The 72,089-nt window shown below is 37.0% G+C and overlaps 1 protein-coding gene across 1 annotated transcript; it reads right to left on the bottom strand.

Moving 5' to 3' along the window:
• Positions 1-30,718: 30,718 nt before the first annotated feature.
• LOC117099406 (E3 ubiquitin-protein ligase Topors-like) lies at positions 30,719-33,153 on the bottom strand. Its single transcript, XM_033238769.1, is given in 1 exon segment — positions 30,719-33,153. A coding segment is annotated over 1 exon segment (2,109 nt). The 5' UTR covers positions 32,954-33,153; the 3' UTR covers positions 30,719-30,844.
• Between the last annotated feature and the right edge of the window lie 38,936 nt (positions 33,154-72,089).

A 72,089-nucleotide genomic window follows, 5' to 3' on the forward strand; every position in this document is an offset into this window, starting at 1 on the left:
TGTATTTCTGTAGGGTCATAGTGATATCCTCTGTATCTTTTTTTTTTTTTTTTTAATTTGAGATGGAGTCTCCCTCTATTGCCCAGGCTGGAGTGCAGTGGCACAGTCTCGGCTCACTGCAACCTCTGCTTCCTGGGTTCAATAAATTCTCCTGCCTCAGCCTCCCGAGTAGCTGAGACTACAGGCACGTGCCACCATGCCTCGCTAGTTTGTGTGTGTGTGTGTGTGGTGTGTGTGTGTGTTTTTAGTAGAGACAAGGTTTCACCATATTGGCCAGGCTGGTCTGAAACTCCTGACCTTGTGACCCGCCCACCTCAGCCTCCCAAAGTGCTGGGATTACAGGCGTGAGCCACTGCGCCCGGCCTCCCGTTACCATTTTTTATTGTGTCTATTTGATCCTTCTCTCTTCTTTGTTAGTCTAGCTAGTGGTCTATGTATTTTGTCAGTTTTTTCAAAAAACCAGCTCTGGATTCATTGATTTTTGGAGGGTTTTTTGTGTCTCTATCTCCTTCAATTATTCTCTGATCTTAGTTATTTCTTGTCTTCTGCCTTTGGATTAGTTTGCTTTGGCCTCTCTAGGTCTTTTAATTGTGATGTTAGGGTGTTGATTTGAGATCTTCCTAGCTGGCTGATGTGGGCATTTAGTGCTATAAATATTCCTCTAAACACTGCTTTACCTGTGTTCCAGAGAATTTGGCACACTGTCTATTTGTTCTCATTGGTTTCAAAGAACTTCTTGATTTCTGCCTTAATTTCATTATTTGTCCAGAAGTCATTCAGGAGCAGTTTGTTCAATTTTCACGAAATTGTTTGGTTTTGAGTGAGTTTCTTAATCCTTAGTTCTAATTTGATTGCACTGTGGTCTGAGAGACTGTTTGTTATGATTTCAGTTCTTTTGCATTTGCTGAGGAATGTTTTACTTCCAATGATGTGGCTGATTTTAGAATAAGTGCCATGTGGCACTGAGAAGACTGTACATTCTGTTGATTTTGGGTAGAGAGTTCTGTAGACATCTACTAGGTCCAATTGACCCGGAGCTGAATTCCATTCTTGAATATCCTTGTTAATTTTCTGTCTTATTGATCTAATATTGACAGTGGGGTGTTAAAGTCTCCCATATTATTGTGAGAGAGTCTACATCTCTTTGCAGGTCTCTGAGAACTTGTTTTATGAATGTGGGTGCTCCTGTAATGGGTGCATATATATTTAGAATAGTTAGATCTTCTTGTTGAATTGTTCCCTTTACCATTACGTAAAGCCTTTCTTTGTCTTTTTTGATTTTTGTTGATTTAAAGCCTGCTTTGTCAGAGACTAGGATTGCAATCCCTGCTTTTTGTTTGTTTGCTTTCCATTTCCTTGGTAAACTTTCCTCCATCCCTTTACTTTGAGCCTGTGTGTGTGTCTTTGCATGTAAGATGGGTCTCCCAAATACAGTACACTGATGGGTCTTGACTCCTTATCCAATTTGCCACTCTGTGTCTTTTAATTGGGGCATTTAGTCCATTTACATTTAAGGATAGTATTGTTATGTGTGAATTTGATCTTGTCATCATGATGCTATTTGGTTCTTTTGCACACTAGTTGTTGCAGTTTCTTCATAGTGTCATTGGTCTTTATGTTTTGATATGTTTTTGTAGTGGCTGGTACCAGTTTTTCCTTTCTATATGTAGTGCTTCTTTCAGGAGCTCTTGCAGAGGAGGCCTGGTGGTAATGAAATTCCTCAGCATTTGCTTGTCTGGAAAGGATTTTATTTCTCCTTTGATTATAAAGCTTAGTTTGTCTGGATATGAAATTCTGGGCTGAAAATTCTTTTCTTTAAGAATGTTGAATATTGGCCCCCAATGTCTTCTGGCTTGTAGAGTTTCTACTGAGAGTTTTGCTGTTAGTCTGATGGCTTTCCTTTGTAGGTGACCTGGCCTTTTCTCTAGCTGCCCTTAACAGTTTTTCCTTCATTTCACCTTGAAGAATCTGATTATTATGTGTCTTGGAGTTGATCTTCTCATGGATTGCCTTAATGGTGTTCTCTGCTTTTCCTGAATTTGCCTGTTGGCATGTCCTGGTAGGTTGGGGAAGTTATTCTGTATAATATCCTAAAGTGTGTTTTCCAGCTTGTTTCCATTCTCCCCATCTCCTTCTGGTACCCCAGTCAATTGTAGGTTCGGTCTTTTTATGAAGTCCCATATTTCTTGGAGGCTCTGTCCATTCCTTTTCATTCTTTTCTCTCTATTCTTGTCTACATGTCTTATTTGAGTAAGGTAGTCTTCAAACTCTGGTATTCTTTCTTCTGCTTGGTCGATTTGGCTGTTAATACTTGTGTATGCTTCATGAAGTTCTTGTACTATGTTTTTCAGCTCCACTGGGTCATTTATGTTTCTCTCTAAACTCATTATTCTATTAGCAATTGCTCTAACCTTTTATCAAGATTCTTGGCTTCTTTGCATTGGGTTAGAACATGTTCCTTTAGCTCATCATAGTTTTTTATTACCCATCTTCTGAAACCTGTTTCTGTCAATTCGTCCATCTGATCCTCCATCCGTCCAGTTCTGTGCCCTTGATGGAGAGATGTTGCGATCATTTGGAGGAGAAAAGGCACTCTGGCCTTTTGAGTTTTCAGCATTTTTTTTTTCTTATTGTTGATTCTTTCTCATCTTATGAGGTTGTCTAGTTTGGTCTTTGAGGCTGCTGATCCTTAGATGGGGTTTTTGTGGGGATCTTTTTGTTGTTTTTGTTGATGCTGTTGTTGTCACTTTCTGCTGGTTTGTTTTTCTTTCAATAGTCCAGTCCCTCTTTTGTAGGGCTTTTGCAGTTTCCTGGGGGTTCACTTCAGGCCTTATTCATCTGATTCATGTCCGTGCATGGAGATGTCATTCAAGGAGGCTGGATAGCAGCAAAGATGGGTGCCTGATCCTTCTTCTGGGACATCTGACCTTGAAGGGTACCAACCTGATGCCACTAGGATCACTCCTGTATAGGGTGTCTGACAGCCCCTGTTGGAGGGCTTACCCAGTTGGGTGGCATGGGGAGCAGGACTCGTTTAATGAAGCACTTTGTTCCTTGGTGGAGAGGGTGTGTTTCGCTGGAGGGAAACCCACTTATCTGGACTGCCCGGATTCCTCAGAACTACTAGGAGGAGAGGTTAAGTCTGCTGGTCCACAGAGACTGCAGATACCCCTCCTGCTAGGGGCTCAGGCCCAGGGAGATCCAAATTCTGTTCCTGAGCCTCTGACTGGAGGATTCTGCAGGTACCTCTGACTAGGATTCTGCAGGGAAGCCCCCCACCACTGAGGAAGGATGGGTTGGGGATAAGTCTGAAGAGGCACTCTGACTGCAGACTTTCACTGCTGGTATGTTGGGCTGTGGGGACAAGTCTTGGGACCAGGTCATCCAGCCTCCCTGGTTCCCAGCAGGGGAAAAGCACAGCCTGGAGCTATAGAAATGGGTGCTGCCCTTCCCCCACCCAGGGAGCTTATCTTGTTAGGCAGTTGCCAGTCCCAGTGCTGGTTGCTTCACCTCCCTGCAGGAGCTCAAAAGGCTTAGACAGCAGGCAGCCACAGCCGGTGCTGTGGCTCCCTCCCCACAGGAGTTTGGTAGGCTTCAGCAGATTCCAGCTGAGAGGCTGTAAGAATCTGCATGTTCCAGGATTGGGACGCTAGGCCCTGGCGGCATGGGTTCATGAGTGGGATCTTCTGATCTATGAGTTGCATAGTTCTGTGGAAAAAGTACAGTTTCCTCAGCTAGGTAGTGCACTCACTCACTGCCTCCCTTGACTGGGGGAAGGGGATTCCCCTTCCCCATGTGGCTCTCAGGTGGGCCACTGCACCACACTGCTCTCCCTTCTCTCCATGGGTAACGCCAGCCTTCTAGTCAGTTTTGCTGAGATAATCTGGATACCTTGGTTGCCAGTGAAGGATTCACATGTTTACTGTGTTTTTTTCTGATGGGAGCCTCAGAACATCATGGCTTCTAGTCGGCCATCTTGGCACTGCCCTCCTTATTGTCTATTTCTTAAGACAGTTTCACCTTGTAAAATTCAAAATTTGAGAAAGAAGTAGTGCAAGAAGTAGTATTTGCTTTTCTTTTTTATATTCTTTCAACTCTACTGCATTGAACAATAGGCTCAAGAGATAATACACATTGGTATTTATATTAGTTCATTCTTGCACTGTTATAAAGAAATATCTGAGACTAGGTAATTTATAAAGAAAAGAGATTTAATTGGCTCATGGTTCTGCAGGCTGTACAGGAAGCGTGATGCTGGCATCTGCTCAGCTTCTGGGGAGGCCTCAGGAAACTTTCAATCATGGTGGAAGGTGAAGGGGAAGCAGGCATGTCTTACATGGCTGGAGCAGGAGGAAGAGGGGTTGGATAGGTGCTACATACTTTTTAACAACCAGATCTTGTAAGAATTCTGTCAGAACAGCAGTAGTGGGATGGTGCTAAACCATTCATGAGAAACCATCCCCATGAGCCAATCACCTCCCACCAAGCCTCATCTCTTAACATTGGGGATTACAATTGAACATGAGATTTGAGTGAGGACACAGATCCAAACCCTATCAGTGTTACTTTCACTTTATGAATTGTTCTTTACAAAAATCTATGTGGTCAGTATTAAATCTAATTTTTATAGTTGGGAAAATTGGAATTTATTTAAATCAATGCTTCTCAAACTTTAATGTGCATAGGAGTCACAGAAATCTTGATATAATGTAGTTTCTGATTCAACAGGCTCATCAATCTGTTCAGAGCTCCCCAGAATGTCAAACAGCCATTTGCCAAGCCAAGTTCAAGACACTACCTCTTCAAAGAGACCTTCCATAATTCTGTCCTGTCTTTGCTAATACAGCACCTGTGTTTGTCTATATCTTAGCATTGGTAACACTGTATTACTTATTTGTGTGAGTGATTTTAGACTGTGAGAAGTTTGAGGATGGAGATTGTGTCTTGACCTCTGAGTATTCATTATCAAGGGCTGTGCCTGGAAGAGCCTGGTAGCACAATTAACTTTTGCTAATGAGTGATGTTATTATAGAAGGGCCACTTTCTTGCTAAATTAGTCAGTGGCTTTCTTTCAGTGTCCCTGGACCAGAAGTGCCTGTTCCCAGGACCCTGTTCTGTGACCTATGTGTTTTCAGGCAAGTTATCATGTACTTGAAGTATCTTTTGTGAACAAGCTAGTTTAGTCCACAGATAATTCACAGATTACTTTCACGGTTGTTCATATATTAAAATTATTATAACTCATAAAGCAGTTGTGGTACCTCCACATAGTTCTTATTCAGGGCCTGATCATGTAGCCCTAGGCATAGGGTGCTACCTGTGTCTAAAGTTTGGTCTTGCAAAACCCAAAGCTTAAAGTAGGACCGGGGGATAGTGCCACGAAGTGTAATGACCAAGCCTGTATTAGCATAAGCATCTCTGAGGGTGTGTTGAAAATTCAAATTTAAAGACCCTTCTTTAGGTGTACTAGATCAGGGTCACTGGAGGTGACATAAGAACCTGTGTTTTAATGAGTTCTCCAGGTAGTTTTTATATAATATAACATAATATTAGTCTATTATATATTATATATTATATATAATATATAACATTTATATTATACTACATTTAACTTTTAATTATAATAAATAATATATAATATATTATATTATATATTATATATAACACATTATATTCTATATAATATATAATGTAATATATTATGTATAATATATAATATGTATAATATAACATATAACATATAATATTTACTATATATTTATATAATAATATATACTATATATTATATATAATAATATATACTATATATATGTATTTATATAATATATAAAATATATATGATGTATTTATATACTATATAAAATATATATTATGTATTTATAATAATATATAAAAATATATTATATATTATATAATTATATAATATATAATATATTAAATATATGTTATAATATATAATATAAATATATAATATACAATATATTATTTATTATATTTAATATTTAATTAAATATAATATTTAAATTGAATATTTAATTAAATATATATTTAAATTGAATATTTAATTAATATAATATTTAAATTGAATATTTAATATTTTAAAAATTAAAGTTTAATAATAATATTTAATATATTATATTTATATTTAATATGTTATATATTATATTTAATATTTAATTATAATGTAATATTTATATTGTAATAAGAAAACCATTAATATAGAGTATAGTAGTGTCTGAACCAGAGTTTCCTAAATCCATATAGTATGATCGGCATGAATATACTTTCAGAACAATGCAATGCAATGCAATATTCAAAATAGTTTCTTGGAAAAATTTGAACACAGTATCCCCATACCCACATTAATATAAGAATAGATCCTGCAGAGACTGTTTTTAGAATAATTTTGTAGCTAGTAATAGTTGTAAAAATGTGAGATTGTATTGCAGAACACAATATTTGATTCTCATAGAGCATTGGATCGCAACCTTGACAGCACTTACAAATTACCTGGAGTATTTGTAATAGAACTCATTCCTCCTGATTCTTACCTCCCAGAGATTCTGATTTGACTGATCTGGCATAGAGCCCAGATTTGGGGATTTAAAAAAAAAACACACAAAAACACTCTCTAGGTTATTTTAATATGCAGGCAAGGTTGAGATCCTTTGATTTAGAGTGATCATCTCATCTTCAATATGACTCCCAGCAGAGAGCCAGGTATAGTTGTGTCCACTGAGAGCACAATACCAAATTCCAAGATAAATTCCAGAAATCCCCTCTCCATGACTCAAACCTCAGAACACAATGTTACAGGATTTTTCATGAAATTTTGTTTGGGATTATAAAAACTTTGGTATTGAGATAAAATACATAAACCAAGTCTCAGCCTGGGTTTTTGGTATTTTCCTATAGTAAAATTGGCCTTGGATCTCTTTTTTGTGGGGTATGGGAGATAGAGAAAAGGTAATGTTTTAGTACAGTGTTTTCCATCTTCCATTAGTAGATCATGAAGTCACTTTAGTGGATCATGACCAGCATTGTTTTAAATGAAGTAAAACAGAACATGATAAAAAAAATAGAGAATATAGAAGTACATCGCAGTTAATAAGAATAATTATTACTCCATAAAATTTTAGTCTCAGTTATATGTGCTTACATACATACAAGTATGTGGCTACTTTATTACAATGTAAAATGTATTCCTTAGTATGAGTCATGGTAAAAACGTTGTATGTCAACATTATAGAGGATATGGAATATTTGAAATACAAGGGGTCAAGGAGCAGCTGTGGTATGAAGGAATGAATACTGGATTTGGTATGAATCTCTGTGCTTCAATTTTGGTTCTGCCAGTGACTTTCAGCTTCTAGTTATACACCTGTAAAGTAAGAGTGATAGTATTCTCTTCCTTGACTAACACTGAGGATTGTTTTAGATACTAAATGGTCTTGCAAATATTTACTATTTATCTTCTATATATCAAACTATTCTGAGAACTGAAGATGTAAGACAAGACACAGTATGGCATTGTGAAGGGAAATTTTACTTTTTGTTGCTGCAAAAATAGTGTACCATTCATTCCATTCACTCCATGACCCTTATTGTCTCATTGCTTTCTTCTTTACATTACCGTAGAAAAGGAAAGTCAAAATCCCAGGGAAAGGAAAAAAAAAAAAAAAGAAAATTATTGAGGTTCATTGTTAAGGTGTGATTTTTTTTCAAACTCAGGGCCAAGATGTGGACTCGAAATCTGATATAACTTTGAATTATAGGACCTGGGCTTTTTGAGAAATTACAGGCTTTCTTGAGATGCATTTCAAAAACTTGGCTTGGAATATCAAGAGTAAAAGATGAAATGACTTGCTACTACTATACTTTGTAATGTAAAAGGTATTTCTCTCACATGGAAGGACGTGAAGTTTAACTGAGGAGATACAATGATTCAGGAAACTGACATAGAAAAACAATACAAGTAGTTGCTGGTATGGTTCTATGAGAAGTGAAGTCCTATGTTTTACTATAATTCCTAATTCCTGCATCAAGCATGAATGAGAGAATTAACAACCTGAGAAAAGAAGCCCACGTGTATGCTTCACCTTTCAAATAGTGGCCAGGGCAAAATTCGAACTTCATGGAGAAGCTTAATGAGGTGCTGAAAAATGGAATATCAGCTGAGTCAGCTACTTAAATGGATGGATCTGAGGGCAGTTTCAGGGAATATTAAACACCTGGGTATGGCAAATGGGCAAACATTCAAAAGTTTTCTGTACTTCTCAGAGGGGAACATAAATGTCTGAGAGAGAGAAAGTGTGCAGCAAGTATCCCCAGGGCTGGGGTGAGGATGCATAGACCCAGTGAATAAACATAATGACAAATCCAGAATTATTTAGCAGTCACCAACATGGGAGGTGCAGCAGCAGGTGCATGGGGATTAGGGAAGACACCTCAGTCTAAGATGTAAAGGATACAGAATGGCAATAGATCACCTCCTTTTCCCTTTGTCAAGATACATGTAAGCCCACTGCATTGGGGATGGAACCCAGAAGGAGAGAGAGGTGGGAGCACAAAACATAGAATTGACTGAGCTCAAATGCTAAACATATTGGGTTAAAATTCTATATTTACTCAAAACATCTAAGAAAATCTGGAAATGGTCGGGTGTACCTGGTTACATTTAATAAAGAGAAACACACTGGCAAACAAAAATGTTTGTTTTGCATACCTGCTGAGAATATAAAATAAGCATACCCCCTTGGCCTTGAGGAACTCATAGTGTGATAAGAAAAACCACATATTAATTAATTAATTAAATGTTGAATATACACACTTAAGGTGTGTACATTCTTTTTGTTAGGGCAGAGTATGAACAAAAGAATCTATAATTTTATTGCTGTTGTTGTTACTATTGCAAATACTTGCCTCTGCACCAGTAAGGCTACTAAAAAGGATGAGAAGAACTTGTGGAAACAGTAGAGATCTTTGCTCTTTTTACATATGTCTCTTCTATGCAGGGAATAGAATTCACTGGAGCTGACAATAAATGAGGTTTGTATAAGCTTTGAGTCAGTGCAAATAATCTGATTGTCAGACTCACACAAACCAGAGATTTTTCAGACTATCAGACACTACCAATAATTTCAAGAATATGGGCATTCAAGAGGCTAATCCAAAACTGAGAGAAGTCTGGGACTCTGAGGACTATGCCCCAGGTCTTCCTTCTGCACTGGACACATAGTCTCTGGCTCAGAGTAGACAAAGTCTGTGAGTAAGATACATAGGTTATTGAATCATATGGTGGGAAGCAGTTATTAATTGTTTACAAAACATTCTATGAAGTGTCTTCAAAAAGTTCTTGAGAAATGTGTATTATGAAAAATCTGTGCATTGATTGCTAAAAATTTTTTGCACCATAATCAATTAGTATTAACTTTTTATGACATGTTTGAACAAGATCTAGCTTGAGGCACTGAGAAAAATAAGACATCAGTCTGTAAAGAGCCCCTATCGGAGCTAAAATTGAGGGAAAAACAAACATCAAATTTATGGCGAAGCTTGGGTGGAAGAATGATGAAATTATTAATGCTCTATGAAGGGTTTATGGGGACAATGCCCCAAAGGAATCAGCAGTTTACAAGTGGATAATTCATTTTAAGAAGGAATGAGATGATGTCAAAGATGGAACCTGCAGCAGGTTTCATCTGCTGACCTGACCATCCACATCAATTTTTGAGAAAGGAATTCATTTTGTTCATGGCCTAATTGAAGAGGATCAAAAATTAACAGCAAAAGAATAGTCAACATCGTAGACATCTCAATGGTTCAGCTTGTCCAATTCTGACTGAAAAATTAAAGTTGAGAAAACTTTCCAATCCGTGAGTTCCAAAATAATTGTGCCCAGATGAGCTGCAGATGAGAGCTGAGCTTTCCTTTTTTTAAAAAAAAAGTATATATTTTTTATTTCAATAGCTTTTAGGTACAAATGGTTTTTGGTTACATGGATTGTACAGGTGAATTCTGAGATTTTAGTGTGCCTGTCATCCAAGTCGTTTACATTATATCCTATATGTAGTTTTTCTCCCTCTATCCTCCCAATCCTCCCCTTTCTGAGTATTCATAATTCATTATATCACTCTGTATGCCTTTGCATACCCATAGCTTAGCTCTCAGTTATAAGTGAAAATATATGATATTTGATTTTCCATTCCTGAATTGCTTCACTTAAAATAATGGCCTCCAGCTCCTTTCAAGGGAAATTTTAAACAAGGGGAATCAAGACCATGAAGCATTTCTTTAAAGAATTGTTCGGGGAGTTGAAACATGGCATTAGGACAATGCACAATTAAAGCAATGGCTACCAAGAGGTGATGGAAGTGGTCCAGTCAAAGCAAAAGTGACTGGTCAAAAGGTCATGGCAACAGATTTTTGGGGATGCTCAAGGCATTTTGCTTGTTGACCTTCTGGAGGGCAAAAGAATAGTAACATCTGCTTATAATGACAGGATTTTGAGAGTTAGCCAAAGCTTTAACAGGAAACCCCACAGAAAGCTTCACCAGAGAGCCTCACTTCACTACAACAATGCTCCTGCTCATTCCTTTCATCAAACAAAGACAATTTTGCAAGAGGTTCAATGGGGAATCATTAGGCATCCACCTTACAGTCTTGATATCGGTCCTCTGACTTTTAGTGTCCAAATCTTAAAAAATCTTTAAGAGGCACTCAGTTTTCTTTAGTTAATAATGTAAAGACTGCATTGACTTGGTTATGTTCACAGAACCCTCAATTCTTTAGGAATTTAGTAAGTGACTGGTTTCATTGCTTACAAAAATATTGATGGCGCTTATGTTGAGGAATAAAGTTTATATACTTTTTTTATTTTTAGCTTTTAATTTCATTTTTTTCGTGAACTTCTTGATATTTCCTCATATTTTATTTATCTCAGCTTACATGCCATTTTCCAAGGGGTTGGGGGGTCATATTCATAAACCCAGAGATTCTGGGTTTAATTTCTATAGTACATAACCAGAGACATCCTGTTAAGAATGCCCAATAGTTAAAGACACTTATCTCAGCAAATATTATTAGATTATTTGCCAAGAGGTCTAATTATCGTGTTAACAAAGTTGGACAGGGTAACCTGACCTATTTGCTTTTTCTTTCTAGCATGTTCTTGATAAAGGAAGTGAATGAATCTGAGCAGGCAGCTTCAACTCCCTTTTCCATAACTTTTTTTTTTTTTTGAGACCGCGTCTCGCCCTGTAGCCCAGGTTGGAGTGCAGTGGTGCGATCTCGGCTCACTGCAAGCTCCGCCTCCCGGGTTTACATTCTCCTGCCTCAGCCTCCCTAGTAGCTGGGACCACAGGCACCCGCCACCAAGCCCGGCTAATTTTTGTGTGTGTGTGTGTGTGTGTGTGTGTGTGTTTAGTAGAGACGGGATTTCACCGTGTTAGCCAGGATGGTCTTGATCTCCTGACCTCGTGATCCGCCCACCTCGTCCTCCCAAAGTGCTCGGATTACAGGCGTGAGCCTCCGCGCCCGGCCTTTCTTAACTTTAATCAAGATGGGCTAGTCCTCTAATTATGATAGAAAGAAAAGATGAAATGCCTTAAATGGAGACATAAACATAGGCTGTCTTTCTGTGAATACATTTTTATTCTGTTTTCCGGAATCTTTTTAGTTAACGCATTTTTATTTTTGAAACAAAAGCAAAATAGTTCAAATTATAAAATTAACCTCTATTAATTGAAAAAGATTCGGCAATACAAAACACTCAGGAGATAAAAATATCACATATAATTTTGCATTCCTGTGATAAAGTGTTACAATTTTCACATATGTATTTTAAAAAATAAACGATATCACTTTATATATGCTGTTATGTAATCTTCTTTTTAAAGTTAATTATAGTATTCATCTATTTTTATTTTTTTATTTTTTTGAGATGGAGTTTCATTCTTGTTTCCCAGGCCGGAATGCAATGGCGCGATCTCAGCTCACTGCAACCTCCATCTCCCGGGTTCAAGCACACACCTCAGTCTCCCGAGTAGCTGCGATTGGGGGTACCTGGCATCACACCTGGCTAATTTTTGCATTTTTAGTAGAGAGGAGGTTTCACCATGTTGACCAGGATGGTCTTGAACTCCTGATCTCAGGTGATCCACCCACCTCAAACTCCCAAAGTACTGGGATTATAGGTGTGAGTCACCATGTCCAGCCAGTAAATATTCATCTATTTTATAATATGTATGTAGATGTATCAAAATCAAAGTTATTCTCATGATTTAACAAAGTTTTATCAAAGATATTTCAAAATTCAGGCTGGTAAATAGAGTAGAATACTAAGTACAGATACTGTAATTATTTTTAGGTTATCAAAATTGGAAATCAACAAACTTATGGGCTTTAAAAATATTTTTAGAACAAAATATTTTATTTATGTAAATAATTTGTAGAAAATAAAGCTGTGTTGTCCGGTATGCTAGCATTTTGCTGCATGCGTCTACTTAAATTTAAACTAATTAAAATGAAATAAGATCAATAATTCAGTTCCATGGTTGCAGTAGCCACATTTTAAGTGCTTGATAGTCATATGTTGCTATTGGCTACAATGCAATATAATACTACAATACACAAATATAAAATATTTCCATCATCACAGAAAGTTCTGTTGGTGAGTGTTGGTATAAAGTTCTAAATATGTCACAATCTAAGTTTAACTCATTTGTTGAGCACCAAGTATGTGTTAGATTTTGTGTTAGGCACTTTTCACTGTTCCCATGTGTTGTTTTACTTAAGACTCAAAAAGACTGTGGGAACGATGTTGTTATATCCACATTGCAGGTTTTAAAAAAAGAAAAGTGGTGGCTCATGAAAGTGAAGTGATTTGATTAAAAGCATAAGCAAGGGTGGGCATGGTGGCTCACGTCTGTAATCCCAGCACTTTGGGAAGCCGAGGCAGGCAGATCACCTGAGGTCAGGAGTTCGAAACCAGCCTGACCAACATGGTGAAACCTCATCTCTACTAAAAATACAAAAATTAGCCGGGCATGGTGGCATGCACTTGTAATCCCAGCTACTCGGGAGGGTGAGGCAGGAGAATTGCTTGAACCTGGGAGGCGGAGGTTGCAGTGAGCTGAGATCTTGCCATTGCACTCCAGCCTGGGTGACAGAGTGGGATTCCATCTATTAAAAAAAAAAAAAAAAAGCATAAGTAATTAGCTATATCCTGTCCAAGCTCCTAGTAGCTTTACATCTGGTTACTTGAGGCACTTGTTCTCATAGTGAATAGGCTGCTGATCTCTGCTGTGAGAGCCTAAGGAAACCCAACCCCTTGCATTCCACACTGAGTATCAGATGTGGAAAGAAACAGCTCTGTCTACTAGGTTCTTCATGGCCGCATCTTCGTAAGTGATTGGGACTCTTGGAATGTGGCCCTCAGCTGCTCACCTGAAGCCTTAATATAAAGTCTCAGCTTTTCAACATTCCTCACAAGCCTATCACACCCTTGCCTGAAGCTAACTCTCCTTCATCATTTTTTCCCATTCTCTACTTCCCAATGTGTATGTCAGTCATGTCAGGTTATAACTCCCAAAAGAGACATCGTGTTGCTCACTACCTTCACGTGTGTTGCTCACTTGACCTGAAAGCCTTTTTTACTCTTTTCAGTCTATTAAACTCCTGATGATTTTTCATAGCTCAGGTCCTGCTTCCCCCAGGATGCTTTAATTTAACCATAGAGAGAATGATTAGAAGTCCCCCAGCATATCCTTATAGTGCCCTGTTCTCATGTGCTCCTTAAAGCATGCTTGTCATGGAGTCATCATTGATTAGCTCATGTTTCTCCATGTTTCTTCTTGAGAGCTGGACCCATATCTTAATTTTGAATAATACCAAATACAGATATAAATGTTCCATCAATGGAGCACCTTTATTTTCCAGATAGGAAGTATCGTATTATCTGAAGATTGGAAAGTAGGAGAGAGAATCCCTTCTCAGGAAAAATAGACCTCAAAAGATCAGAGAATGTCCACCTTTTTTCCATATTCCCTTTGTTCCTTTTCCCCCAAAACAGATGAGGACCGGCACCCATCTTTGGTGGTCCTGACACTAAAATGATCTCTAGGAATACCTTGGCTTCCTTCTTTAGAATATGGAGAAAAAAGGGAAAAACCCCACATAGAAGTGTCTGTAACAACTTGAGAAGGTGGCAGCAGAAGCCTTGTCTGATAGCCTTGCTCTCCTCCAAGGCCATAAATGGACCCCATTCCGTGTGCTTGAGAGGAAGGCCTCTGTTTCCCTCGCATCCTAGCTCCCAGCCAGGCTGCCTGAATCTTTCAAGATGTTCTCCTATCCCTTCATTAACTCTCCTCTGTGCCAAAGGGAGCTGCTTGCCGTGACGCCTGCCATAATATGTCAGCAGTTGACATGCAATCGCTTCGTGGAGGATACTGCTTGGTCACAGGACTCCCATCAGACTGACACACTTCCTCTCCTTGATGGGAAAGAGCAATTCTTCCACATTCTTAGGTAGAAAAAAACTGGTATAAAATGCTAAACTCCTGTAGCAATGTGATGTGAATAGGGACATTATAAATACAGGAATTTTTATAACTGTCATTCACCTTTCTAGCCTTGGGATGCGTGGCACATGGTTATGATAATCACTTGCCCTCGTCTCAAGCATATTGATTCATTTATCCATACACTTACTCATTTATGTATGCAGAAAATGTGGGGGGCAAAATCCAGGCAGTTTCAGGAAGTGCTAAGGGACTGAGAGGTCAACAAAACATAGTCTCTGCCATTAATAACATCTCATTCAAGCAGGAGACATAGGCATATAACCATGATTATAATGCAGTGAGACAAGGGCCTGGAAGAGAGTCAAGCACAAAGCACTGTCAGGTGAACAGAATAGAAAGTGCCATTCGTGATGCCTGAGGGAACTGGGGAGGGTTTCATGGGGAAATGAAATAGCAGCTGATATTTGCAGGACAATGGCATTTTCCTGGTCTGGGTAGGGAAGCAGTCAGTCTGGTAGGGGCAATAGCAGGTGCATAGGAGGTAAGTGTAAAGGAGCATGGCCTGCAGTGTTCCGGGTCTGGAGGTGAGATAAACAGGTAAGGGTCATAAGAGTTGGCACTGGACAGCACAGCAGGGAACACATTGTACAAGGCCTTAAAAGCCCTAATAAGAAGCTTGAACTTTCTCATGTTGACGTGGAAGAGTCATCAATTATTTTGGTAGGGTTGAGCATAATCAGGGATTTTAAGATGAGTGCTCCCCAACTTAATGGAGTCAGAAGCAATAATATACTTTTGCACTTCTATCTCTCCTCCTTGTTTATTTGCATCTTTCCCTATCTGTTTTTAATAAGGATTAAAAACTCTCAAAGACACACAAAAGGCCTGCTAGTTTATGCTTGTGGGTAGTGTGAAAAGAGGGGAGCTTGGCAGGCTGACTCTTACTCTATTGGTTACAGCAGGCCCTAGAAGCGCACTAGACAAAAAAAAGGAAATCTGAGAACCTTGGGGTTTGTAGAGTGAGGAAACCAAGGGGCTCAAGGGTACCAATATGGGACAGAGAAGGGTCAAGTGGCCTTGGAGCCTCACTGCCTGATCCCCTGTTGTAGTGAAGGCTGATCTGATGCCAAAAGATATGCAGGGGAAGGGTCTCGAGGACACTCACACTAAAAGGTAAAAACCAAGAGACATGGAAACACTGCGAATAGCAGACTCATCAGTGCAGATAAAGGCCAATGCTTTGCTGATTGTGTATATGCTTGGGCAGGGTATATCCATTAAAATTTGTGTGTGTAGATAGAGGCTGATGAGAAGATATCAATAATAAAATGGCCACATGGGTCTTTTTTTTAATGCCCTAAGGAAGATGATTAACCCTAAAAGACTGTGATATTGTCTGAGATTATGCCAGGAAACATGTGTGTTGGGTTTAGTCAGATCTAAGTTTGAATCCCAGTTCTACTGTTCACTATTTCTGTAATCCCTGGGAAATTGCTTGCAGTCACCAACTCTCTGTCTCCTACTTTATAAAACAGGCATGAAAATACTTACCTCTCAGCATATGGAGAGGACTAACTGCAGTAATGTGTGTAAAATGCTCAGCCTATTGCCAGGCATTCAAAGAATGGTAATTATTATCTTACATAGTTTGTATATTTTGTAGGTAGCCCAGTGTCGGGCATTCAAGAACCTTAGAAATACTCTTTGGTGTGACTTCTCCTGGCTTTCAAGTACACTGGGAGTTTAAATTAATCTTTTGCAAGTATAAGACACATTAAGAGTTATCACTGGTTGGTATTGAAGGAGATAGTCATTTGTCAGTAATATTGACCCAAGGAAAACCAGTCAGGTGTAAAAGGCATCATTTTGAAATGATGTGATAAGTGAAGCTCCATCATTTGTATGAGGAGATAGAAATAGGGTCAGATCTTATGGGCCTGCTCTGTCATAGTTAAATAGTCGTTGCAATCCCAATAAGCAGAGTTCGTTAGTCTTCATATGAGCTAGGCATTGGAGGTACTGGTCCATGGAAAGAATGGAGATAAAATTTGTGTATCAAAAGTATCAAAACCTGAGACAGAATGACCATTTGAGAAAAAATAATAATTTCAAAGTGCGGTAAATAGGCATCAATGTTCCCACAAAAATTAGTACATTTAAAAATATTTATTTGAGTATGTATATCTTTCATTTATTATAATTATTCAGTGACAAGCCTTCAGTGCCCATGTCTGAAGACCAGCAAATTTTATTAAAATTTAACCAAGAGCAGAGGAAATTTTGACATGCTGCTTTATTCCTTCAGCATTCAGGTTTATGTTTAATTCAATGTTTCATAGTTTGCTATGAAATAAACTTCCTGCTATGAAAAATTTACAAAATGTGGAGCAATGGGAGCATATGTCAGGTAGAGTATGATATTATTCTCTGCTTAAAGAATTGTTTATGTGCCATGAACTTACTCTTGTGTATTTAAAAGGAAGATAGAACTTAATATTAGATGCTAAAGAAACAGAAAGGTTTATATTTAATTTCCTGATCACATATACAAATGAGAGGTTCATCATCTGCCTTGCATTGTTCTACACACTTCTGGGACGGCACAACCTCCCATCTGGTTTCCCTGTTTCTGGCCTCTCTGGCCTCTTAATTTCTCCCCATTACTGTGAGAATTCCCTTTATAAAATGAATACATATTCCAACCTTAGCTTTATTTTCAGCAATACATAATTTTACCTATTTATGAGATACATGTGATATTTTGCTGTATGCATACAACCATCAACTCAGGGTATTTAGGATATTCATCACCTCAAATATTTATCATTTCTTTGTGTTAGGAACATTTCAAGCCTTCTCTTCTGATTATTTTGAAATACACAATAAATTTTTGTTAACTGTACTCACCCTACTATGCTGCTGGACACTAGAATTTATTCCTTCTAACAGTATGTTTTTATGCATTAACCAGTCTCTCTTCATCCACCCTCCTCCACCCTTCCAGTCTTTTGGAACCATCATTCTACTCTCTCCCTCCATGAGATCAACTTTTTTCACTCACATATATGAGTGAGAACATGCAATATTTAACTTTCTGTGCCTGGATCATTTCACTTAACATAATGGCCTCCAGTTTCGTCCATGTTGCTGTAAATAACAGAATTTCATTATTTTTATGTCTGAATATTATTCCATTGTGCATATACACCACATTTTCTTTATACATTCATTTGTTGATGGATACTTAGGTTGATTTTATATTTTGTCTATTGTGAATAGTGCCATAGTAAATGTGGGGTGCAGGAATCCCTTTGATATACTGATTTCCTTTCCTTTGAATAAATACTCAGTAGTGGGATTGCCAGATCATACAGCAGTTCTAGTTTTAGTTTGTAGAGAAACCCCACACTGTTTTCCATAATGGCTATACTAATTTACATTCTCATGAACAGTGTATAAGAGTTCCCTTCTCTCCGCATTCTCACCAGAATTTATTATTTTTTGTCTTTGTGATTATAGCCATTCTAACTGGGTCCAGATAATACCTCACTGTGGTTTTTATTTGCATTTCCCATATGATTAGTGATGTTGAGCATTTTTAAAATATACCTGTTGGCCACTCCCATCTTCTTTTGAGAAATGTCTATTTGGGTCCTTTGCCTACTTTTTAATGGGAGATATAGATAAGCATATATATTTGCTGTTAAGTTGTTTGAGTTCTTGGCCCTATTTCTAACCATATACAAAAATCAACTCAAAAAAATTGAAGACTTAAACATAATACCCCAAACTGTAAAACTACTAGAAAAAAAATGAGAGAGAAACGACTTCAGGATATTGGTCTAAGATTTTATGGCTAAGACTACAAAAGCACAGGCCATGAAAACAAAGGAAATGATCAACAGAGTGAAGAGACAACGTGTTGAATGGGGGAAAATATTTGTAAGCTACTCATCTGAAAAAAAATTAGTATTGAGAATATACAAGAGAATCAAGCAACCCTAGTTTCTGAAGGTTTCTCTCTGTCTTCTCTCTCTCTCTCCTCTCCCCATCTTGTACAGCATCAGGAAACTTTGATCTCCAGTGGCCTTTGTAGTTTCTAGCAAGAGAAGTAATGGGTCACAGGCAATATCTGCTAGGATTTACAAGCCCCAGAGGAGTCAATAGTTCTAGGAGAAGCAGTTGCAATCATTGTAGTGGTCTTCACAACCACCATCAGTAGTGACTACTCACCTGGGTTTGTTAATATCATTTCCTCTTTTTTGTCCCTACAATCCTGGTAACTTCCTGTAGTTTCCAATCTCTGTGTTACAACCACCTTTCCTTTATCTTCCTCAACACTTCAAACACTGACACAAATGTACTCTATCAAAGTACCTCTGTTTGAAATAAATAATGTGACTTCCATTTTCCTGATTGACTCAAGGTCCTATCAGCGTGTGAGTACAGGTGGGGTCCGAGTAACAATAATGGCCCAAAATGTCTGCTTTTTGCCATTAACTCCTGTACAGATCTTAGGCACCTGTGACATTGCTCTCACTAAGCGTTAATAGGGAGTCCATAGGAAGATCTCCTGTGTATCAGTTCAACTGCACAGAGTTGCTGCAATGCCCAGGTTCTTGGGCATCTGTCGTCTCCTATCATGTATTATCCTCACAATCACTGCTTTGCTGCAGTTTTTCTAGGCACTGCCTCTGGTGCCAAAGCATTGCACATGCTCCCTTCTATACTTCACCATCCTTTTCACCTAGCACCCAAGCAACATTACTTGTGTCACTGAAAATCAGTCCCTCATAAAAATACTCCTTCAAATCAGGTCTAAAAGTCCCATATTAGGTAGAATATGAGCTAGAATGATATAACAAAAAGATTCCAAGACATTGTGGCTTCAGCATGATAAAAGTTTATTTCTGTCAATATGTTTTCTGGAAGTGAGAAGCCTGAGGCTGATGTTAGTTGTTCTGTCTCACCCAGTTTGATGAATTAGCTCCTGCCATCCTCAAAATATGGCTTTTATCTTTGTTTCCAAAATGCCTACCTTGTTACCATTTCCTAGAGGAAAAAGGGAGACTTTGCTTAAGGAGATGACTGAAAGTATTATAGACTTCACTTCTGTACACATACCTCTACCTGTAACTAATTCACATAGCCACACCTATTGGGACAGAGACTAGGAAATTGGTCTCGCCTGGACAATCAGATGCCAAGTTAAAACTCTGGGGTTCAGAGTACCATGTGCAGATGTATTTTGGGATCCAAGCAAGAGCACCCTGTGGAGACACTAGGGGAGGTGACACCAAACCCATGCTCTGCTTACCAAGCTATGAGCCTCAGCCCATCATCTTTACGCAAAACCTCATCTGCTTGTCAAGCCATGTGTCCACAGGGTTATCTCTGCCCCAAAGGGCACCTTTGTTTCACTTGTACAACGGGGCTATTTAGACTCATGGCAGTTCTGAAGACTTCTAATAAAATACATTAGCAGTCTATATCACAGATTGTCTCTACGTAGGGTTCATGTCTAGTCCATGGGGCTGAGGAAAGTTGGGGAGAATTTAGAAGCAGACACTATTCTTTGGCCTCCAGTTTTCTCTCTCTTCTACATGAGCACAATACAAAAATCTTGTTCCAACCAAAAACAGACTGATAAAAATTACCCCTTGTAAATTAACTACCTCTCTAATCTTCCCTACTAATTCATTCACCTCTTTTATTACCAATGGTCTGAATTAGCTATTATTATTCCTAAGTTGCATGTAAGGAAACTGAGGCTCAGAGATATTGGGTAACTTGCCTAAGGTCACACAGCTTGTAAGTGATTAGATATGAATTTGAATCCAGGTCTGTCTGACTCCAAAGCCATTGCTGTTTTTGTTATATGACACTGCCTATTAAGTTACAAGCACTAGTACCTTGTCATAAAAAATGGGCTACTTGTAATATGAACATTTTTAATAGAGAAATTCCAAGAAACAGGACATCACCAGGGCCACAATGTCATTGTGGTTTACACTTCCCATGAACTCTTTCCAATAAACATTTCATTTAAATTTAATAAAGCAGTTAATAAAGCCATAAAGGTTAATTACTAGTTAAAGGAAAAATATGACTTCACTCTGGTGAACATGTGAAAAATGAATCAACTTCTTTCTCAGTTAACCCAGGATTATACAGGCAATAAAGCATGATTATGGATTTAACATGTTAATTCCCAGTAGATTTAATAGCAGTGCCGTGAAATACATGACCAATCGCTAACCCATCTGACAAGGCTTCAGACAGCACTAATCAAGATTAAATCACTTGGCCCACATGTGGATGCAATATATCTTTCAAGACAAAATGACCATAATTTTTCATCTTGGAGGCAGTGTACATCCCTGGTGATAGGATGAGAAGCAGAGAAGAAAAAAGTGAGGAACACAATTTGTGATCTCAATCTGACACCTCACTTTAGAAGCTATTTTTGAAGAAAATAACCTTTACCTTATTTTCATAATTTCAAGATTCTCTCCAGGGTTTATTGCTGGTGGAATGATTCATGCTTTACCTGTAACTTGGGGCATAAAGCAAAGCATCCACATCCCTTAAAATATTTTGCCTTTCTAAAAATAGATTACTGGCAGAGTCAGCCCTTTGTACCTCTGCTCTTACATATTTCAGCAACTCTTCAGGTTTCATCACTGTGATTTCAACTTTTAAGAAACTGAATCCTAAATAACACCATATTTCCTTTCTCATGAATCGTACTGCCTGGTAACCATAAAAGAAAAGCGTTGTGCTCTTTTGATTACCTGAAGATTAGGAATAGGGGTCTGAGAACTATGGGCTTTGGGACAAATCTGGCCCACTACCAGTTTTGTAAATAAAGTTTTATTAGTATTAAGCCAAACTCTTTCAGTTATGTATCATCTCTGGCCATTTTCATGCTACAACAGCAGAGGTGGCAAGTTGTGATAGACAGTATAGTTTCCCAAAGCTTAAAATATTTATTATCTGGCCCCTTACATAACCATTTTGCTGATTCCTGGTTAAGAGTTTCATTTTTTGTTAATTCAGATTCAACTGATGGATATTTTCAGGGCCTTCTATTTCTCCCATTTATATAGCCCATTTTGTTTCCCAATTGTGTACTCTCACATCAGAACTTCTTCTCACTTCATTTTTTAGTGATTAGAATTAAATATGGGGACTTGTGCTGTAATACACAAAAGATTCTGAAAAACATGAATTCATTGCCTCTCCACCAACAACAATGTTTTGTTGTTGTTGTTGTTGTTGTTTTACAAGGAAACAGTACAGTGTGATGGTAAAGAGCAGGGAACTGGCTCTATACTGCTTGGCATCAGAGCCCAGGAGATTAAACCAGCTAATATATTTAAATGTTGATGCCACTGGTCCTTGCACATTGTATATGTTCATTAATTGCTGGTTTCTTCCTCTTCCTTTGTTCCTCCATTATTACCCGTGTTACCTAGGGTACCTTTCTTAAGTCCTCTGTGCCTTGATATTTTTATCTATAAAATAGGAATTATGATAATAATAATATACCCACTTCATAGAGTTTTTGGTAGGATTTAAAAAGGTATCACAAGCAATATATTCAGAATAGTGCTGGGCACACAGTAAGCACTACACCAGTGTTGCTCACCATTATCACAATGATCTTCCTTCTTATCTTCATCACCTTCATTTCTTTAAAAGTGGTTAGTCATGTTGGAGAGGATTAACCCATTACCCACTGGCTAATTTAAAAAAAAAAAAAAGGATTTACTTAGGTAAGTGTGAGGTATAGGATTGTAAAATCGAACCAGTCCTGTGTTTAAGTCAATCTCTGTCACCTTGCATTTTTGGGGGGTTGGGGGTCAAACTCTTGCTTTGTCACCCAGGCTGGAGTGCAGTGGCATGCTCATGGCTTACTGCAGGCCTGACTGCCCAAGCTCAAGCAATCCTCCTCCCACCTCAGCCTCTCAGCCTCAATAGTAGCTGGGACTTACAAGCGTGTGTAGTCACACCCAACTAATTTTTGAATTTTTTGTAAAGATGGGGTTTCCCCATGTTGCCCAGGCTAGTCTTGAACTCCTGGGCTCAAGCGATCCACCCACCTTGCCCTCCCAAAGTCCTAGAATTACAAGTGTGAGCCACTGTGCCCAGCCCACTGTTTTGATATCTCAAATATTTTATTTAGCTTCTATGCATCTGAGTTTTCACATTTGTGATATGAAGTAAACAATACAGATCTCATCAGTGAGTTGAAGAGTCAACCAGCTAATATATTTAAAGGCTGATGTCACTGTTCCTTGCACATTGTATAGGTTCATAGTTGCTGGTTTCTTCCTCTTCTCTGCATCTGTGCCCTTGAAGGTGGCCTGACTCTCCTGAATGTTTTTCATTTCCTGATTGTTCATGCTCTGAGCTCCAATCATGCTCATTACTTCACAATTTTCCATTTGCCCTCCTCTTTTCTCTGCCTCTTTGTGATGGTAGATTTTAGTGTCACTTTGAATGGTCTAAGGGGTACCCAGATGGCTGATTTCTGGGTGTGTCTGGGTGGGGGGGTGAGGGTGGTGTTTTCAAAAGAAGAGATTAACATTTGACTTGATAGACTGAGTAAAGAAGATCCACCTCACCAATGTGAGCAGGCATCATCCAATCTGTTGAGGCTGGAACACAACAAAAAGGCAGAGAAAAGGAAAATTCCCTCCCCTCCTTGGCCTGGGACATCCATCATTCCTTGCCCTTGGCCATGGGATGTCCTGGTTCTTGGGCCTTTGGACTCTGAGACTTGCACCAGCACCCACTCCCTGATTCTCAGGCTTTTGGCTTGGGACAGGGAGTTATACCATCATCGCCTCTGGTTCTCAGGCCTTTGAAGTTAGACGGAATTACACCACTGACTTTCCTGGGTTTCCCATTTGTAAATGGCATAACGTGGGACTTTTTCAGCCTTCAAAATTCTACGAGCTAATTCCCATAATAAATTCCCTCATATATGTCCATGTATATCCTACTGGTTTTTCTTATCTGGAGAATTCTGATTAATACACTCAATTAATACACTTAATTTGTAGTGCGCTAATTCTTGTGTTCAGACTAACCTGTGTTTTCTCATATGATAAACCTTTAATAATGACAATAGTAATAATAGCTTGTTTATGCTCTTTCTCACTCTCTCTCCTCTCCCCTGCTCACTGCCCCACATATAAATGTATGTATCTACCACTATGTGCCAGGCAATGTTTTAAGAATTTTACATTTTATTGAACCCTCATAACCACCCTTTGGGTCAGATACTATTGTTATCTCCATTCTATAGATGAGGAAATTGAGCAATGGAGGTTCCAAAAGTTGACCAAGTTCATATAGTTAATAAGCACAGAGTAAGGATTTAACTCCAGGTAGTCTATCCCTGGAGTCCATGCTTTTAGCCACTATACTATTCTGCTTCCCTAAATGCTTTACAAAATCTTAATGGACTTCATAAACATACTCTACCAATGCATTTCTGCCTTGGTATATGCATTCGTGTGTGTTTCATGTATGGAATATCCATCCATTTTTACATATACAATGTAAAATTTATATAGTGTTCGTGTATTTTTTCTAAAAATAAACTCATTCAAGTAGTAATAAATAAGGAATAACTATTTAAATTCATTAATTATATTTTATTTACACTACTGTCAACCTCAAATTTTTGTTTGACCTGAAATCTTATTTATTATAGTCACCACTGTCGGCTACTCCTTGATAACAAACTTATTTAAAATTTTTGGTTGAATAATAATTTATGGCTGGCATTCACTTCTAAAACTGCTATTTTAAAGAAGTGATTCTCAAAATATTCTGCATATAAAGCACCAGGGGATAATATTAAAATTTAATTTCTGGTTTGGGTTGGGGCCCCTGATTCTGAATTTCCATCAAGTAGCAAGTATCTTTTGATATAGTACACGAAGACTTTCATGTTAACATGTAAGTGATTATCTATCTATGGGCATCCTTTGGAATCTCCTTGGGCTTTACTTTGCCTGGGCACAGTTGATTGACTTTCAGGTTCAAATACAAAAGAGTGATTGAAATGGATCATGTTGGATTTCATGGCAAGGGTCCTTTTTGAGTCACTGTTTCCTCATGATGCCTCCTACAACCACTGATCCTATTCAATTCATATCTAAAATTTTGTTCTGTATCCTTCATCATCAATTGTTTCCAGTCAGCATTAACTAAGCACTTTCTATGTGCTAGGCTGGTCCTTTTCTTGAAGAAGTTCTCATTCTTAAGGGAAGGATGTAGGGAGAGTGAACTCAGACATGCAAGCTGAAAATAGCAAAATAAGTATTTTTGGTTTTACAATAGAAGTTCGAGGGCACAGGCTGGGCACGGTGGCTCATGTCTGAAATCCTAAAACTTTGGGAAGCCGAGGCAGGCAAATTGTTTGAGCCCAGGAGTTCAAGACCAGCCTGGCAAAATGGCGAAGCCCCATTTTTACAAAAAACACAAAAATCAGCCAGGTGTGGTGGCACATTCCTGCAGTTCCAGCTACTTGGGAGGCTGAGACAGGAGGAGGCTGAGGCTGCAGTGATCCATGCTCACATCACTGCACTGCAGCCTAGATGACAGAGTGAGACCCTGTCTCAATTAAGAAAGAAAACAAAAGAAAAGAGGGGAGGGGAGGGGAGAGGAGAGGAGAGGAGGGGAGAGGAGAGAAGAGGAGAGGAGGGGAGGGGAGAGGAGAGGAGAGGAGGGGAGAGGAGAGGAGAGGAGAGAAGGAAAGAGAAGTTTGAGGGCACAAAGAAAGTGATTGTTCACTTCTAACAGCTTGACAGTTGGGAAAATATAAAGTAAAACTTCAAAAAGATTCTGTCCCTTAAATGGAGTATAGCAAGTGTTCTCCAAACAATAGAGGAGCAAAGACTTTGGAATCTAAGAAGTTAGCATGAAGATGGGCAATGGCCTGACCTGATTCAGAAACTGACTTGCTACTGGTATTGTTGAATTTTAATTAAAAAGAAAAAAAGCAAAGAATCTGCTGTAGTAGAGACTGGGAAAGTATTGAAGGGTTAAGCAGGGGAGTGATTATCACTGCCTTGCATTTATGCACCTATTCTTCTGAGTTATAAGTATATATAAACAATAAGTATATATGCATAATCCTTATATCTCAAAATGTTTTATGTAATATACAAACTAATATTTATATTTGTTTGTTATGAAGCCTAATATTAAAATATACCTGTCAACCCACTATGCAGCTTTATACTTTGAATATTACTGAAACTCTTGAAGCTGTGTTCAGATACTTTCTAATTTACATTAATAAATAATGAGACAAAACTGCACGTGACAGCATTTCCATACAATGTTCTAAAATTTTACATTGGAGCGCTTAATAACGTGACAAAATTTCTCATCAGTCCTTAGTTGTAAAATACTTTCAGCTGCTCAATAGTCACTTTGATGTGAATAACTTAATTAAATCAAAAATTGAAGATTTATAGCATATTCAAAATGGAAAGAAATCTAGAGATCCTCTAGCAGAGTGTTTCCAAGTCCAAATTGTATTACAGTCCAATAAACCACTTAAAAACCACTATAGACCTCAATAATGTGACAAAGAAGTCCAGATGAGCATGAAAGATGAGCCCAATCAAAGCCACTGGCACCGAGAAGGGTGAGGAAGGCTCAGATGCAAAGCAGTAGCATTGTTTTACAGAACATCAGATCAGTGGTTCAAAAAGGGACTGAACCAATTACATTTAACTGAGGTGATAACTGAATTGCAGAGAAGTTAGCTTATCCTATATTATACAGTTCAACAATACCAAACCAATTAGAGAAAATATGTTTATTGAACAACAACATGGAAGACACTGGAGTAAGAGTTGTGATGGAGACGCATTTTGCCCAAGACAAGGATGTTATAATCTATTTTATTGGTAAGAGATGATGTGTGCAGATAACGGTGTGTTCCTGTGCATGATGTATATGTATGTATGTCTGTGCTTGTGTGTTTGTCTACCAGGACAAATGGGTGGAGGAATGGATAGAAGCTAAAGGATTCTCTGTGCAACAGGAACCAGTGAAGAATTTTAGGCAGGCAAATTACATGAATAAATGTGTAATATTAGAATGACAGGGCCGGGCGCAGTGGCTCACACCTGTAATCCCAGCACTTTGGGAGGCCGAGGTGGACGGATCACGAGGTCAGGAGATCGAGACCATCCTGGCTAACATGGTGAAACTCTGTCTCCACTAAAAATACAAAAATTAGCAGGCATGGTGGCGGGCGCCTGTAGTCCCAGCTACACGGGAGGCTGAGGCAGAAGAATGGTGTGAACCTGGGAGGCGGAGCTTGCAGTGAGCCGAGATGGCACCACTGCACTCCAGCCTGGGCGACTCCATGTCAAAAAAAAAAAAAAAGAATGACAGTAGCAGTGTGGATGATTACCTGGAGTAAGAGAGCCCAGACTCAGGGAAAGAAGTTAGGAGGATACTCTAAGTGTTCCACTGCGCACAGGTGGAAAGCCCTTTCTAAGATGTATCTGTGGGGATTGATAAATTCTCATTAGTTAAAAGATGCATAATGGAAAGCTATAAGTATTAATAATTCATTCATTTTTATATTCACTCCTGACAATGACTTTCAAGTATCTTCAGACACCTCATTTCTCCTTACCTGCTTTTTATTAGACAGATAAAATATACTTCAAGGAGTATCACTCCAAAGAGCACTAGGGAGTCAAGGACAGAGATAAAAACTGGCCCTGGACCTCCAAGGTTTCAGCTGACTCACACGCCGTAGAAGATATTGTGTGAACTGAGGCATAGGTATTAAAAATCAGTCACCTGCCTACTCCCAGCTGGCTGAGATGAACCCCATTGGCATCAAAAGGACAATTCAGGGTGAACTTGAGAAAGAGGAATTGGTTTTTATCCTTATAAATAAATAGAAGTGACCCTTTGGCTCCTCATCCTGTATGATTATGTTAGTATTCTGGATTTTGAATGAAAAAGTGCTCTCAGTAGCAGAGAAGACTAGGTGTTTAAGGGTTATAAGTATTTCTGAGTTAGATTGGAAAAATTCAGTCAACCAGAATAAGCTATAAAAAGGCAAAGCATGGGCAGTTAGAACTATAGTTTTACTCTCAGCTCTGTTGCTTGTTATGATATAATCTCTTTGAAACTCATTTTCCTTGTTGACAAGATAAGCATAATTAATCCAACCTTACTAACTTTTTGTGATAGTAAAATGACATAGTGTTTGTGAATGTGTTCACCAGAGGATGTGAAAGATGATAAAAATGGCAGCAACATCTAAAAGGTAGGTAGTACCAGGTTATGGTTTAAGATCATTTACTCGAGTTGGGGCCATCTAGGTTTGAGTTCAAACCACAACATTTACTAGCTTTCCTCATTGATAAAATGTGGATTAAAGTACTGCCTCATAGAATTTGTATGTGTGTGTGTGTATATCACAAATAGTAAACTTTCAGTATTTGTTATTGTCACGGTGTTTTCATTAAATATATATTCCCATCCATGAAATGCTCTTTCTATATTTAATGGTATGACATTTTTGATTCATTAGAAAATTTATTTGACTCTTTAATGAGTCTTGACATCTTTGAGATAGACTGAAATTTAGAAAACATCCAGTCAAATTTTTCACATTATTGGAATCCAGCCAAGCATGAACACTTCTAAGGATGAGAATTCCTTTTCTCCATTGGCCTGTTTCGCCACTCTTAAAGGAACCATATGGCTAGTCTAATAGGAAAGGCTTTCTTTGATTAAGCAGAAATCACCTTCCTGAAACTTTACCCTTAAAAAAGAAGCCAGATTTGCTCTCCAAATTATTTACAAAAATACACTTTCCTTTAAAACAATCATTTGTGTATTTGAAGACATTGACATGTCTACTTTGCTTTTCTTTACCAAGAGAAATTCTCTACATCTTTGAATGCAGCTTAGCATTACTGGCTCATAAGTATACTTTTGACTACAATAACAGTTTTACTTTCTTTTTTATAAACTCCTGCTACACTGTGGTGTTCTGAACTACTATAAATTGATTTCATGTTTCTAATTTCAGGACTTTGCATATATTTCCATGAATCTCTACCATGAAAGGTTTAGCTAATGGTTGATAGTAGAAAGCTCACCTAAGCTCACCTAACTTGATAAGAGGTTACATACAAAAAAAAGGGGAAATATGGCAATGTTTACAACTAAATTTACTGGAACACCTATATTTCTGTCACTTGCATTTTCTAAGATTTCTTTAGAAATGTGTCTTTATTCTTTTTCAAAAGAGTTAAGAAAGTAAATAAAATTCTGTTTAAATATCACAAATTTGAATTTTGAATCCTGTGCTAACTTTAGGTGCTCTGTGACTGCTGTGGACTCAGCCTGGTTTCATGCCTGTTTACAACTTGGCATCAGCTTCCCTTCTCAGCGTATCTCTCAGGATTTTCCAGCTACACTAGAAGTGGAGTTCTAGACAATTTCATTTTTCTTCCTTTTCTTCAGGTCTCTCCTTTTTCTTGATAGCCCTTGCCAATAAATTCACCTGGTAAACTCCTACTCATCTTTTAGGACCATACCCATATATGACTTCCAAAAAGTCTTCAGAAACTTCCCCAAGACAGTTATTGCTCCCTGTTCATTCTCTAACAGACTCCATTGTGCCAATTCCCAGTGCCTTGCTTGATTGAAAGTGAATAAAAATCCTGATTAAATAAAGGAGGCATACAGGAAATGTACTGACACAATACTTAGGGAGGGTTAAAATAATACAGCCACATAAAAGATAGAATGACAGCTTGGGTTCTAGAAGATCCAGGTCCTACTTCTAAGACTCTCTTCACCTGACTTGTCTCACTTTACTCTGTTAGCTTTCTCCTGTCTTACCTCAAACTGACTTTCTCATACTGAGAAATACAGCTCTTGATAGTATTAGGTTGGTGCAAAAGTAATTTTTGTCATTACTTTTAATGGCAAAAACTGCAATTACTTTTGCACCAACTTAATATCTAAACGTTAAATTTCTCACCATATGCTAACAGGGAAAAAGAATGACCCTTTTGTTCAGAACTAGTTTGAGAAATGCCAGGGAAATACTATATTGTGCCGCCAGAGGGGCAAAATACTGATTAGCTTGGTTTAAGTAGCCACCATCATTGAGCCATGGTACTATAGATGGAGAATCAGAGTTATCTAAAAGAAAAAAAAAATGGTATCTAATGAAGACATCTGGCTGTCAGGGCATGTGGAGGTACAATTTTCGAGAGAGGGTGATAGTAAAAAGTGTGCCAAAAATTCCATAGATGCTCATTTTTACCTATTTATTTACATCTATTTTGGTAACGAGGCTGTGAAATACTTTAAGGCAATGCCTATACCTTAAGACAGTGACTCTGCCTTTATTTTCCAGGGACTAAAAATGCATTAGGTCTAAAACCTAATAGACCTCAATAGATATTATTATTTTTTAAATAACTGGTATTGTTTGGCTCTGTGACCCCATCCAAATTTTATCTTGAATTGTAATCCAAATTGTAATTCCCACATGTTGGGGGAGAGACCTTGTGGGAGGTAAATAGATTATGGTGGCAGTGTCCCCATGCTCTTCTCATGATAGTGAGTTCTCATGAGATCTGATGGTTTTATAAGGGGCATTCTCCACCTTTGCTCTGCACTTTTCCTCCGTGTGAAGAAAGATGTTTTTGCTTCCCTTCCACCATGATTGTAAGTTTCCTGAGGCCTCCCCAGGCATGCTGAATTGTGAATCAATTAAACCTCTTTCTTTGATAAATTATCCAGTCTCAGGCAGTTCTTTATAGCAGTGTGAGAACAAACTAATACAATAACACATGTTTAGTAACATACTTATGAATAACTTGTGTTAGGAAACTTATACTTTTATTTTTAGTATAATCTTCAGGGTGTTTGGAACTTTGAACAGTCAATCTTTACAGTTAAATCTAGAAGCAAAAAAATAAGTCAAATATTTTAATAATTGATTTCATAAGAAAAAATGTAGGGAGAAATATTTACATATATGACCAATTTAATGATTTGCATTTGTGTCCAAAGTCAACTTTGAATTTAATAACCAGGCTTTTACTTTCAGTTATAAAGTGATGGATAAATCTTTTCAATAATGTTTTTAGATTATATTCATACCATTTGAAAGTATGAATAACTAGCTTGGTGGCTAGTTTAGTAGACTGATTTACCTTTTAAAACAATTTGCACCTATGTTTCTGATAGTATGTTTCTTTTGTATTCTTTCTTGACCCAGTGAATATTCTGAAGATTCAAATGCTGTTTTTGGTGGATTTGCCTCCTGCAGGAGGGTGAACACTCAGACCACTCATTTGTCTTATATCATCCAGATTGACCAGTTCATCATTGACATCCTCTGTGATGTGTATGTCTGAATAATGGCATTTGGTTTTTCTGTGCCTAGCTGCTCTGGTTCTTCCAGCTCTAGGAAATGCAGTTTCTTGCTTTATCTCCTCTTTACTTGGGGATCTGTGTTCCTGGAGATGTAGGCATGTGGCACTGTTACAGTGTCTTCCTGCTTGGGAAGCACCTTCACTTTTAGAAGGACACTTGGGTCTCTTCCCAGCAGTTGAAGAAAGCTTCACGTATTGGACTGTGGTTGAAGATGGCCTCCCATAGTTTGATTCATTGCCATTTGCATGCTTTTCTTTTGAGGGCTCACAGCATATATTCTGGGTGAAGTGTTCACTTCTGTGACTTCCTCTCAGAGATAGATTACTCGATTCTCTGCTTGCAGATCTCTTTCTAGATCCAACACACCAGGATTTGGATCTGTAAGTATTGGACCTTCATCGTCTTTGGATTCTTCTCCTGGAGTGTGAACCAATTTCTACAGATTGGGAGAGTTGTCTACATTTCATCCTCTTTTTTCTGAAAGAACTCAGTTTCCTGCCATCTCTCTCAGGAGAAAAGGCATTTTCTGAAATGCAACTCCAAGAGGGGTCTCTCTCTCTGGATTTGCAACTTTTCAAGGATCTTTCTCTGGACAGTCTTTGAAAGGTCTTTGGTGAAGGATCTGAGTATTTGTTATTTTCTTCTTCTTTTTTCTGAAAGTTTGTCTTCTGGCCAAGGCTCAAACCCTTTCTTTCTCTGAAACTATATTTCTGTGGATGAACCTGATTAGAAATTGGGGGGTTGCTGAAGGTGTGTGTGGTTGTGTCACTCTTTCCCAGATTGTGGACATGATCAGGAAACAACTTTATCCCTTCTGTCTTTTTCTCTTGAACTTTTTTTTGGCAATTCAGTAATCCTGGGCACCTTTCCCTTGGAGTAGCCCACTTCTGGAGTATATTATTCATAGAAATGGTGCTTTTGTGGTCGCCTGATTCTGCTTTGTCTTTGAGTCCACCATAGGTTTTGCTTACTGTTTCATCATAGACTGGTGGGATTTCAGATTTCTTCAAGGAAAAGTTACCATTTGGAAACTGTTTCAAGCCTGACAGGGGCCTCTCCTCTTTATCCCATTGACCCTGGGTGTTTTTAGACTGCTTTGTATTATGTTGAGATATCAGTAGAGTGTGATTCTTCGGCAGAGGTGAAACAAGAGCTGATACAAGGGGCTTCTTGTTTACATATGGTGAAGCAGCAGAGCATTGATAGATGGCTCGCTGGTCATAGGTATCCATGTTGTAAGGTGAATGAACAGAACTAATAAACTCATGTAGGAAATGATGGGTGTGTTGTAAGAGATAAGGTTCCAGGAGGTGAATGAAGGACTCACTGTCCAAGTCATATTCTGTCATGTGATGGAGGATGGTGGTTAGGATGTTCTTCACTGTGTAGCCATAATTTCCATAAACAGCTGTTAGTTCCCGTTTCAGCCATGGAACCAGCTGGTGTAGGCAACCAGGGTTTCTTTTAAAATAATTAGCCGTAAAGTGCTTATGAGGTTGGTAGCCTCGAACATGCGTCACCCAAATTCCAGAATAATACAGAGCTCTTCTGAACTTCATAACCACCTGATCTCTAAAGTAGCTCAGGGACATGGAGTTTGGCTGGAACTTCCCACTATCCCCAAACTCTCTCAGTAACTCTTGGATAGTCCGCTCTCTCAGTGGCTTGATTTTCCTCTTGATATCCTCAAGGCTCAAAGTGAGATGATTGTTTTGAGAAGAACCCGCATAGCTTTCCTCATCTGAGGGAAGAACTGCTGAGTCTTCTTTGTTATCACTCTCTGGCTTGGTGAGACAACACTGAGAAGGAAAGTACTGCATGCTAGAAGAAAGCATGGATTTCTTCCTTGATCTTGAATGTAAAGAGCCATTACCACTTTCGTGGGAACAGGGGTTCTAATCAGACTCATTCTGGGGACCCTCCGAACAATTAGAATACTCACAGTCAGATGAGGGATCTAATAACATTGCTGTTATATTGGATTATATATTTCACAGTCAAATACGAGAAAGATTGGCTCAAATCAATTCCTCACTTGCCATGAAAAATGTCTTTTAAAAGCACTCCATTCATGTTTTCATAATATATTTTATCTCTATGGAATAAATGGAGAATAAAGTTAAGAAACAAACTATTCCTCAAATTAATAATAATGTGCTCATAAAACCCAATGTAGATAAGGCAATGGGGATACAGGCATAGATTTTCTTTTTCTCTCTCAAATTAGTTGTTGCAAACTCTGAAAAGCAAATTAGAAATAAACATCAAAGTTAAGTACTATATTCTTTGATTTAGCAATTCTAATTCTATAAATTTAATCTAGCTGTTGGAACCATATATATGGAACTTATATGTGTTCCAACATATATATATGTTGACTTTATTTTTCTAACACCAAGAAACTGAAAACAACTTAAATATCCATCAGTAGGGGACTTGTTAAATAAATGATATTTCATTCATAGTATTTAATATTATACAGCCATTCAAAACATGATGCAAAGAATATGTTAATATAAGAAGATTGCTGAATACATTTTTAAATTAAAAAGCTTATATAGAAGCATGAAAGACTGTTATAAACTCTTAAACAGTAAGCATTAATTTCTGTTAACATTATGAGCTCAAAACCTGAATAGTTTTTCTATTAGGAATAACAAAATAATGCTAGCTATAATAATTATGTATATACATACACACACACATATACGTGAGTGTGTGTGTGAGAGTGTGTGTGTGCATGCATGTATATGTATGCTAAGGAAATAAGCAAAATTGCCAGACATTAAAGAACCAGAGATAATTAGGAATCCAGAAAAGGAAGTGAGTTCTAACACCGCTAGTTATCCATATCTGGTGTTCTTGAGCTTTAATTCTGATAGAACTGATAGCTGCAGATGATCAGAGACAAAGAATGGATTTTGTTGAAGGTTAAATATTTAATAGGAAACCCCTCCCTAAATCTGTGTATCCAAATGTCTACAGTCTCGCAAAAAGGTGAATTTGAAAAAATAAAAAATCACCCCGCAAAAGAGTCAACAAGAACTCTTAGAAGAGCTATAACTAGAAACAAGTCAGTGTGTTTGCAGACTAAATTGAAACAATCAATTTTCTTAAAAATCTCAAGAGCATAATTTATTTTGAGTTCCATACTGATCCCAGTCAACTAGTATAGGCAAACCCAAATTTTCTCTGGAGGAATGCAGCTTAAACCCAGGTCTCATGACACATTTCCCATAAATTAGTTCACAATCAAAAATCACCAGCAAACAAAAAATCGGTCATCATATGCATTAGTCCACAGAAATAACAGAGAGCAAATTTGGCTCCTAAAGGAACTGGAAAATTATACACAGAGTATGTTCAAACAAATAAAGGTGTTTTGAAAGTGTTATCAAAAAAAGAGTGTATAAAATATGACAAAAGGGATTTGAAACATAACCAGAGCATTTCAAGAAATAAAAATAAAAATATTGAAATTTTAAAATGAATGGATAAAATAAACACAAAATAGACATAGATGAAGAGAGTTATTAGTACATTAAGATGGAGATCTGAAAGAATGCATAGAATGCATCACAGAGACAAAAAGAGATGGACATTTGGAAGATAAAGACAACTTTTAAGTAAGACTGTTTAAGATGTTTAGGAAATAATAGAGAAAATGAAGGAAAAGTGATATTCAAACATATCTAACAACTTTCTGGAATGTGTAAAATATGTAAATCAGTTTCAGAATTATGATAAATTCCAAGTATAATAACTAAAAAGAAATCCCCTCTAACATAGATCAAAGTAAAACTGTTGTACACCAAAGATGAAGTGACTGCCCAGTTGTAATTATATAAATCAAACAAAAAAAGACTATATCTTCAAAGTACTGATTAAAGCAAACCTGTCATCTTGGAAATATATATCCAATGAAAGTGCCTTTCAAGGATTAGGTCAAAATTTGAATTTTGAGAGAAAGACATTTGTGAGAAACTAAACCCCAAAAAAGTTAAAGACCAACCAACCCTTTCTAAAAGAACATGTGAAAGATGTAGTTCAGAAGGAAAATTGTACAAAAATGACTACAGAAGGAATTGATGAGATGAAAGACAAAATGGTAAACAAAACTGGTAAACATATGGATCAATCTAAGCAAGACATGTATAAAACAACATTATAAATGTCTATATTGTGGGATTAAAATGAAAATAAAGCTCCAATATAAAAAAAGTTGGAAGGTGAGTAATTGAACTCAAAACATTTTAAAGTTTTTGTTTTATTATGAAGCTTAAGATATGTATGAAATTTAGACATAGTTAAATACATATATTAAAATGTCTACAATAAACACTAAAATAATAGAAATGGGCTGCATACAAACTTGTAAAAAGGAGAGACAGTGGAATTAAAGAGGAAAACATCAATGAAATTCAATATAAAAATAAAATAAGCAAGTCAAATAATGAATAAAATAGAATTTCATATGTAAATTTTAAAATAATAACTATAAAATTTAAATGGACATTCTTATGGGGCAAAACTACTTGTAAAGAAATCAATGGAATTGACAAACTCTGAAATGAAGATAGTGTTTCTTACCAGGTGTTAGAGAGGGAGATAAATGCCATCAAGAAGAGACATGCAGAGGTCTTCAAAGGTGGTAGATGTGTTCTATTTCTTAGCCAAGGGGGTGGGTATTGTGCATTTACTTTATTGTTACTATTTAAAACTTACATATGTTACACATCTTTTCTAATATTTAATTAAATTTTTAATTCAAAAAAGATACACAGCACATGCTTGGATATATACAGAAAATTTCTGGACAGCTATACAAAAGATGCCAATATAGATGTAGATAGTTGAATTTGATGTAAGGACAGGAAAACAAAGCTTACATGTAGTGTCCAACTTATACTCAAAATGTAATTTTTTAAACCATTCACATGTATTATTTTCCTAATTAAAAAACTAGCTAAAAATAAAATCATATATCACATAAAATACATCTTGAAATCTTGGTCTACACATTTTGGGCATTTTGGGCTGGCATATTTGATGAAAAATTGCTCACATTTTTAATAGTTAATATTTTGCATTTAGTTTGACTTCTCATTATTTTTGACATTTTTCCATGATAGAATCTACTTCTAGTTTTTTATTTTTATTTTTTGAGACAGAGTCTCACTCTTTCACCCAGGCTGGAGTGCAGTGGCACCATCTTGGCTCACTGCATCCTCCGTCTCCCAGGTTCAAGCGATTCCCCTGCCTCTACCTCCTGAGTAGCTGGAATTATAGGCACCTGCCATCACACCCGGCTAATTTTTGTATTTTTAGTGGAGACAGGGTTTCACCATGTTGGGCAGGCTGGTCTCGAACTCCTGACCTCAGGTGATCTGCCTGCCTCAGCCTCCCTAAGTGCTGAGATTACAGGTGTGAGCCACCGTGCCTGGAAAACTTCTAGTTTTTTAACTCATAGAATACTAGAGTTTGAAAGAACTTCAGAGATCATATTGTGTAGTAGTTTTCAAGGCTTTTGAAGGCAAAGAACTCTTGTAATAAAATCATACTGTGCAACACATTAAACATAACTCAGTCCTGTCTCTACCTCCCAACTTCCTTGGCACTGCCCACCTCACGCCATGCATGGTTCTCCAATACAGCTCCACTAAATTATTAGAGTCACAATGGAGTTTAGCTTTACATCTAACTAGTAAATGGAGTCTACTTCACATCTAACTAGTGCAGAAATCTATATAACCCATAGCAGATTGTTACCTGGTTTCCGTTCCAATTCTGCCTCACAACTTTAGGTATTCTTAGACATGGTTCATTCCATTTCGCTGCAGCTTGGTCTAAGGATAAAGTTTTTCCTTGCTGCTAGCTAAAATCTTTTGTTATATAACTTCAAATTACTAGGCCAAACTGTGTCCTGGCTCAAATTTCCCATTCTTCCCCCTAGCCACACTAATCCCTTCCACCAAACTATGAGAGCCTCTCACATGTGAAGGCAGTTAGCTTATGGCCCCACACAACACAACCCTCCGACCCTAGCAACTGGGGTCTCTGTCCTGGCCTCCTCAATTTGGAACTACCTTAGGACCTCTTCCATCTGTGCTGTTTCACAGAGGAGAGGAGCTGATGAAACTAAGGCTGTCTGTACTCCCTTTTCCCCATAGATAATCCTTCTGCTTTCTAGAACTCCTAAATTTCTTGCCTAAACAGTCCTTCCACAGCCTGCACTAACCTCATTCTAGGTCTATCCTCAAGGGCAGATGACATGGTCAACATACACAAACCTAGAGTAGAGAAGTGGACATGAGGTGAGTGGATGGAATTTGTGAATGGAGACTGGAGTGCAAGAGGCTACTTATGATGCTAGTTATAAAAGGGACAGGATGCAGATAATGAGGTTTTCCATTTGTACTTTTACCCCAACCCCCACAAATATTAAGAGCAATCCTACTCTCAAAACTTTCATTTTTCCAGTCTTTTCATTTCTACTGTCTTCGAGCTCATTTTTATGATAGCTAATCCAATTCCTGCTAATACTAGGTTGCCAAATTAAAAATAACCTGTGTCTAGATCCCTCCAAGTTAAACAGTTTTAGTGAATTATTAATTTTTAAGCAAATATAGCCAAGCTGATTGCCTAACTTCCATCCCTTCTGTTGAGGTTTCAAGCCATCCTTTCCAGAGGTAATGCTTTCACCAAGTCTTCATTCACCTTGAAAGTAAAAATGACAGAAATTACATTATTTAGCAAATTTACCTCCTGGAGGATTTGGAGGTATCTGCAGTCATTTGAGCCTTAGCTTGCTGGATTAATTTGGTTGTAGTGGATCCCCTACACCTGTTTTGTTTGCCTTAGAGACAGAATTGAGAACACAGGGCAAGTTCTGCTATGGTCTAGGCAAAGAGAGAGCTCCAAGTTTTCCATGAAGCTTGGCATATTTTCTTTCCCAGCACTGTCCCGAGTGCCTTTAAGATGCAATCCTGAATACAATGGGATTCAAATCCATGACTTAGAGGGTGCCAGAACTCTTTGTTTCAGTAGACCAATCAGAGCCAATGTTCTAACAAGTAGTCTGATTCAGAAGAGAGCAACAGTGCTTGGTGGAATATCACTTTTCCTGATGAATGAATTCTCCAAAGTAAAAGTTGCTGATGTCCTAATAATATTTGGATTTAAATTATTTAATAAGAAAATTGTCACTTTCTCTTTAAATGAAAGTTATGAATAGACCTGTGAGCATGTATTTGAGGTGGGTTGATCAACATCTTGGTTGTTTGTGTACCAATATTTTGGACTCAAAATGATACAAATGTGTTGATTATTTTTTCAGGCCCTTTACTCGTCCGTGACTAAATACCAGTTAATACAAAAAAAAAGCAATTGGAAGGTCACTTAAAATAGAACATTTTTCTTTTCTGTTGCTTTTATGACTGATAAGCTCGCTTAAAGTTTAGTCATGCTTACCCAGATTATTCAACCTCTTTCAGATCCAGAACGAAACCAATTTAGCTCACAGGATATTTAGAGGGATTATATGAGCTACTCTGTGTTAGTGCTTGGCATCTAATAACAGTTCAATAGAACAGACATTTTAATGTTATTTTTAGCATGCTTCATTGAGAATGCCCAAGATAGTACATCATCTTTTATAAAAATTGTGTTTTGTGTGATTTTTTTAACCCAAAATTGATACCAATTCTGTTACCCCTGTAACTTTTAGGCAATATAGAACCATGTATCTTCATACCTATGTCAGCAGTATGTAGAGGAAAGAAGAGTACCGAAATGAGTTTTTGTTCTAGCAGTACCCCCAGCACATACCCATATGCTCCCTGAACCTCAGCTTACTTACCTGTGAAATGAAGCTTGTAGAAAGGTTCAGGCCAGGTACAATGGCTCACGGCTGCAATCCCAGTACTTTGGGAGGCCGAGGTGGTTGGACCACAAGGTCAGGAGTTCGAGATCAGCCTGGCCAAGATGGTGAAACCCCGTGTCTACTAAAAAAAAAAAAAATACTGTGTGGTGGCGGGCGCCTGTAGTCCTAGCTATTCGAGAGGCTGAGGCAGGGAATTGTTTGAACCCAGGAGGCAGAGGCTGCAGTGAGCCGAGATCTCACCACTGCACTCCAGCCTGGGCAACAGAGCGAGACTCTGTCTCAAAAAAAATGAAAAAAAAAAAAAAGGTTCAAACAAGATAATAGGTGGTAAAAATACTCTGTAAAATACAATAATTAGTAACAAAGTGCACTCAGGAGATAGTCCCCTGTAGACGGTGTCTAGCACAGTAAAAAATACTCAGTAAATATCTGTCGGAAGAAAGAAGGAGTGGGTAGAGCTGTAAGGAGAACGAGAGGGAAAAACAAAAGGAAAATTCATAAGGGTGGGACATTATATTTTCTCTTTTTTATTCATACATAGTAATTAATAATTAATACTTATGGGGTACTTGTCATATTTTAATACATGCATACTATCTGTAATGATCAAATCAGGGTATTTGGGATGTTCATCACCTCAAATATTATTTCTTTGCATTGGAAACATTTCAAATCTACTTATTTTGAAATATACAATATATTGTTGTAACTGTAGTTATCCTACCATGCTATTCAAATCCTAGAATTTATTCCTTCTAACTGCATGTTTGCAACTATTAACCAATCTCTCTTCACCAACCCCCCACCCACATTCTTCCAAGTTATTACTCTACTTTGTCTTCATGAAACCAATTATTTTAGCTTCCACATATGACTAAGGACGTGATATTTTCTTTCTGTGCCTGGATTATTTCACTTAACATAATGATCTCTAGTTTCAGTCATGTTGCCGTAAATTACAGGATTTTATTCTATTTTTTTTATGTCTGGGTAATATTCCATGACATATACCACATTTTCTATATCCATTCATCTGTTGATTCCTTATCTTGGCTATTGCGAGTAGTGCCACAGTAAATTTGGGAGTGCAAACCTCTTTTTCTGTATACTGATTTCCTTTTCTTTGGATGGATACCCAGCAGTGGGATTTCTGGATCACATGGTAGTTCTATTTTTAGTTTTTTGTAAAGCCCCCATACTGATTTCCATAATGGCTGTACTAATTTACATTCCTACCAATAGTATATGAAAGTTCCCTCTTCTCTGCATCCTTACTAGCATTTGTTATTTTTTGACTTTTTGTTAATAGCCACTCTAACTAGGGTGAGATGATATCTCATTGTGGTTTTGATTTGCATTTCCTTGAGGATTAGTGATGTTGAGAATTTTTTCATATACCTGTTGGCCAAGTTTCTCTTTGAGCTGCTTATATTTCAGTCTGTCTCTTCATTTTTTTTCCTCCACCACTTTCTTCCTTTCCTTTTCTTATTTTTACTTCTTCAGTTCCTAAGTTCCCCAAATTATGAACCAGCTTAGAAGGGAAAGGGTTGTTGGGAGAGGGATACACTAGCATCCACAGTGAGATATTTCCAGTGGCTTAGGAAGATCTTAAGATAACAATGATAAGATGATATGTAACAAGTAACCTAATCAGTGATAGCCAAGAGATCAGATTCTTCATTATTCCACTTCAGTCCTCAGCTAGAAACTTGGAAGTCTGGCTCTTCTGACTTTTTAAAAGTCATGTGGCTTTAGAGCAGAGTTTCTTCACTGAGCACTATTAAGGCCAGATAATTCTTTTCTATGTACAATAGATTGTTAAGTACCATCCCTATTCTCTACCCACTACATATCATTAGTACTTCTTCCACCCCAATATGACAAAAAATGTCTTCAGAGATTGTCAAATGTCCTGGCAGGAAAGAATTGCCCCCCAGTTGAAAACTACTATTCTAAAGCATAAAATTATTGTGTTTTAAGATAGTTTTCCCTACTGGAGCCGGACTAGTTCTCCTACCCTAAAGCTCTGGTGTGAATTTATGCGAATGATCAAGTGAAAATAGTTGAGAAAGCATGAGCTTTGAAGCCGGGAAATCTAAGCTTGAATTTTGACATCTTTCATTTGTATTTGTTTTTCATAGGCAACTTAGTTAACTTCTCTGTATTTTATTTACTCAATCTATGTACTAGAATATGGAAGTTTCGTTCATAGCGCTTATCACCACCAACTATGTGTCTATTTTTTTCTCTGCCTTCACTAGAATATAAGATTCATGAGGAAAGAAGGGTAGAGTCTTTGGTTTATAACCACTGTGTCCCCATTGCTTAGAATAAGTCAGGCATATACGAAGGCCTCATATGTACTTGTTCAATAATTTTTCTATAAGTAGCACAAAGTCCATGTCTAGTACATAGTAGGCATCAGCAACTGTACTTCCAGTTGGTTCTTATTCATGGTAGTTATGTTCTATAATGCCATCACAAACACTGAATTAAGCAACTACTGAACCACTGCTCTTAGGGGAAATATGGGGTTGGGTTCCCTTGGGCCTCTGGTAACATTTTCATCAATAGCACAATATATACCTCATTTTAGCTGTGTCTGTTTGAAGAAATTCTGTTTTATATATGTTGTTGATTCATTAACATTGAACTCACAGCCAGCAGCACTATAACTCATGCCTGAACTAACTTCATCAAACTCATGTGTTTTCTCTGAAGGCATATTATGTATGATTTCTCTTGTACTTAGGAAAAACAGACAACATTTTAGAACTATATTTGGGGACCATTTGAAAGAGCAAATCTTTAACAAAAAAGCATAAAAATGCAAAAAACATGGCACTAACTTGTTGTGAGAAAAACATGGGACTCAACTTCCTCTCCTCCCCTCAAACTTGAAAGTTGCTGAGAGACCACAGAGTGAGTTGGATAAGTCCAGCTTGGTGAGTAGATGAGTTTAATAGGATTTACATACAGGGCACTCCTGGATGGTGGCAGGACAGCTCTAGAGATCTGTGGCACCACCCATCTCTAAACTGCTTTCAAGCTAATTTTCTGGCTCTTTGCCTCCTGTGTTTGAGTGAGGAGACTGTCTTTCTTGATAGGTTCTCAGACACTCTCTGGGATGTTGGGTTCTCAGAAACACCTGCTTCTTGGCTGGGCACCATCGTCTTGGTTCACCGTTCAGCCTTCAGGGATAAGGCAGCAGCCATATGCCTTTAAATGACCTGGTGGGGGATCTGTCACACTGCATGAGTAGATCATGGGCAGAACACTTACTTACAGTACGAGAGCTGAAACAAGAAGGCAGAATGTCACCTTGTTTTACTTCAGCTGCAAATATGTACCCTGGTGAGTCAAATTTTTTGTCACACTGCACATGTCCATAGATGACCATGAAAATGTCACAATCCTTGATTTAGAGGTTAAAAATAAATGCTGGTATGTGGACACATTTATAAATATAGAATCCACAAATAATAAGGATTAACTATATTCGTGGACAAAGTCAGCTTCTGCAAAAGAATACAAGAAGATACTTACTAACTTAATTATCAGGGAGAGTAATGAAACTTCAACCCGAGTTGGTATTTTCTTATTTTTATCTAACAGCAGAATACAACTTCTCTCACCAAGGTACCCCCTTTACCAACACACAAAAGAAAATGGGGATTACAACTTCCTGGGTGAATGCTTTGTTCCCATTCTACGTTCCTTGTGATTCCTCATTTTCCACATATTAGGGGATTTTCCAGTTAACTTATTGTTATTGATTTCTAGTTCAATTGCACTGTGGTCTGAGAGCATACATTCTTTGATCTCTATACTTTTAAATTTGTTAAGTTGTGTTTTATGGGTCAGAGTATGGTTTATCTTGTTGAATGTTCCATGTGAACTTGAGAAGCATGTACAATCTGCTGTTGTTGGATGAAGCATCTATAAATATCAATTAGATCAAGTTGATTGATAGTGTGGCTTAGGTCAGCCATAACCTTACTGATTTTCTGCCTGACTGATCTATCAATTACTGAAAGAAGAGTGGTATTGAAGTTTCCAACTATAATAGTGCATTTTTCTTTTTCTCCTTGCAGTTCTATGTTTTCACTTTATGTAGTTCGATGCTTTGTTGTTAAATGCATGTCTTATTGAAGAATTTACCCTTTTATCATTATATAATGTCCCTCTTTATCTCTGATAATTTTTCTTATTCTGCAATCTGCATTGTTTAAATTGAATATAGCTACTTCAGCTATCTTTTGATTAGTGTTAACATGGTATATCATTCTCCATCCTTTTATTTTGAATCTAAATCTTTATATGTAAAAGGGGTTTCTTGTAGAATGAGTCTCATTTTTTAACTATTCTGTTAGTCTCTGCCTTTTATTGCTGTATTTAGACCCTTCACATTTAAAGTAATTATTGATATAGTTGGGCTAATAGCTATCATGTTTTTAACTGTTTTCTATTTATTGCATTTGTTTTTTGCTTATTTCATTTAATTAATTAACTTTTTTGGTACTTCATCAGAGTCTTGCAAACACTCCATGAGGGAAATATATTGGATTGGTTCCCATTTAGAGATAAAGAAACCAAGGTTATTAAAATAAAGTGATGTAACCAAGGTTACATACAATAAAAGTGACAGCAAGAATTTGAAATTTGTGAGTGTTCTTTACATGACAACATTATCTATCATATATTCAGCAAACTCATCAACAAAACTCTGATAAAGCTTCCAAACCACATAAAACTATGCCCTCAAAATTTCTAAAATCTACATGCCTCCCCAAGGTTTTTTCTCTCCAAAAACAATCTGGGAACATTTAAGAACCCAGAATATTTGCTTTAGTTAAACCAAAACACCATAGATTAAGTAACAGCCAGTGAATAACAAATTCTAACATGGTTAGCATAAGAGCAAGAACAAAATGGAAAAATGTAATTTTTGCTTCTTCACAGAGACTGGTATTATCCATGAAAATTAAGCATACAGTTTCAGGGTGCCAGGTTTCTTAAAGAGCAAGAAAAAATTGTAGCCCTATTCTCAGCCAGGCTGTTCAGTTTTATCTTCCCATAGACTGAGGTCATTTAAAATGAATTGTTACAACCTGGCTCCTGAATGACGATCTATTTCCCTATAAAAGTGCCTCTCCCTGCTTCCATGGGGAAGAGAGGAAAGACAAAACTGTCTCTAACCCCAAACTATAATTTTAGTGATTACTAAACCAAGTGACTGCAGCCATAATTGAGTCATTCAAAGCCAAATGGTAACAATAATTATTTTGTCAAATTTGAATAAAAAAGAATGTTTTTGGAGGGAAGAAGTGGAGTTGAGCTCAGGAGACCTGAACTGTCAGTCACAGAGCAGGAGACTTTTCCAAGCAGAGACGATCTTCCTGGCACTGTGGTTCTCTTTTGTGACTATGATAGACGTTCCTTGTTACAGATTATGGCCTTGTCACACTTAAACTAATCTCTCTTCCTGTTTTCAGGCCCAGATCATTCCCCTGGGCAGCAGTCATCAATTTACATGGAGAGGCACCTGAAGAAACACAAAACCTATTTATCACACTTGCTCAGAGTGTACTCACAGCGACTTCAAACTAAGCATGGATCCACATTTCGATCAGGCTATACCTCTGCAGCATCATAAATAGTGTCAAGATCTATTAAGAAAATAGATGGAAGAGGAGAGAGAGAGACTCACGTGAAATATGGAGGTCAGTGAACTCAACCCTCATATGACCACTTTGGTGTCTATATGAATTCAGTATAGCTTAGATAATATCCAAACATTTTAAAGTCACCTGCTTACTTGGGAATGGGCACTTCACCATGACAGTTGATGAAACAGAAGCCATATTTGGTTAGAAATTCAGAAACCAGAGAGGAAGGGGTTCATATCCTTGAATCTTCTTCCCTCTAACTAACCAACTATTGTCTGTGCATCCAGTTACTAGTTTCAATACAGACAATATTTCCTACTTGCCCTTCTTAGGTTCTATCTTCCATTCAGAATGGTCGGTACTATTTCTGCTGAAAGCTGAGTTTGCCCCACTTTCTTCTAAGGAATGTACTTTCTTCCCAATGTTATAAATTTTTCAGACTTCACTAAAGATGCAAATGACATTGCTGATATTCTGTCATGGTCAGGGAGTTAAGGGGGAAGCAAATCTTTCAATGTCAGTGGATTCAAGGTCCTAGAGTCCCATCAGTTCAAAGGGAAATGAATTGAACAGAATCAGGAGTCACTTATTTGGAACAATTTCGCGCCTTTCCCCTCCCCCAAATATTCTTTTCTTTGTTAATATTCATGTCAGTTGCATATATAATAATCTAGAACAAGGCTGTCAAACGATGCCTTTGGGTCAAATCTTATTCCCTATTATGGTAAATAATGTTATATTGGAATATATAATAGCCACATCTGCTTGTTTGCTTATTTTCTATAGCTGCTTTCCTGCTACAAGGGCAGAGTTGAGTAGTTCTGCAGAGACCATATGGCTCACAAAGTTGAAAATATTCACAATTTGACTCTGCAGAAAACACCTGTGGAACACTGATCTAGAATGTGATCAGAATGTATTTATTTTGAATAACTTGCATGTTTTCCCTCAGAAAAATCTTTTTTCGTGGATACTCCTATAAATGTCATACAGCAAGCTAGAACATACTAAACACAATTTATTTTGAATAGTTTTGCATGCCCCTTTCCCATGAAAGGTTCTTCTCCTTATGTTGATATGTCCTGTCACTTTCACAAAATCGTTATTTGAGTTGATGTATTTTACTTTTTCCTACGAAGTCTCCATTAGAATGACCAAATATATATAAAACTGAACTGAATTTTAATAATACAAAATAATATAAAATCTGCTCGTGATGCCAATAAAAGACAGAAAAGGGAGAGTTGTGACTATAATCAATAATTAAATTTAAAAAAATATGTTTATATCTCACTTTGGATACTACTCATCAAACTAATCACAATTAACTCTATATTAGAACTTAAAATTGAGACCAAACTACACTGAAAGATAAGTAAATTGCCTTACAAGCTTTAATTGCCAAATCAGAAAAAAGTGAATTAAGGAATTAATTTTTTTTAATTTAAGAATTTTTAAAAAGTGCACAACAAAATATAGAAACAAAGGTGAAATAAAAGTAAAAGCAAATGATCCTGAAATAGGAACCAGAAAGATAGGTGAATTGATAAAGCAGAGATGATATAAAACATAATTAATAAATGAGAAGACTCTGGAGTACTGGCTATGAAGACACATACTCTGGAGCCAAAAAGGCCTGGGTCTGAACCTCAGCTCCACCACTTAATGGATGTGTCACCTCTGATGATCTATTTCTCTTCTCATAGAAGAGGACTCGGATGCGCAGATAACCAGAGGCTTCTCAATGGTAATGTGCATAAAAACACAAAGCATTAATGATAGTTACAGAGGAAAGGCAAGAAACAACCTCAAATGTTCAGGAAAGGACTTTCAAAGGAGCTAGGAATATACGCTTAAGAACGAAGAGTGGGCCAAACAAAGAAATGTGCATGACTCCAAATAAATGTTATATTATGGGGAAAGAAATAATAATTGCAAATGTATTTGTTGAATAATAACTGCACATTTATATATTTATCTCCTACTTTAGATTGTGAGCTTTCTGATAATAGAATATGTCGTTCCTTTGGTGAAAGAATGAACAAACACCTTCATCTTTTTAACAAATGCACTGAGATAATTTACATGCCACAAAATTTACCCATTTGAAGTGTATAATTCAATACATTTTAGTAAATAGACCAAGTTGCACAATGATGACCACAATTCACTTTAGAGCATTTCTGTCACCTCTGTAAGCTTCCTTGTGTCCAGTTACAGTTAATCCTCATTCCTATCCCTGTTTTGTGATTGACAAAACTGATACCCAGAAAAATTATTTGACTTTCTTATGGCCATAGAAATGAGTGTGATAAACAGGTCTAGAACTGAAGACTACTGACATCCTTTATGTCCAAACCCACCTCACTATACCATACAATGCTCTCTGCCATGATAATGTAATAATAATTAAACCTGAGAATCAGGTATTACACTCTCTTTTTTTTTTTATCAACAACAACCATATTGTCATTGTTATTTCTATTTTCATTATCATTGATGAGGATTATATTATAAAATAAAATATATAGCGTTCACTGTTACCTATTCTAGGCATTATGCTGTATAGATTGTCACCTTTAGAATAGAGGCTATCATACCATGTAGCAGCTCCAACAATCCCTGAGTTTCAAATGTGCTTGAAGACTCTTCTGTCAGAGCCATTTTCAATTTTAATGATTATATTTGCCTAGCAGCCAACTTGGCAAACTAAGTCCAGAATCTTAAAATCTATCAGTAAAATTAGTGATAAAAGAAGGGACATGCATTAGAAATCCTAATCCAACGTGAGGCAGGGTTGTATGGTCAAACTTTTACCTAACACTATCAACATCTTAAAATAGACAAATGGAAACAAAAGAAAAATCAGTAAGTCTGCAGTGTGGTCATAAGCAGCTTAACTTCTTTTTCTCTATTATACTTGATTTTTGATGTGTGTAGCTTTTCTCTGCTATTCAAAAAATCATTAGATATCAAAATTCTATGTATAGTGAAATTGTTTTAGTCCCAGAGTACTACCTTGATTGGCTCTGCTGTTGTTAGAGCATGGCAAAAATGAATTTCCCATAAATTCTCTGTGCACCAATGATGTTTTGGTTCATGCTTTGAGTAATGGACTAAATCAGCTCTCTTAACAGGCATCTGTTCATAACTCACTCATACAGCATGATTATTTGGTGAAAACAAGCACTTTTCAAAACACTTTTGCAGAGATCTACTTAGGAAGAAGATAATGCTGGGAGATCAAAATGAGAATAAAAAGTGGATGCGTAGTCCTTACATCAAGCTAATTAACAGCTTGGCACTTCCAACATTGAAAGCACGCAATTATCATGAGCCAAAATACTGGTCATCAACATTTCTGTAATGCAGCTGGCACCAAAAGTATCATACAAATAACTTCCAGCAAAGGCTAATGGAGGCAGACATAATGCCCCAGACCAGCTTGAAAATGGAGACTAGAACCCACAGCAATTAGACATTTCATTATGGAAAAAGTAACTGTGGCCATTCAAGAGTGACATGATTAAGATATCCAATTGCTTCTCGAAAATAAACTGTTACCATCTTTTATTCTGCTCCATGTGAGGTTGAACCTTTATCTTGTCAAAAATGTCTAAGCATATGTATAACATTCTCACAGGCAGTGGAGTAAGAGACACTCAGAATGCTCTATTCATGAGGGGGCATTGCTGAAAAAGATGTTTTTCCTTTTCACATACACCTAACATTGCGTACAGATACCTAGGGGTCTTGTGTGGATCTGAACTCCATCTATGAGGGTTCCTAATGTAATGCCTTTAGTGAGTATAAAATATATAACAGGCAATGTTAAAGGATTATTCAGGGAGTTTGTTTTGATGGAAAAATAAACTGAATAAACATGGACTAATTAAAAATATATGTATTGTGTGTCTGATATGGGTAAAGTACTGTGGTAGGCACCCAGATACACAGGAAAATAAATAATCATCTTTGCCCTTGAGAGTTTCCCATTTTAGTGGGAAAGGCACATTTTTAAAGAAATAGATTCAATATAAAATGTTAACTGTTCGGAGGGCAAAATTTCCAGGATAAAAAAAGGACCAAAGTAGAACACTGGGATGAAAGCTGGAGGAGGGAGTTGGGGGGGAGTTGAGTGAAGGTCTCATGGAGATTACTCTAGATTTAATTTACTACAGCACATATGCGTACATTTCTGGGGCTTATGATATTTCAATTTCCCCATCAGATCCTATCACTGAGAAAGATGAACCCTGAATATCTGGGACAGGTCTCAGTTAATTTACAAAGTTTATTTTGCCAAGATCGAGAACATGGACCCATGACACAGTCTCAGAAAGTCCTGGCAAAATGTGCCCCAAGGTGGCCGGGGCACAGCTTGGTTTCATATTTTTTAGGAAGATATGAGACATCAATCAATATGTATAAGATGCACATTGGTTCCGTCTGGAAAGGCAGGACAACTTAAGCAGGGAGGGGGCTTCCAGGTCACAGGTAGGTGAGAGACAAATGGTTGCATTCTTTTGAGATTCTGATTAACCTTTCCAAAGGAAGGAATTGGATATGAATTCATTTTAGTGAGCAGAGGCATGACTTTGAATAGAACGGGAGGCAGGTTTGTCCTAAGCAATTCACAGCTTGACTTTTTTCTTTACCTTAGTGATTTTGGGGGCCCCAAGATTTATTTTCCATTCACATTTCCTCACTTTTATTTTTAAAATCTTTTGGAGAAATTCTGATTCTTACTGTCTCATAGAGACCACGGTTCCTTTCATTTCTTTCCTCTAGGGACTCATTCCTTTGTAGGAATTATGTATGCATAAAATGATGTATAAAGTAATATAAACAAAATCTTATTGTAGGCACCTAAAAGCATGATTCTGAAATGACTCTATAATCTTCACCAGACTGCTCAAAAAGGGTCAATGGAACAAATTAGTTAAAAAAAAAAAATAATTGAGGTGTGTTATCTTAACAACCCTGGCTCATTCACCATCCATGAAGGTATACAAAGAGACCTGACTCAAATGCTGGCTCAGAACTTCCCACATGATTAACAAGTGAACTACTTAATCCTGGTGAACTTTATATTTCTCATTTGTGAAATTAGAATAATAATAATAAATTGAGAGAGTTAAGGTAAATGAAGCATTAGAAGAATCATCATGTATACAAAGTAAGTACTCGATAAATGTTAGTTTCCTTTCAATTTTACCTTCTCTGTAACTATCTTAATAACCTTTCCCAGTTGATAGAGTAACCACATCTCTACCAATTTGTTTCTTTTTGGAAATACTGCATTTTCAGTTACTTATTACTTGAAATTAATGTCAGTCTAGGAAATTTCTGTCTCATTTTCTGTTTCAACAACAAGGACAATAATATGTTAGCATGTAAAGTGTACTGGACTAGAAAACCAATGACTCTCTCCTCTTCCCCAGCTATGAGACCTAACCATTCAAACTTCTAGCTTTCCAGCTCCTGAAAAGTTACTACACTTTGTACATTTTCTCATCCTTTTTATTACCAAGAGCCCTTTCCCTTATTTTTTATATAAATCAATGTTTTGAAAAATTTTATTGCCTAGACACTGTATTATAATCATTTCTTTAAAGTTGATTAATCAAATATAAATAAATTGATCTTTTAATTAGCATGAGCTAATCAGTATTACCACACAGAATTACTATAATTTCAGGCAAAATCAAAGAGAAGTGGAAATTTATTTTCAAAGGTGAATGTGTTACAACCTAGTTGGCACTTTCTTGCTGGCTACTCAAAATAAAACAACACCTGGAGACAGCAGGTGTTGCAGCAAAGAAAGAGTTTAATAATTGCAAGGTAGGTGAGTGAGGATTATAGGAGATATTTCTCAAATCCACCTCCCCTAGAATTTGGAGAATTAGGTTCTTAAGAATTGTTTGGTGGGCAGAGGGCTAGGAAAGGGGTTCTACTGATTGGCTGGACTGGGGATGAAATCACAGGGATGCCAAAACTGTCCTCATGCACTAAGTCAGTAGTTCCTGGGTAGAAGTCACCAGTCCCAGTGCAATCAGTTGGTTCATCACAATGCAAAGTCTGAAAAATATTGTAATGACCACTGTTAGGTTTCACAGTTGGGGAAGTTAAAGCAAGCTATGAAACAATGACTGGTTACTATTTAACTATTCCTGTATCTTAACAGCATCCAGGTCACTACTATAATTTTCACCTTGTGGGCTTTTATTGGTTTTATAGAGACAGTTTCAGTCCCTAAATAGGAAGGGCATTACCTTTAGAAAATGACTATTATCAACCTTGGCTTAAAGTTAAACTATAAACTAATTCCTCAGATAAACTGTAAGTTAAACTCCTCCCATAGTTAACTTGGTCGATGCACAGAAATGAGCAAACATCATTAGCTTGTTGTTAGAAATGCAAAATGCTTGTTCTCCAGTGCCACAAAGAAATAGCACATGAACATAAATTTAATTTTCTCAGCAAGGCCATTTTTACTTTCTGCAGAAAGGGTACACTCACCAGCAGTCTTGCCACAAGACTGCACTGAACAAAGGAAAAGCAAACATATTTATCCCTTATGCAATTGGGTCGTCCTTACTGCTGTGTCCTGCATCTATTGGCTGGAGCTGGACCTCACAGTCTAAACTGATACCCAATTTGCTAACAACCTAAAACTTTCCTAAACAGGTAAGTGCAAGGGAGAACAAAGAAGAAGAGGAAGTTGCTTACGAAAAGTTTAAGGAAGCAATAACATTTCCAAATAAGGAAGGGGCATAAGCTCTGAGCTAAGACTTACCTGGGCCTGTCCAGACATGCCTGAGTAAGCAAAAGCAACTAACTGGGCTGAAGTGTAAGAAGCTTTAGAGTAAGAAGCTATTATTCCTAGTGTCTAATATTTTATTGTTAAACCAAGACAAGCTTTGAAGAGGAACTTTTCTACTTTCTACACTTGTGATGAAGTAAGTTATGTTAGATTTATCTCACTGGTATAATTTCGCAAATATAGTTTCAAGTGAAAAATTTTGTACAGATTTTTGGTTTGTTGCAAAAAATTCGTAAACTGCTTCATTCTTCTCCAACCCTCATCTCCATTACTTACCTTTTAAATTCCTAAGTGTCAGGGCACACTATAGGAATAGATCATTTCTAGATTTATTTCATCTCTAAATTCTATTAAAATTCACAAACAACTCCAGGTACATTTTATCTAATCTACCTCTGCAATAATTTTAAATTGCCCCTCAATATTCAATCATATTAGCAATGAGTGTTTTGTATTTTTCAAAGTTGTTCAGAAAAGTTAAAAACATTTTGGTTCCCATGTGTGAACCCAGAAAATCTGAGAAAAGTCTCAGTTAATTTAGGAAGTTTATTTTGCCAAGGTTGAGGACATACCCATGACACAACCTCAGGAAGTCCTGATACATGTGCCCAAGATGGATGGGGCACAGCTCGGTTTTACACATTTTAGGCAAACATGAGACAATCCATCAATATATGTAAGAAGTACATTGGTTTGGTCTGGAAAGGTGGGACAACCTGAAGCAAAGGCAGGGAGACTGGAAGTAGGGAGGGAGCTTCCAGGTCACAGATGGGTGAGACAAAGGGTTGTATTATTTAGAGTTTCTAATTAGCCTTTCCAAAGGAGGCAATCAGATAAGCATGTATCTCAGTAAGCAGAGGGGTAGCTTTGACTAGAATGGGGGGCAGGTTTGCCCTAAGCAGTTTCCAGCTTGAATTTTCCTTAGTGATATTGAGGGCCCAAGATATTTTCCTTTCAAACATGTATTTTGTTTTCATTGCATTTGCTTTGCCTTTAGACCTTTAAGCTGTTGTGCCAAACAGCCAATGACCCTAATTATTATACTTTGCCTGACTGTTTAGAGACCTACATTATTAAGATTGTTGGTAGTCACCGGGGAAATGTTATGCTTTAAATCTGTAATTTTGAAAAACTATGATTTTTTCCAGTTTTTTTTTTTTTTTCCCTAATGGCTGGGATAACTATAGATACATTTGATATCTCATTCTTCCCAACCCCACTTTGCACTTGTGCTTAGAGAAAATCACTCTCTTAAAATGAGTATTTACTTTACTAGGCCACAATTTAAAAAATATAAACAACATTTATTATTGTTTAGAAAAGTCCATAAACAATATGTAGTATTTTGTTTTTAAATTTTAAATGAGTAGTATCGTACTTCTGCTTTTTCCTTTTTCAACTTGCTTTTTTATGCTCAGTGTTGAATTTTTGAGAGGTATCCACGTTGATACATATTGTTTATCTTAACTGGAATGATAATCCATTGCTTGAATGTATTCCATTTTATTCATTCTCCTAACTGATTCCTGCACCCTAGCACCTTCTGGTCCCTATGCAAATAGACTCCTGGTGGGGCTGCCCTATCAGTCTACTAAACAAAGCCGGACAGGCCTAGATTCTGATATGGACTGACGTAAAGCTCAAACCAAGAACTTCACTGTTTCAAATATAAATTGTCTTATTATTTTTAGTCCTGTCTCAGCTCATAGAGGCAAGAAAGTAAAATGTTTCATATGCAAATAACACCTATAATGTTGCTAATATATTGAGTATACTATATTCTGTTCTTTGTAAAAGATGGGTCTGGGCAAGCTTCATTAGCTCCCTATCAAAGGAATGGGAATGCAAGGGAATGAGAAGGAAGAGTGGCCAGATGCTTTTTGAAGTATAGGAATTTCTCCTGCAAGTTTTCATAGCTTGAATAAGCTATGATATTGATTATGTAATTAAGGAATCAAATTTGTATTACTTGCATTATTCTAAAGCTACTGGCAATTATAATCCTGCAAACTTCTAGTTCTAAACTTTTACTGAATCATTTTTATGTGATTTTTAATAATGGAAGGTTTCTTAAAAATGTCATTATTGGGCTGGGCGTAGTGGCTCATGCTTGCAATCCTAGCACTTTGGAGGCCGAGGCAGGCGGATCACCTGAGGTCAGAAGTTTGAGATCAGCCTGGCTAACATGGTGAAACCCTGTCTCTACAAAAAATACAAAATTAGCTGGGCGTGGTGGCACGGGTCTGTAATCCCAGCTACTCTGTAGGCTGAGGCAGGAGAACACTTGAACCCAGGAGGCGGAGGTTGCAGTGAGCTGAGATTGCACCACTGCACTCCAGCCTGGGTGATAGAGCGAGACTCCATCTTAAAAAAAGAAAAAAAATAAAAGCCATTATTGGATTATGGCACAGAGAAAGTATTCTGACTTTTTTTGAAATAAGTACTATGAATCTTCTTTGAAAATACTTAATAATTTTGCCATTAAGAAAATGACCTTCTTCAAGTTGACAGCCAAATCAAGAACTCAATTCTATTTACAATAACCACAAAGAATAAAATATCTAGGATTACAGTTAACCAGGGAGTGAAGATCTCTACAAGGAGAACCTACAAAACACTAGAAAAAAATCACTGGTAGCACAAAGAAATTGAAAAATCCCATGCTTATGGATTTGAAAACTTAATATTGTGAAAATGGCCATACTGCTCAAAGCAATATACAATTCAACAAAATTCCTATTAAATTACCAATGTCAGTTTTCACAGAATTAGAAAAAGCTTCCTAAAATTTTTATAGAACCAAAAAAAAAAAAAAAAAAAAAAAAAAAGGTCCTGAATAGCCAAAGCAATCCTGAAGTAAAAAGAACAAAGCTGGAGGCATCACATTATTTGACTTCAAGCTATACTACAAGGCTATAGTAATGAAAACAGCGTGGTACTGGTAAAGAAATAGACATATAAATTAAGGGAACAGAATAGAGACCAGAAATAAAGCCACATGCCTACAACTAACTGATCTTCAACAAGGTGACAAAAATATACCATGGAGGAAGGATATCTCTATTTAATAAAGGATGCTGGGAAAATTGGATAGTCATACGCAGAAGAATGAAGCTAGACCTCTATCTCCCACCATATACAAAAATTAACTCAATATTGAATAAAGGATTAAATGCAAGACCTGAAACTATAGAAGTCCCAGAAAGAAACCTAAGGAAAACTCTTCTGGACATTGGTCTGGGCAAAGAATTATGACCAAGTCCTCAAAATGAAATGCAATGCAAACAAAAATAGACAAATAGGACTTAATTAAAGAGCTTTAGTACAGCACAAGAAATAATCAAGAGTAAACACACAACATACAAAATGAGAGAAAATATTTGTAAACTATGCATCCAACAAAGAAATAATATCCAGAATCTGTAAGGAACTAAAACAACTCAGTAAGAACAAAACAAATAATCCCATTAAAAAGTGGGCAAAAAACATGAACAGACACTTCTCAAAAGAAGATATACAAGCAGCCAACAAACATATAAAAAATATTCAACATCACTAATCATCAGAGATGCAAATTAAAACCACAATGAGTTACCTTCTCACACCAGGCAGAATGCCTATTATTAAAAAGTCAAAAAGTAACAGATGTTACTTGCTTATACATTGTTGGTGGGAATGTAAATTAGTACAACCTAGATGGAAAACATTATGGAGATTTTTCAAAGAACTAAAAGTAGATCTACCATTTAACCTGGCAATTCTACTACACTACTGGGGATCTACTCAAAGAAGTCATTATATCAAAAATACACTGCACTCATATGTCTATCACTACACTATTCACAATTGCAAAGACATGGAATCAACCTAAGTGTCCATCAATGTATGATCAGATAAAGAAAATGTGATATAGATAAACCATGGAATACTACACAGCCATGGAAAACAATGAAATCATGTCTTTTGCAGCAATGTGGATGGAATTAGAGGCCATTATCCAAAGGGAAATAATTCAGAACCAAAAAATCAAATACCACATGTTCTCACTTATAAGTGGCAGATAAACATCAAGTACACATGGAAATACAGAGGGAAGTAATAGACACTGGGGATTCCAAAAGTGAGGTGGGTAGAAGGGGCTGCTGAGGGTTGAAAAATTACCTTTTTGGTAGAATGAAGCACAAACCTCACCATTATGCAATAAATACATGTAACAAACCTGGGCAAACAAACCCTTGAATCTATAAAAATAAAATTATTAATAAATGAAAATTATTTTCATATTTATTATCTCCATTTTTATTTTTCAAAAAGATATCTAGTAACAGACTCTGATTATAGGAAAATTTAAATTCAGTATTAACTCTAAAAAGTTGATAGCAATTAGCCAAGCAGAGGGAACTTCTGAACTAGTGGTACAGTTACTGGGGTTGGTGAACACTGTTTATTTTTTATTGCAAATTACTAAAAGAAGAAACCAAACAAAATAGTTTCTTAAAAGTTCTCATATTACATATTTTATTTGCAAGATTAATGAAACAAATGTAAGATGACACAGATCCAAATTCCAACATAAAAGCAAGACAAAAACTGCAGTCTAAAATAACAATTACCAATGTAGTTGTTATGAATGCAAAATAAAAGAGGTACTTTCATTAATTTGTTTTGCATTTAATACAGTATATGAGGTAACAATAACTTACTTTGTTCAATATAATTTACATTCTTTCTAAGCCCATGAAAGTGAGTTCTTAGTCTTAGTCTTCTTCCTGTGTACTTGCTTACAGTAGTGTTTTCCTTCATTCTGAACATTTACAAGTTGACTTTTGAAGAGATTTGCTTTCCTCCAACATGCTCTGTAGAAGACATCAATCATTGTCCTAACTACTGGTCTTCTCTGGCATAGCAGTCCTTTCTCATGTATACTTGTTATAATGGGGAGATGGTTTTAAAGAATTTGAGGCAGGAAGATCTATTTCCAGCTTGTAGCCAGAGCTGAAATGAAGTCTTTCATCATAAAGTATATCCAAGATTTGCTATGTAGCACCATTAAGTGTTACCTTCACATTAATCCCAGAGCAATAGTCTCAGAAGTATATCTACAAACATATCTTCCTGCTCAGTCCTAATGGAACCATGCAGAACAGATTCCCAAACTTTCTGTGAGCTCTACTGGTTTACTCAGTCTCCAACTCTATTTCACCTTAGAGGACTGGGAGGCTTGAAAGAATGTTATTTGTCTTTCTATCTATCCTATGACTCTACCTCCCAGTGTCACCAGTACCTGTCAAAATGTCTCTAGCCTTTCACCTCTCTGCCACCACCATTAGATACAAAAAATAATGATTAGGAGTGCATTGGGAAAGGGCTCCTTTTAATAATAAATACCAATCTAGATGTAATTGCTTAAGGATTTGATGTCCAATTTTAATCTAAAAAGTATTTATATTTAATAAATATTTATGTTTTAATATTTTAAAATATATACATTTTCTAATGTCAAAACCCAATGTCTATGGTTTTTCAATATGTAAACAGAAAAATATTACCTAAAAGAAATCCTATACCTTGAATTTATATTCTAAGGGCTTTCTTTACCATTAAGGGTGAATGTTGACAACAGAATAACATCCTTGCTTCATTTTAAAATTTACAAATTATAAAAGGTTCTAGCCAGACATTCAACCATTTGTATAATAGTTCAACTCGTCACTGAAAAACTTGTCTCATTGGGGGGCAAAAAGGCAGAAAATGATTATTTTTACATTTTCATAGCAAGAAAACATGGATATTGGAAAAACTAGAAGTTAAGGAGTGGAGGGGAAAGCCAAAGGGGGAAAAATGAATAGAGAGTCAAATATATAAAAAGAAAGTTATATGTGGATGATAATATAAGAAAGTTGATTAATTTGTTGTGAACCTAGAAGAGAGAATGTCAGTGAGAAAGGGGTATATTGTTTTGAAGAAGGCAGTGACACAATTAATGTACATGTGACTATCAAAGCTAAACATATATATATACCCTGTGTCACAGAAATTCTACCCCTGGATAAATATCCAGCACAGAAGGGCTTGTACAAGAATGTTCATAACAGTTTTGTTTATAATAGACAAAAAACTGGAAACCATCCAAATATCCATCAACAATAGATAAATGGATTCAGGTGTACCCAGACAATGGACTATTACACAGCAATAAAAAAGAAGGAACTGGCCGGGCGCGGTGGCTCAAGCCTGTAATCCCAGCACTTTGGGAGGCCGAGACGGGCGGATCACGAGGTCAGGAGATCGAGACCATCCTGGCTAATACGGTGAAACCCTGTCTCTACTTAAAAAAAAAATACAAAAAACTAGCCGGGCGACGAGGCGGGTGCCTGTAGTCCCAGCTACTCGGGAGGCTGAGGCAGGAGAATGGCGTAAACCCAGGAGGCGGAGCTTGCAGTGAGCTGAGATCCGGCCACTGCACTCCAGCCTGGGTGGCAGAGCAAGACTCCGTCTCAAAAAAAAAAAAAAAAAAAAAAAAAGAAGAAGAAGGAACTACTAATACGTGCAATGATATTAATTAATCTCACAGATATAATGAGTGAATGTCAGAAACCAAAGGTTCTTTGGTGTATGGTTGTATTTACACAAAGTTCAAAAGCCAGAAAAGTCATCTACAGTAATAATGGTCAGATTAGTGGTTACCTTTGAGGGGTACTAACTGGGAGGGGCATGAGGATACTTCTGAGATACTGGAAATATTCAAAATCTTGATTTGAATGGTAGTTATGTGGTTTATGTATGTAAAAAATAATATTGCTATGTACCAAAGATTTTTGCCCTTAACTGTAGGTTATATATCAATAAATTATTATTATATGAATATGCTACTTAAAAGCTAAAAGGCTCCAAACACAGAAAATGGTATTCAGAATATCTGCTTACCAGTGTATCATGAGCCTTGTCCCATCAGAAGGCCCAGCCAAACAAGATGTCCGCCATGAGTCAACTGCTCTCCAGAACAGACAGAAATTCCAGCCAGAAGAGACAGCAATTCTAGCCGTAAAAACCCTCCTTCACAAGGCTGCTTAGTTCATACCTCCACTGACGATTTCCTCAGAACTCTGTATTTATTTATCCTAGTTGACATTTTCTTTAAAACTGAAAATGACATTTATTTATTTATTTATTTATTTATTTATTATTTATTTATTTATTTGAGACTGAGTCTGGCTCTGCGGCCCAGGCTGGAGTGCAGTGGCCAGATCTCAGCTCACTGCAAGCTCCGCCTCCCGGGTTCACGCCATTCTCCTGACTCAGCCTCCCGAGTAGCTGGGACTGCAGGCACCCGCCGCCACGCCCGGCTAATTTTTTTTTTTGTACTTTTTTTGGTAAAGACAAGGTTTCACCGTGTTAGCCAGGATGGTCTCGCTCTGCTGACCTCGTGATCTGCTCACCTCGGCCTCCCAGAGTGCTGGGATTACAGGCTTGAGCCACCGTGCCCGGCCTTTGTTTTTATTTCAAACTCCTTCATTCCCTGTCACCATTGTTTCTTCAAGCTCTCATACAAATGCAGGCTTTCTCAATATTCTCTAAAATTAAGAAATCATTTAGCATTGAAGAGCTCTGCTTAAACTCCACCTTATCTGTCACACTAAGTTAAATCGTACCCCATGAGTATTTAAAGGAAACACTTGGTTTCATTTCCAACTCCATCATGTACTAGTTTACCTGTCTAAGCATGTGTCCTCATCCTTACTCTTTTTTTTTTTCTTCAATTTTTACTGTTACCAAATGCAAGTCTGGTTGTCATGACAAGTTCAGTTGAAGAGCTTCTTATAAAAAGTCTTCTGTTACTTTCATTTCTACCCTCTGTTTCACTATTCTGGATGCAAGCTGTTTATACTATGTCTGCTTTTTATTTCTTCTGGTACCTATCTCTAAGCTTATCTGCTTTTACTCTGTCTTTTTAAAATTTGTCAACTTTTGGCTAGGCGCGGTGGCTCACGCTTGTAATCCCAGTACTTTGGGAGGCCGAGGTGGGCGGATCACCTGAGGTCAGGAGTTCGAGACAAGCCTGCCTAACATGGTAAAACCCCATCTCTACTAAAAATACAAAAAAATTAGCCGGGCGTGGTGGCTAGCATCTATAATCCCAGCTACTCAGGAGCCTGAGGCAGGAAAACCGCTTGAACCTGGGAGACGGAGGTTGCAGTGAACAGAGAATGATGGCACCACTGTACTCCAGCCTGGGCTACAAGAGTGAAACTCCGTTTCAAAAAAAAAAATCAACTTTTCAATGTTCTGGTTGTGCAACACCTTGAGATACCAGACATAGTGTCTGGTGAACTTCCAAGCATAAGAATCCTGCAAGATAAAAATAAGAAATCTCAGTCCCCCAGCCCTCTTTGCAGACATGGAACTAGCTAGGGAACAAATATGTGACTTCATTTTATCCAGTCTGACTCAGCAATATAAGAACTTGATTTGGAAGTAAGTGACTTGAGGAAATGGGAGTCAGTTTTTCAGTTGTGTAGGTTGGCACAGCTGTGGAGTGGAGTGGGGAGCTTTGAAGGCACCAGTAGTGCTGGTTTTCTTTAGTATTCAGGGAGGCAGTCACTATGATAGAAATTTCCTCATTAGATTAGTTTTGCTTTGTGGTATTAGACGTTGTTCCTGGAATTCCAAACTTGGTTATATTACTATCTCCCCAATTATGCCCGTTTCCTAATACTCTTTTAAAAAACTTCTGCTAGTCAGCTAGAGTTAGTTACTATTATTTGTATTAATATATAAATAACTCAACTCAACTGCCTCTTCAATATAAATGATGAGATTTTAGGTCAGTTACCCTATATCCATCCTCTACCTTCCTTCTCTCTGCTAGATAATCATGTTGTTATTTTAATTATTTTATTAATGAGCTATATAATTGTTTCCATCAATTTTCATCAGTCTCCCTTGGCTTCTTGCTTTCTAATTGGAAGATATTAACATCCCTGCTCTTTCCTCCACTTTCATCCAACCCAGACCCCTTCCAGCTATCACTTCTCAACTTAAGTCAGCGTCACCTTTATTTTTATATTGTCAGTTAATATTCATATACTGTTTTGCAACCAGATCCCAGACTTCTTTGCTTTGTTTGTAGGTTGACTCTAAAAGTTAGAAGACATTGCCTGAGTTATTTTAAAATTTTGTGAGTATAATCAGACCATGGAATGTGTTAGCATTACTTTTCTTCTCTTTGAAACCAATATTATGACCTTTGTACTACATATGGGAACTGTTACTAGCATCAGACCCAATGGATTGCTATTTCTTACCTTCAAATAATTGCTTAAAATCTTATCCAATTTCAATTTGCTTAATATTTGAATGATGACTTTGCTTTATCCTTATATTATTTGTTTTTTACCATTCTTAATTACTTCCAATTTTTAGTCATACTTTTATTGTATCAGGTTGTTTTTGTTTTGGGAGGTTTGTTTCCTGTTTTTGTTGTTTTTTTCTTAACAGAGCATCGTCATTTTGTCACAACCTAGATTATTTGTCTTCTAGTTCTGCTAATAAGCTGCAAATACAGGACTTCTTTTCTTTGCTCTCCTATCAATGAGTTTACTCTTTCCTGGACTACCTAATCTTCCAATGTATTGACTTTACTCTCTTCTTTTATTATAATTCAATCAAATAACCTTCTACAAAATGTTAATGATAGATCAAGTTGATAATTCCTTGTGTGCCTGAAAGTATTACTGGTTGAATAATTTGCACCTCTGGGTGGAAAATAACTTTTCTTCAGAACTTTTAGACATCACTACTACATCATTCTCTAGTAGACATCCACTTCTGCGGATGCCAAACTGAAGCCACTGTTTCTTATCCTTTTATAATTGACTTGTCATTTTTCTCCAGATGCTTTGAGAGTCATCTCTTTATCTTTGATAGCCTACAGTTTTAAAAAGTTAAGGCTATGTGCATATCTTTATTCATTTATTGGACTGAACACCTGATGGGCCTTTTCAGTCTTAAGACTCATGTCCTGTAGTTCTGGGAAATTTTCTTCCATTATGTTTTTGATAATTTCCTTCTCTTAGTTTTCCCTGTTTTCTCCTTATGGTAATTCTATTAGTGGAATATGAGAGCAGTACATTTCTTATCTTTTCTCTAAATTATTTTGTTTCCTTAAAAACTTTTGTTTGTTCTTTCTCCTTAGTACCGTTCTCTTTCTCTCTCGTATATGTTGGTGATTCTCGATTGTACACTTTTATTTAAATGAAAGGATGGTATAGCTGAAGTCCAATAGCTGGAACACTTTCAAAAACAGAGGGTTATACGTAATACACAATTTTATTGATATGCCAAACTAATCTCTGGTGTGAGAAGTCAATGAAATTGTTTACTTTTGGTGGTGTGGACACTGAGAAACACAGGGAACTTCTAGGACACTATGTTTTCCATTTCTGGGTCTAGGTGCTGGCTACAGAGGTATAGGCCCTTCAAAGGAATTTATCAGCAGTAGTGTTATGATTTGTTCAATTTTATGTATATATTTGTACTTCAATAGGAAGGTTTATGGGGGAGAGCTGGTAGAAAGCATTTGATAGTGAGACACAGGAAGAAGTAAAAAAATTAAGAGATGGCTGAACAATTAGCGTGTACACATTCTGAGATGAACCTTGATCCAAACAGTCTATTTTCCCCACTGCATCCCATGAGGTTTATCAAAACCCTCCTCTTGTGATGTGAAGGCAGTCATAGGCACTTAAGATATTTTATACAGAGTATTTATAAAAAGGAATCACAGCATCCCTTAACACTGGCCCTAATGTATAAGGAACACATGGAAACAAGAGAATGCAAGAAAGCAGGAAGGCAAGAAGACAAAAATACAAATGTTACTTTCTTTTCTTTCTTTCTTTCTTTTTCATTTTTTCTTGAGACAGAGTTTCCCTCTGTCACCCAAGCTGGAGTACAGTGGCGCCATCTCAGCTCACTGCAACCTCCGCCTCCCAGGTGCAAGCGATTTCAAGTGATTTTCCTGCCTCAGCCTCCTGAGTAGCTGGAATTACAGATGCGATGTAGCACATCTTGCTAATTTTGTAGCAAATGCCATTTTCTATGGGGAGTCTTACTGAACTCTGCTTTCTGATTTGGAAGTCCTTCTTTTGTGTTCCCATAGGATCTTCGCAAATCTGAATCATAGAAATTTTAGCCTTGATTACATTTATCCATTAATGTGTCTCCCCTGTCCTCTAGAACATCACTGCCCAATAGAAATATAATATAAGCCATATGTAAAATTTACATTTTCTGGTAGCCATGTCAAAAAAAGTAAAAAAGAAACAGGTAAAATTAATTTTCACAATAAAATGTAATAATTTTAGTAATACATTTTATTTAATCTAGTATGTCCAAAATATTATTTAACCTGTTGTTAACATAATAAATTATTGGCATATTTTATGTTCTTTTTTTTAAAACGAAGTCTTTGAAAGCAGTGTGTATTTTGCACTTCAAGCACTTCTCAATTTGAGGTGGCCACATTTCAAGTACTCCATAGCCGCATGTAGCTACTAGTTATTATAACCATCAATGCAGCTCTAAAATGAAACAGAATGACAGCAGTGACTGTTTCTTCTCTTTACATGTTCAACACTGTAACTAACAGTGCAACACCATACAGGAAGTGCTGAATAAATATTCCTTTTCACTACCTCTGTAGATGTATAAAAAACAGATATAATACTTAATCTAAATATTAATTCATTTACTACATTTTGCGATTTACCATGAGCTAGGCCTTGTGCTAGATGCCATGGATTAGCATAGGGTATAAACTGGAAAATGGATCACAAAGTGATCTCAAGCTGGCCAATTATGGCTAAAGCTTTATAAACATTCTCAAGAAGAGAAAATTAAAGTTAATGTAGAACATGACTGCCATTATATTTATCATGTTTATAGATAAACATTTTGTGGTTCATATTAATTCTAGTAAAGTTGTTAAGAGCATAAACTTTGGTATCAGATAGATGTGGTTTTAATTCACCACCAGCAATTTTTAGCAGAAATTAGGTTTATTTGCTTCTAAAACAGGAATAAAATTTATGCTATATCCTTGAGTTCTCGAAAGGGTTAAAAGGCACAGCACCTATAGGGTTTCACATAGTGCCTGGCATTTAGAAAACACTTAATGAAAGTTCACTTTTATCATTGTTGTGTCATAAGGTAAGTCAATATTCTATTAGCCATTATATTTTTATCATCATAAAAATTCTCATTTAAAGCACACTTTTGGACTGGGCGCAGTGGCTCATGCCTGTAATCCCAGCACTTTGGGACGCAAAGGTGGGTGGATCACCTGAGGTCAAGACTAGCCTGGCCAACATGTCGAAACCTTGTCTCTACTAAAAATTCAAAAATTAGCCAAACGTGGTGGTGGGTACCTATCATCCCATCTACTCGGGAGGCTGAGACAGGAGGATTTCTTGAACCTGAGAGACAGAGGTTGCAGTTAGCTGAGATCACGCCACTGCACTCCAGCCTAGGCAACAAGAGCAAAACGCCATCTCAAAAAAAAAAAAAGAGAGAGAGAGAGAGAGATGTATCTGGCCTACAAACAAATTAGAATAATTGAGACATTTCCAGGCACCATCTGCCCAGAAAGAAACTCTAGTAGTCAACTCCCTTATACATCCTGTATTAGCTTCTATGACAAAGTACCACAAACTTGGTGGCTTAGAACAACGGAAATGTATTGTCTCACATTTCTGGTGGCCAGAAGTTTGAAATTAAGATGTTGATTGGGCTATGATCCCTTTGAAAGCATTAGAGGAGAATCTGTTCTAAGTCTCTCTGCTGGTTTCTAGAAATTTCTTGGGTTGCAGCAGCAAAACTCCAGTCTTCATATGATAGTCTCCCTTGCATTTGTCTCTAACGTTCAAATGTACCCTTTTTATAAGAACACAATCATAATGGATTAGAGGTTACTACTATTTCAGTATGATATATCATCCTAACTAATGTGCAACAACCTAATTTCCAAATAAGGTCACATTCTTGGGTACTGGGTCTCAGGGCTTTAAAATATGAATTTTGGGAAGACACACTTAAACCTGTACCATTCCCCTGTAGAGTGGAGCTCGTTCTTTTTTGTGTGCTGTTCTCTCCCAAGAGTATTCCAAGTTAATTCATAAAGTGTACTTGGGCTAGCACATATCAGATCAGTTGGGGTCCACTACAGAAAACTAAATGTAGTACCTGCAAGGAAAAGACCTCAAAGACCTCTGTCTACTCCTACAATAGCCATTTAGTAAGAGCAGAAAAAGGGAGGTTTAATAGGAAGGAATGAGCCAACAAACCATTAGTACAGTCTCCTATCAAGATCAGGTTGTGTTTGTTACTACAATCAGTGGCATTCACAAAAAATAAATACATGAACTTGTTTTATAGAATTGCCTCATGAGTAAATATAGTCTGTTGTTGGATGATAAACTTCATGAGCAAAATTGTGTGATTTTGTGTATATTATTTCCAGGTGAAAACGACCCAAAAAATCCATCAGCTGTATTCTCTTGTGAAATTAAATTACTAGATTCTTACTACTTAGAAGGAGAAAAACACCAATGAAAGAACAAGACAATTAACAAAAATAGGGCTAGATACTTTCTTTTCTTTTTCCGCATAAGGCAATGCTGAGCCAGCAGTAAATGTTTACATTGTTACTTCCACAAAAGTTGTATTTTGTAGTGCAATTTGGAGTGAGAAAACCTAATTTCAAAATTTAGTATTTTTCTGAAAAAATCAGCGACTTTGGCCATCAAACTTAAGCATTTTGTACCTTAGTACTCTCATCTGAAAATAGGAATATGAGTATTTACTTTGCAGTGCTCAACATGTTAATTATTATTCCTGTTAGAAAGAAGTATAATCAATGAAGTAGAAAAAGTAACTGGAACTACAGCAAGAGAGTAGCATGGTGGATATCAACTTGTAACTGCAATGAATAGAATATTGACGGACAAATATTTCTTCTGGAAATGTTTGTGGAAACGGGATTGTAGGAGTTGAGCAGGGAGGTTCTGAATATGCGGGTTGGGATCAGGGCAGTAACTCTGAATTATTATTTTGTATGACTGTTTATCTCTGCATGCTAGCAATAATTGCTTGCATTTGGCAAAAATGATAATTAATGCTATTTCTTCTCCACACATATTTCCTCCATAGGTAGAGTTGGTGATGGCAGCATATGGCTCTAGGAAAGCATTCAGTGGTCGTGCCATCTTGTAAGGTCAAAGTATTTATAGGAGCTTTGTCTCAACTTACAGAGATAAGAATCCATTTCATTCTCAGTAAGACATCAATAAAATATCTCACTACAGTCAGCCCTTGGTATCTGCAAAGTTCTACATTTGTGGATTCAACCAAGTATGGATCAAAAATATTTGGAACAAACCCCAAACAGTAAAAAATAGCAATAGAATATACATTTTGAAAACGCAGTAGAACAAGTATTTACATAATGTTAACATTGTATTGGCTATTATAATTAACCTGGAGATGATTTAAAGTACATGAGAGGATATGCACAGGATATATGTATATACTACACCATTTTATGTAAAGGATTTGAGCATATGAGGATTTGGGTTTTAGTGGGGGTCCTGGAACCAATCCCCCGTGGATACCATGGCACCACTGAATATAACAGTGTTTTGAGCTCAGCAACTCATCTGTTTTTTTTGTTTGTTTGTTTGAGACGGAGTCTCGCTCTGTCGCCCAGGCTGGAGTGCAGTGGCCGGATCTCAGCTCACTGCAAGCTCTGCCTCCTGGGTTTACGCCATTCTCCTGCCTCAGCCTCCCGAGTAGCTGGGACTACAGGCGCCCGCCACCTCGCCCAGCTAGTTTTTTGTATTTTTTAGTAGAGACGGGGTTTATATTTTATACAGCATTTTTAGATGTTACTAGCAAATTTTTTCATATTATCTGAGTCTACCATCTTGCCAGAGCTGCTACATTTGCTCAATGTATAACTCTTTGTTATTAAGTACCTGCTTTTCAACCACAGCAACAAAACACTTACTTCTTAAAGGTGGCATTAGACTGTCTGAAAGAAACAGGTGTTCATAATCATACTTTATTCACTTCTTAGCATGTCATTTATTAAAACAACGTGCACCTAGGTTGCATCCAAAAGCTAACTCCGGTGATATGTTAATTCCAGTACCTCTTAACATCACCTCTCGTTCTGCCTCAAACCACAGATGATATTGTGCCCCTATCCAAAATATGTGTGCACTTTGCGTATCTTCTCCAAGGTATTTATGAGAATTAAAGAGCTGTATGTAATTAGCAGTGAAGGAACCCTAGTTTGCCCTGTTTCTAGTGTATCTGGATCCTGATTCACATGATGAAATTATTTGCTTTACTTTGGAGACCCAGATAATGAGTGTGTCTTTCTGCTGCTGCTTAGAAGAATTAAGATACAGCCTTCCCCATTTGTGAAGGCAGGTTTACTACAAGTGATTGATAATGAATAAAAGACAGCAATTAAATGCAATAAGATTAATTACAACTTTTTGAAGAAATTGGATCTGGTGTTAATTTGGTGGTCAATAATAGCACTTGGAATTCTATTTAGCTTTATAATTTAACTTTCCAGCTACCGTTCACAACTAAACCAATTTATGAGAGACAGTTGTTGCTACATGAAAGATGTAGCTGTTCTAGAAATTATGAGTGTACTGTTTATCTTTTCAGATTCAACAAGCTCTTGATTATGTTCCATAAATAGCCACATTCAATTAATTTTTCTTTTATTCTCAGATTTAACCTGAAGGTCTCATACAAACTTAACCTAATAACAATTACAATATGTACAAGAGAGAAAAAATAAAACATATTGTTGGGTGGGATGTTTACTCATGCTAAGATAGTATAGATAATATTCCACCAATATAAACTATTAGAACGAGTGGAATAGCATCCAATTTTCTTATTCTAGAATACTGAAAATAATTCTATTCACTCTCTCTGAATCTTTTTGTCTTTCCTCCCCAGTTTCTTTTTCTTTTAATGTCCCTTTTACAAATAGATATTCAGATATCCTTGTGTATTTTATAAACTATGAATATAATTTGAAATATAATTTGTCTGATATGAAGTAGTTTATATTATATCTTATATATAAAATAAAATGTAGATTCAAAAAGAAAGGTGTGCAAATTACAAGAAAGTATAAAAATGATCATCGATAAAATCTGTAGCAGTTATAATATGTATTATGATGTATTTGCTACATCATATGATGTATTTGCTACATCATAATACATATTATAGACATGGAGTCTTGCTATGTTGCCCAGGCTGGTCTCAAACTCCTGGTTTCAAGTGATTCTCCTGCCTCAGCTTCCAAAGGTTGCTAGGATTACAAATGTAAGTAAATGTGACAGATCTAGATGTAGCATTTTAAAAATTTGTATTTTAGAGAAAATGAAATAGAAAAAACATTAAGTAACTCAATCCCTCACTACTCAAGGTGGTGCCACAGGGTGGTAAGGATGGTGGAGTGATTAGAGAAAGCGTTGGACTTCTCTGGGACCTAGTTTGGGGAGGGAACTGCCAGCCTTCCAGAAACATCCCGCATCCTATGTGACAATTGATTCAATGCGGCAGGGGAATAATGATGGCACGTGCAGAGGGACATATTTAGATTGATGGCAAAGGTAGTATTTTCAGTTGCTCACAGGCTGTGAAGCATGCAGAATATCCGAGAAGGAAATCCAGGGGACACCAGGTAGGCTCAAGAGTGCTGAGCAGCAGGTGAATCTGAGGAATTGTGTGGTTGAGATGACCAGATGCAGCAATACAGACCCTACAAACCAAGGCAATAGCAGTGCCATGCACTGGCACTAGCACTTGCCCATATGCTAGGCACTACCAGTTTTACTATCACCAAATGCCGTAGGAAAAGAGGCCAGTGTTAGAGATATAAAGGATGAACTAAAACAACTAGGAACCCACACAGAAGAGACATCCACACCTCCATTGCATGAAGGAGTCAGAGTCTATTCTTGCTTCGATAGGAGAAGAGGGTATCCCTAACAGGGAGTCTGCACTTTGAATTGACTGATTATTTACTCTCTTCACCAAGAAATAGACTGTTTAAATCTAAAATGCATGAGTGCTAATGGCACTGAGATCTTCTCTTAGAGTCTTACCTCTCACTCGGTCCTGCAGTCCTGTCCTAAAATTGTCAGATTGAACAATATTTCCAGTTAGAGATTAGTTAAGTTATGGAAAAACAACTAAAAATACATTCTTTGGCACATCTGAGCTGAAATGAGTAACTATCTACTCTTGTACATTATATCTTAATATCTTTCTCCCACCTATTTTTATGAGAGCCTCAGGTAGCAACATAGGCAACACAGATTGAAAAAGAAATAATTTTACGTGGTCATTTTCCCTTGTGCAGGCAAATATCCAGTCAGCACTCTTAGATGGTTTTCGGGAAGGACAGACTTCTGCCAATGCTGGTCAAAGACTGTCATTTGTACATCACATCATCAGACCTTCTAGAGGAAAATGATGTCCTCCTCCATACATTTCTCATGTTGCTAAGTTTTTCTTTTGGTGTAATTCTTTCTTCTTCACTGGGTCTTAACATCCTTTCCTTAATGGCAGTATCTACTTTTGGGGCAAATCTCAAAATCCATATGTATTTTTAAAAAGGACATGATACAGCAAGAAATGTCACTCTCTAACAGAGGTTATTGTCTGAAATAACATTATTGGCTGAAAAATAATTTAGTTCTACCAAACTTTAAACAAATGAATTTCTAAGTCCTCAACCAAATATAAATAGTTTATTTTTCAAATGAAATGAGAAAATGAGTTATAATTTGGTAACATTAAGTCACTATGTTTCATAAAGCTATGCTTCTCCAAATTGCCAAGATACAATTACATTGGAATTATTTCTCCTAATAAATTTTACTGTTGAAAATAATTAATTATGTAGGAATTGTTTTGGTTATTAGGATTCAAGTTTTCATATACATATGTGTGCATGTGTGTGTGTGTGTACACACATGTCCATAATACATGTATATCTATGTGTGTGTGTTTGTATGTATCCAAGTGGAAAGTTTGTTTTCATTGTTCTTAATGGCTTATATATTTTTCCGAAATAGGGCTGTCTCTCTGATGAGAAATATAAGGATTCAAATTGGAGAGGGTAGGCTTTAGAGACAAGCAACCCTGGGTTGAAGCCTGGTTTCAGCTAGCTGTATAAGCTAAACAAGTTGTGCAATTTCTTTGAGCCCTTCAATTTCTGGATCTCTAAACTATGTGGCTAAGCATGGCAATAAAAATGTTAGCACTGTAGTGCTGTCATGAGGATTAAACATGGTGCTGTAATTAAAGTACTTCACGCAGTGTCTGGCATAAAATAGGTTCTTAATAAAAGTTACTCTCATAGAGACTGAAGTTTCAGATTTCATGTACCATTAAAGTGACGAACTTTTGTTTCAGAATATATAACCTTGGCTTCCCAGAATGTTTCATCTCTGAATTTTATCAACTATTTTTCTCTTGTTCATCATTTGATCCTAAATATATTGTTTATGGTATACCTTTCGATTACAGCCACTTTTTAGGGCTTTCTCTCTTTAGGCAATTCATTCTGACCTCAGATGGAGATGTGCAACATCAATTTATTAAGTTTTGGGTGTAAAGGTTATTCTTGTAAGCACTTTAGAATTAAAATATGACTAATTTTGATAATTGGTGAATGAATTTGTAGATGAAATTGGGAAACCCTAAGCTACCGCCTGGACAGAAAGTAAAACATTTAGTGTCATCTATATTTTACTCATGGCTAATGCTCATGTTTATTGAACAAGTGTCTTGGGAAGTTTTAAGATGGTCACATTTCCATACTAGAAGACAGACAATTTTTTTTTCAAAAGCCAGTTATACTTACAAAAAAGTAAGCTGGCAAATATGATTCATAAGCAAGATTCCAAAAATAACAATGAGCATCAAAAAGAACTGGGATACCCTGTGGCTCGTACACTAACCTGTCTTGTGATCTCAGACAACTTATATCCCCTCCCCAGGTCTCAGTTCAAAATTGTGTAAAAGAGAACTTGCAATCTCTAGCATGTTCCAATTTGTGCTCAGCTTCTACACATACATATCCTATAAGAAGCAAATAATATATATTAACCACTACAACTAGCATAGTTTTGGCTGACACCCCACTTGAAATAATCTTTGATGTTCTGTGGGCTTCAAGCCATATGTAGGGAGATAGAGATTAAAGGCGAGCTCTGACAGTGCCATAGTATTAGCCTTTCTGGTAACAACTCTACCTCCAGTATGCACAGGAGTCCAGTCCCTGGCTTCTGTGTACTATGAACACTGAGTCAGCAGGGATCAGATCTGCTAACTTACTGTTGAGGTCCTCGAAACATTTTGTAATGGTTACTGTATAGTAGGTGATGAATAAATGTTTGTTGAATGAATGGTAAAATGTCTCCTCTTTGAATAAGGATATCTAATTACAAGGAGGTTTTCACTGAAGTTTGTTGTGCATTATCTAAACAAAATGGAACACAACAGTACAAAAATACATGCCGAACCTATTAGGAATGGACTGTGATTTTTCCTGGAGATACAAAATCCTAGCCCTGAAAAACTAGGTGGAACAAACGTGTAGATTCTTTATATGTGACATGGTAGAGTAGAAATAAGTAACAAAAATAACACTTAACCTAGCCTGGAAAGAGGTTCTGGCAAGGTACTTTAGAGGATGTGATCGCTGGGAAGAGTCTTGAAGGACCAGCAGAATACAGACAGGTAAAGAAAGGGAGAAAGACATTCCAGGTTTAAGTAACACACCATGAATGAAGGCATGTGGTTAAAAAGCAGTGCTGGTCTCTTCTAGGATTTCGAATTACCAGAGACCATTTAGCAACTGGTAGCAACTTGGAGAATCTACTATATGAGTTCTGAGCAAGATGGATGTTAAGTTATTTACCAGTTGACTGTGGTGGTTAATTCCAGAGGGAATCCTAATCGAGAATCTATTTAACTGACTGCCCCTTAAGAAGGTGGAATATAGCACAGCCATGGCAGCATTCAGACCAGTGCTTCTGACAGGAAAACATAATTGTTAATTTTGAATAGATTGGAATTGAGTATTTTTAAATTCCAGGACAAAAATCACAGTCAAGTAAAGCTGGACACAATACAGAAAAGCTGATTTTGTTGTTGTTGACATCTATCTGCCATTGGCCCCAGTAGTATACTGCTAACAATACAGGCATAGGAAGTATACATCGTAGGAGTGTGTCTGAGGTTACATGTACACTTCTGGAATGCATACTTCATGCAAAATTTTCTGATAATTACAATGTGAGGTTTTTAGCATTTTTCCTGTCCTGTTTTGACTCCTACTCCTTGGTTTTACTGTAATGCCAGAAATGCAGGTTAATTTGAGGACACTGTTACTTATAAAGGATTGTGTAAACTTTAAGCTACTTATTCTGACATAGGCAAGTGAGTCACCGACGAACATTCAGATGTTGTTAAACTTTATCTTCTCTGTATATAACATACTGTATTTAGTTCATTCATTTTTTTATCACAATATTTATTCTGATTTCTTTTTGTATTCCACACTGGACTACATCCTCCTACGGAAAAGAGACCATATCTGTCACTGCTACATTCCCTGT

Source organism: Trachypithecus francoisi, unplaced genomic scaffold (assembly GCF_009764315.1).
Source record: "Trachypithecus francoisi isolate TF-2019V2 unplaced genomic scaffold, Tfra_2.0 Lachesis_group16, whole genome shotgun sequence".
Lineage (NCBI taxonomy): Eukaryota > Metazoa > Chordata > Mammalia > Primates > Cercopithecidae > Trachypithecus > Trachypithecus francoisi.